Source organism: Echiichthys vipera (genome assembly GCF_963691815.1).
Source record: "Echiichthys vipera genome assembly, chromosome: 20".
NCBI classification, from domain to species: Eukaryota; Metazoa; Chordata; class Actinopteri; order Perciformes; family Trachinidae; genus Echiichthys; species Echiichthys vipera.
In genome coordinates this window covers 16,575,501-16,647,589 of record NC_139845.1, presented here as the reverse complement: position 1 = coordinate 16,647,589, position 72,089 = coordinate 16,575,501, and the positions used below count along the sequence as shown (strand labels likewise).

At 39.8% G+C, this 72,089-nt stretch overlaps 1 protein-coding gene across 1 annotated transcript; it reads left to right on the top strand.

The window, feature by feature from the left end:
* Positions 1 to 21,385: 21,385 nt before the first annotated feature.
* Positions 21,386 to 47,423, top strand: LOC310962437 (chemokine-like protein TAFA-2; the record flags this gene model as incomplete). Its single annotated transcript, XM_083934906.1, has 5 exons — positions 21,386 to 21,488; positions 35,882 to 36,037; positions 40,809 to 40,933; positions 41,586 to 41,642; positions 47,312 to 47,423. 4 exons carry the CDS (start codon positions 21,386 to 21,388, stop codon positions 41,613 to 41,615), a joined length of 414 nt encoding a protein of 137 aa, XP_083791032.1. The 3' UTR covers positions 41,616 to 41,642; positions 47,312 to 47,423.
* Positions 47,424 to 72,089: the final 24,666 nt, after the last annotated feature.

Genomic DNA, 72,089 nt, shown 5'->3' with positions numbered 1-72,089 from the left:
TTTATTGGCCATTCTGTCCCAGCAGCCCTCGCCAGCCATCAGAGAGGGGCAGCCTTTGCCGACACACAAGAGCGGTCGACACGAAAGAACACAAGATAACAGGAGGTTGATTTATGGCTCGTATCGGCGGAGCTCGTCATTCGCGGCACATTCGTGACCGCCGTTCGTGTTTTAATACAAAGACGACCGGGATAAAAATACAACCTGTGCAGGAGTGTGAAGATGGGCTGTGATAAGCTGGTGTGGCTGAACTCTCCCAGTTTCATCTACTTTTTATTGGCTAGACGAACACTGCTTCACTTCAGCCTTGGTTCTAATGAAACTGACCTTAAGGCAGTGTTTCATTGCCCTTGTTGGATAGTTTCCAGTCTGTTTCACCTCAATCTGTGTGGTGTGCTCATAAGAGTGTTTTGTTGCACCATTAAACACACCCAAGTGATGTCACAGTGTACTGGCAGCACTGTTGCGAGGTTATTAAAAGCAAAAAAATACTCTTTACCCTAAATTACTTTTAGCTTTTGAATGCATTTTTGACGCCTTTGGCATACTTGGCATAACTAATAAGACTTTGCCACGGCTCAGGAGGTAAAGCATGCTGTCCACCTATTGGAAGCTCGGCGTGGGAATCGAACTTCGATTTAGGCAGCCTACGTCACGCCCACTCCAGTCAGCTGACCCACAATACAACCAATGCGATGAGTTTCCAAATCTGACCCCCGGAAAGAAATAGCATGGTGTTACTGCCCTCCCTATCTGAGACAACATCCTTGTCTGCTAAACCCCTAAATGATAACATTAGATCCTGAGGAGTAGATCGCACCTCGCATAGCAGCCATCATTAAATGCGTGTGTTGTTGTAAAGCGTTGAGTGGAGAAGACTAGAAAGGTGCTTTTTAAATGCAACCAATTCAACCGGTCTAGCGTCATTCACGGGCTCCATAATGGATGGAGGGCCATAGTTGTTCACAAAATTTGGTACCCCCATAGCTCTCATCATTTCAGACATATTTCACATTATCTTCCATTTTGAATTATTGGTGTTTTTTTGTCTATTTTATGCGAAAACTACTTCTGTAAACCAAAAAGACATTGATATAAAGCTTGTGTGCAAATTGAAAACGTTCGTCAAAAATGTTGGATGGAGCGCACCAATCTGGCTGTTAAGTCTGAAGTAACACCCTTTCAAAATACGATTTCCAGGTCACATCTAACATAATTTAGACACCTTTTTCATCCATAAGAAAGAGGTTAATGAAAAAAACAAACTCAGATCTGTTCAAACAACGGGGAACACGGCACTGCTGCTTTGTAGAAATACAAGACTTGGATCGGCTTGGACCCGGAAATCATATTTTGAAAGGGTGTTACTTCACAACTTAACAGCCGGATACACTACTAATCAACAAAACAATCAGCAGATTATCGATAATGAAAACAATCATAAGTCAAGGCCATGAATATATATTCAAGTTGGAATACACTGTTCTCATCTATTAAATGCTGTCCAGCATTTATTTATTTTAAGTTGCATTTGTAGTCCATTTCTCTCAGCCTGCCTCAGCTATCATATTTAGTGATGTCACACATTTCCCAGAATGCTTTCCAGAGAAGTGTTGTGAAGTTGTTGCAATCAGCTGCAGATTTTTTACACAGAGGGAGAGAAAGACAGTGATGACAAGGGATTTCCCAACTGACCCAGACTCAAAGCTCAGCCTGTCTTTTTTCCGCATAGCACACTGGTCTTTTTCTTCTTCTGTGGCTCTATAAATTGGCCTCTATGGCTCTTCTGCGGTGGATTTCTCCCTACGGTGAAATGGCTGAGAGAAGCCCTTGGTCTTTTTTTTTTGGTACAACCCGTTGCTGATATCTAGACAGGATGTCACATTGTCTACATGTGCTCACTCCATATCCCACTTAGATATCCACATATATGATGACAGTGACAGTGGGAGAGTTGACTTTTCAGTGGGTGAAGATGGAACTTTGTCATTAAGTCTCCACATGAAAAGTCCTGCACACATACATACTATGTGATAAATTAATCCATTATTTCCTTGGCTCTTTGACATTAGTGGGATCAAACAGGACGCTCAGTGATGATAGTTGGCTAACAGATGTAGCAGAGCTTGGGAGCTAATTAAAGAGTATAACAATCATCTGTCAACTTCTCTCCTGTCAACGGCGCCTAGCTGAAAAGTTTCATTGGGCACCTAAAAATAGATTTCCCCATGCTTCGACACCTCACTCCTCACCCTTTCTTTACATGAAAGCGTGTGAGAGACGACTCTATTCGTTTGTTCCCCCCTGCTTATTGGCTGTGACTAATCCGAGGTGGGAATTTTTGGGGTTAGGAAGTGCGCCGAGACTGAACGCACCGAGGCCTGTAACGGAAGAATGCATTTATATTCACGAGTGACACAAAGTCACAAAGGAGAGGGGAAAAAAAGGAAAAGGCTCTTAAACCGTGGAACATGAAAACTTGAGAACTCACGATCACTGCTTTTTTTTTTATAACATTGTCTTCTGCTGTGTTCTTCACAGCAGTGCAGTTTACATCTGAATTTAGACACACTCTCCTTGTTCGTATCGACTCACTTTATTTTACAAAGAATTTTACAAAGAGCGAAGCGGCTGCAACCCTGACAGCTATTTCACACAGAGCGTGTGAATATTGCCTTGTTTTGATTGACACTCTCCTTCTGCGGCTCTGTTACTAAATGTTTATATACCTTCCATTTTCAACTCCATGTCAAACCTGAATATAAGATTCCCCTCTTGTAAAAACACAGCAAGGATTCAAAACCAATTATATCAGTTTAGCCGTGAAACCCTTCTTTTACTCAGAAATGTAGCCTGTTATTATTATTTCACAGCACAAAGGACACTTTCTAGAAGCTCTTCTTTAACTTGTCCGAGACAAAAGGTAAGAAGGGCAGAGGGAGAGAAATTACCCAGATAGCATTATGCTTTGACGCTTACGACACAAAACTCAGGCACTGGCTGTTTGTTTAATAATGATGATAAATGGCGGGTTACCTGAGAGTGTAATGTATTCCTGTTCTCCCATGTTATTTCTTAAAAGCCTTTATTCCTTATTTTTCTTAAGAGAAGTTGACCCCACTGTGAATTTAAAATAAATAGCAGCTGTGCTACAGTAGCAGTGATCAACCCCTCCATGCTGCAGTCAAGATTAAGCTGTAATTTCAATGTGTTTGGGTTGTTTATCCATACAAAACTTGACACAAATCACGTTTTAAAACTGCCCCACGACACAATTTATGTCACCACAAAACATTTGATCTTAGGAGTAGGAAGGACTGCTACACATAGCACTTGAAGTTCCTAGCTAACAATGTCTTCCTGCTGGCTATCCTCATCCACAGTTTGTACGTATAACTACGAAGTAATTTTTATTGTGATTTGTGTTTATTCCATGTTTTTATCTCTGTAGAAATCATGTCCAGAGCAAATAAGGAAAGCAGGTGGCGTATTATAAGGCCCCAAATCTCCACTTAGGGAGGCAGGTCGCGGTGGTGGATATGTCCCAATACACAGGACTTTCCCCCAGGGGAGTGGTGGAAGTACTAAGCCAAACAAATTTTTTCAAATTTTAACCAAGTGGCTTTGATGCCTAACCCTATACTGTCACCCTCTGCTGCCCAAACGTAACCTTTAACGTAATTTCCTAAACGTAGCCGTCGCTGCCCACTTCTGGTCGCCGTTATTTTGCAAGATATCATATGGCTGTAAGATATCATATGGCTGTAAGATATCATATGGCTATCGTATGAATTTTTGTGCATAACTTTTTGTAAAATACAAACCTATTGCCTCCTAAAATCTGTTCACAAAGCTGCTGAGATTATTTTTTTTCTAAAGAATTGGGAGAAGTCTTAAGCTAATAGAAAGGGCGGGGTTGACCCAATTGCTATTGATGATGTCATATTTCATTCATATTTCATCAAACTGTGATGGCTGTTTTGGGTATTGAGCTTTTTTTGGGTCTCTGTCAGTAAATTCTTGATAGAATACTTAGGTTTATGGCCATATCCAGATTTAAGATAAGTGAGTGAGATAAGTCTAAATGTCCCTGCTTTAACATGAAATGAAGAGAAATGCACAGACTGTATAAAAAATGGACGTAGCCTTTCCATTGAGGTACGTTCTCTCTCAACTCGATACCATCGTGCTCACCTATGGGAGTCTGCATCTTGTCGAACTCTGCCTCATTTCCTCTTACCAAAAAAGGGCATTGATATGACGTTGAGGAGGGAGATACGCTAGCTGTCACTCAAGAGGCCACGCCCCTAATTATTCAAACTTTAACCTCCAATAAAATAAAAACTAGTCTGGTACAAAAAAACTCACCCCTCTCAGTGTTGTCATAGAGATATGACCCACACATACAAGAATGTTATTTTGTACCAAGCCTTAAATAAGTTTAATTAGGCTGTGAAAAACGGCCAGTTGAACATGGGGGTCAATGAGAAACTGCTCTATTATGAAACCTGCTCCCAGTGGACACTGGATGAACTGCAATTTTTGGCACTTTAACCAGGAAATCACTCTGGTTGGGGCTTGGAAATACAGGTTACTGACTAGTCAGGTATATGTGCAGCTAATTGTCAGCCTCTTAGATGGCAGCTTGTTAGCAATTTGTGGGTATCCATGTAAGAAGCCTTCTAATTATCCGATTACAATAACCATGGCTGAAAGTGAGAGGTGCAAATGAAAACCAAACTGGACACAAGAACAGATTTTACTTCCTGTCTCACTAGTTAATGAAAGAAAGGACATGGAAAATGTAGAGTTGGAATATTCCAAGAATTATAAATAATTGGACTTTTAGGTCTGTAACACTGGAATATACACATGAATATAAATATTTGGGATTCTCGCTTGATAAATTTATGACCTATTACGCTGGAATTCAAAGCTTGGCAGGTTCAGCCGGGAGAGCACTGGGGTATGTTATCTGTTCATACACCAGCCTCCACTTGTGTGTGCCCACAGGAGGAGTTATCAGTTACAAATACATTATTAAATGCTATCAGCTTACGGCAACATTATAGTGTGATTGTTACCCTTTATTTATTTCACGCAGTCTTTAGAAACCAGTTACACAGTTTGAACCACGAATCAAAACGACACTGTTTGTAATGACAAAGTATTTACAATAATTACCCCCAGCCCCTTGTGTCTTTATTAATTAATATCACTAACACAAAATGAGGCTAGAACAACACAACATTACCTGTCTTTTTCTACCACCTGCATACTGCAAAATAATTTAAAAAAATCAACCCTCTACATACCTCGGGCCTCTAAAGACAATTTAAATCTTTTAGGGAAAATATGACATACCAACTTTGACACTAGAGAATTGATAGACTTGAGGTGTTGATATGAAACCTCATATAAAGCAACTAAACCTACCACATATAAAAACCAGTCATCCTATCTGCTCTCTGATACAGAATGCAATTTATTTACTGCAACTGTATCAAACTGGGACAAAAGAAAAATGACATTTAATATTCTGATACATATGAAAATCAAAAAAACGGTTAGTCAGCTCTGGTTTATCACAGAAATGACAGCCGAGCAGAGGGACAGCAAAAAAGAAAGAAAGAAAATTTAAAAAAAAAACTCAGGTTGCCATGTCCTGTTATCCCCCTAACCCTTCCTTTTTTAATCCTATGGAGCAACTCCAGAACTCCACAAAAGTATTAATAATCATTTGCTATGAGATGTTATTGAGATGACAGGAAGAGAAAGCGCTGCAGCCAATCTAACAATTCTAATCTAAACACCCCAATGAGTTGTAACTGTAACATCGTGTAATAGTGACCCATCAAACTGAAATCAAATCAGCCACGGAATTTCCTGTTGACTCTCTCTCTCTCTCTCACACACACACACACACACACACACACACACACACACACACACACACACACACACACACACACACACACACACACACACACACACACACACACACACACACACCTGACTGGCTGTCAGGGAGAAATATAATTTTTCACCTATAATTTATTTATCATCCTCCATGTTGTTCCGCAGTCAATGAGCTAACACACTCCTCCACAGCAATGCATAATGACAGAGGGATTCTTGTACAAGGACACCTTGCTGTCACAGGGATCAGTCCCGTGTCCTTCCAGATACAGGACACGAGGACACACTGACGCCACAATGTGACACTGATATATTTTTTAAAAGAGCTGACAAAAATGCCACTTGGTGATTTAACCTACTTTGGACCTTGCAGCAGTTTTGACAGTTTGACTTCATTTCTTGTAAGTCCTTCGGGAAACTGTTTGGGTTCATGAAATTGGGCACTTATACTGTGTATTTTGTAAATGCTGTGCTTGGAGCAATTCTTCCTCTTTTTTACTTTTACTTTTGTGTTCAAGCTAATAATAACTCATTTATTGTTGGGAATTTGTTTCCATTTTGTCGAGGAAGAAGACAAACCTGTGATATTTCCCCGTTAGGAGTTGAAAAGTTTTAAAATACGCCTCTGAAAACACATTTGGACTATCATGGGACATTTTTCAATACACACAGCTAATTTTCACTAGTTGAATTTTTCATGGTTTCTCTGACATTGGTAAAAAAAAAAAAAAAGCCTCTGGCCTCAAAAACTGCAAAGACAATACATGACACTGAGATCCTTTCATCTAGTTAAAGCACAGAAAACAGGCAGAAGACCAGGGGCCCTAAGAGTTATCCTAAGGAGCACTAAAAGTTCTTTGTTAAGAGTCACTTTTTCAAACCAATTCACAAAGCCTCTGAGACCAAGACTAGAGGGTGGGGTTGACCTTGTTGCTATGGATGACATCATGTTCATACCTTCTATGCCCACAGTGATGGCTGAGAGGGAATGAGTCTCTAAGAGTGAATTTATGATAGAAACACTTTATTGGGGAAGCAATTGAACTGCCGCACTTTGTGGGGTCTGGATAGGACATTTATCGTCAAGTGCAAAATCCTACCGACCGACAGCTGAGAGACGACAAGATCGTCTGAGTTGCACAGCTGCGTTTTTCCCGTGGCCAACTCTACCACATTTATAATGCCATCTCAATTAAGGTGATCCCTTTTTAAAAGCTCAATATAATTTAATCTCTTCAAAATGTTGACTGCAGCAGCCGTGTGAGGTCGTTCCTGATTTACTCTTAGTGACATGTTTTTATAGATTTAGGAGCTACTTTTAGTGCTAAAATGCTTTGTGAATTACACTTATCTTAAAAAGTTAGGAGTCCCAAAATTAGTAGTTAAACACCCCTTATTTTTAAGCGTTACTTCTAAATCAGTAAGTTAGGAACTTCTCTTAGCCTTAAGATGTTTTGTGAATCCAGCCCCGGAACTGAAGGATAAACTGTTTGATTACCAAGACAGGAACGAGGATCAAATCAAGCTTTAACACCTAGTGAGAGAGGCGACAAATTGACAAGAAACAACAGGGGACCAGGGTATATAAAGACAAGACTAATCCCAGGGGAGGCAATCACAGAGACGGAAAACCGACAGGAAGTACAATGAGGCAGGGGAGAAGAGGAGGGAAATAGAAAATAAAGCCGGAAACAAACTAAGAACGTGATAAACAAACTAGGATCATGACAGAAATATTAGAATAAAATGTAGCCTTCTAAAAGCAAAATTTAACAAGTAATCGAGCAGTTAACTTTTTGATTTGGTTATGATGGAGCTAATTTAATTACTAAAAATAAACTAATAAGTTATTAGTGAAAAGTAAATTTCTCTCTGAAATCTCCCCAATTCCAGTTACGTCACATGCTTATTTTTACTAAGATGTATAGATGCGGTACTCATTGATAATTCATAGAGCCTCAGTGAAGAGAGCAATTACAGGGAGGCAAACAATAGGCTGTTGTGTTATGAGATCTTAACTATAAAAAGAAAGCAGAGGAGACTTTTTTTTTTAGAGAGGTACACTGTGATCTGTACGAATGCTGCCACACGCTCATGGTGCCAGGCAATATGAAGGTAGGGTGGGCCTGAAATAGCACACTGGATCATGAGATGATGATGCATAGACACTTTGATCAAAGGAAAACTAAGGTTGAGACCATTTGGCTGTTGCGGTTTTGATGAGCGCGGCATCTCAGATAGCATCTCGACGTGTCGTTACGGAAGGTCGTTTTGGTGGTTAACTCTCTGAAAGGGCACTCAGCATCAGTGTCGGGTAACAGCGCTGATATTTGCTCTGCCTCGGCTTCTTCTATGGTGAAGTGTAAAATCAAGGCCTTCCTAGTTCCAGGCTCCATTCGCGCCGCAGCTGGAAGGATCCCAATCAGTTTTTCCCCCTCCCTCACTGGGGACTCAGAGATTACATTTTACAATCAGTGTGAGCAATAAAAGGCTGTCTGGTGTCACTTTTTTCAGTCTTTTGCTTGCTAAAATCCATAGATCTCACAAAATCATAATTTCGGAGAAACATTAGCATAGAGAGCAAATAAACACAGCAATTAAAAGCAACTGAAAAAAAAGTATATAGCTTGATTGGTGATTGGAGTAGATTCGAAAAGATTTGTAAAAAATTGCTCAACTGAAATCTGTTAGAAACCGGAGAATGAAACATACAGGGACGCATTTATTGTATGTGGATATTTCAGAGAGCTGTCAAGTCCTAGAATTGATATGAACAGTCATCCAAAAATAATTAGATATAAGCAGCAAATCAGAAGTGAGCATGAAGGCCTGGGGAGTGAGACGAGCCACTTAAAGTCTCTCATGACAGAATTTGGATTGCGAATCACACAGCGGAGTGGTTCGGTCTTGCTGCGGGCTGGTGTATAATGATTTGATTACCAAGTCATCGGGACAATGTGCTAAAGCGATGCTCCCTTTATAGTGCTAAGTTCACACATCAACATGGCCTTGACAGCTGTCTTGTCTTGTTTATGAAGTGAACTGAGCAGGATTTGTGGCGGATGCTTCACAGAGCGCGTGACAACGAGTGGGCAAACTCCCTTGTTTGGCGTGACAGGGTTGAGAGCTTCCCTCCTCAACTGTCAGAAGGGAACATCTGTGTTTTGGCGAATGGGCGATGTTTGCTTTTTCGACGGAGCAATCGTCTCCCTGCAGCCGTCCGAGGTGACAGTCTCTGTCACGGTCCAAGTAAAGAGTGAGATAGAAATGGAGGGGAAGAGAAAAGGAGGGGGTAATCCCTGTATCGAATCCAGCTGCAGGAACCGAGAGGGAAAGTCCAGCTTTTTATGGTTTAGTAACACTCCCTCTGCCTGCCCTGCAATATCTGCCATGCTGTGGATTACATCCTTGCCTTGTGCATTTCAAGGGAGCATCTTCCTACCATTGAGGGAAGCTGGAAATTGAATCTTGCACTTTTAAAGTGATTATTGCCATGAAAGTAAAAACACATTATGGTATACTACTAAAGCTGCTTTACAGGCGAGATATTCATGGAAAAGTACGGCATGTGTAAGAAACCTTAAAGTTTCTGAAACAAAGAGGAATCCATTGCCATAACATGGGATGGCTTAAGTCCCTTTCCATGAAAAAAACGTTTTTCTCTTATCGTTACTTCATTTGGATGTTTGACCTTCACTGTGCAGAATGAGGTTTGTGCTGAGTTTGATAGAGCTCTGACATTCATTTGTTGAACTGGTACGGTTTCTCTGCGCACAGCATGAATCTCAGTTTAAAGCTGAAATCAGTAACTTTCTGTTAAACTTTTTTTCCCCCATATTTGCGGAAATTGTCACTATATTCTGATTGCACAATGAAACAGATGATCTGTGAAAAAGTAATGTTGCTCCACCTCGTCCTGTCTGCTCCTGATGTCATCTGCCAGATTCCACTGCCCCTGGCCGTCAACCAACCAGAGCCGAGGAGTCTCTGACGCAGCGTCAATGGCTGCTCTGAACTCTGATCAAACTGTGAAACTAGGAAGCGCTGATCAAATATGAATCAAGATTACATATTTCCCGGATAAATTGTTTTCAAAATCCTATTTAAGTGTAATGTTTAGCTGTAAGATTAGAAAGATTGACCAGTTGGACTGCTGGTAGGCGGGGATTGGTTTTGGCTTGACTTGGTCACAAACTTGTGTAATTTCAACGATTGCGACACATTACCAAGGTTCTCTAACGTGCCAGAGCAGCTGTCATTACGCCATTTGTATTTCCCCGTACCTGCAACAGTAATTCATCCCATGTTTCTATAAACCATCATCATAAAATCCTAATAATCATCATTATTATTAAACGGCAGAATAATGATCAATGATGTATTCATAGTGCTTGTGTTGAACCAGACTCTCCAACTCAGGCTCTAATAACCAATCATTAACAGGGACATGATTCCCAAATGTAAATAAAAAGAATGATGAAGCTCATCACTCATAAATGATTTAATTTTATAAATTGTCCCTTGATTGACATTTCACAAAATACTATGTCTCCCAACTATATCTCAATTTACCATTTCAGCTCAGCTAAAACCGCGAAAACTTGCATGATGCATGGAAATGTGCACAATCCCACTGCGTATTCTTCCTTTATAAATACCACTTTATGTTGGAAAGTATTTTAACATTTCTTTTGTGCCCTTGTGTCTACATAACATGTCTGGAGGGATCTTTAACTACAGATTTGTCTCTTTTTGTACTTGACCAACAGGGTTATTCCAAAAAAAAAAAAAAATCCCTTTGAAACAACACACCGAGCTCTCTGTCCACAGAAAGCTGAACTCTCCAGCAATTGCTGAACTTCTTCACTTCCACCACCCACCACACACTGAGACGATGACATTTCGTTCACTGATGTTGCTGCACAGTGTTGCTGGCTAATGAGAGGTTGTGGTTAGAACATAAATTCCCAAATACAAAACTGGACTTAAAGAACTGCATCAACATCAAAACACTTGTGCTTTCCTACCTAGCAAATATACTTTATTTTATACAACAATCCACATGAATGCATTGACTTTTATGCCTGAAGGATATAATGATGTCATAATATTTGTCATGTCATGAGAATTTATTTTCCATTCCAGTTTATTCTCATTTGCTTGAACACATTTGTCCACACTAACAGGACATTTTCAAACACAAGCACACACACACACACACACACACACCCACACACATACACACACACACACACACACACACACACACACACACACACACACACACACACACACACCCCTAAACTCTCTGGCCAAAATGACACATTTTGTTTGCAAAATGCTCTAACACACAAAAAAATATAAAGATCCTGAACACCCACACAGTTATTAGTTAACTCGGTTGATTAGACCTCTTCTCAGGACTGTGTGGGTGTGTCTATTGTGATTGATTGCAATCTTCCTGAGTCTCCTGTTAGCTTTGTTTTACCTGTTAAGGCGTGACAAATGACAACTTTATCATTTTTAGTGGACATTTATGACTTCATTAATTCTCATCAAGGACTTTTTAAATTGTACTACATCAGATGTTTCCATGTCAATCTTTTTGGCTCCTCCACAACTTACTAGGTTTTGACCTAGAGTCTTGTTTCCATCCTTTTAAAACTTAGAAATTGTGATTACTTTAAATAAAAATACAAGCAACCAAAGGAAACTTACTGAGCAGAAATAAGAGATAGAAAAATAGAAGAGGTGAAATACTCAGATGTTCACATTTAGTCGGTTTTTCTTGACTGACAAAGACGTTTCACACAGGAGCATTAGAGATCATAACTGAAAGTAATACATGTCATCTTTGTTCAACATGGTACTTCAAATAGAGTTTTGTGTCTTTTTATGAAATGTGTTAATGGCTGTTTGCAAGTGATGATGAAAATCAAGTTGATCTTAGTTTCATTAGGCGTGTCTTAGCTGTCAGAAAAACTGTAATCCATTGGTTTTGTGTCTTTCTATGAAATGTGTTAATGGTTTTGAAAAAGGATGTGAAAAACACGTGAAACCAGAGAAAAGACCTCTGCTGTGTTTAGAAAAGTGATGATGAAGATCATGTTTATCCCAGTTTCATTAGGCGTGTCTTAGCCACCAGGAATAACTGTAATTCATTAGAGTTTTGTGGCTTTCTATGAAATGTGTTAATGGTTTTGAAAAAAGGTGTAAAAATATGTGAAACCATGAAAACGTGTCAACAGATTAGCAAGAGAAGACTTCTGCTGTAATGAGAAGGTGATGATGAAGATCAAGTTCATCACAATTAGCCTTAGCAATCAAGAAAAACTAAGTTTTGGCCAATTATGTAGAGATTTGCAACATTTTGAATTTTGAATTGATTGTCAGACATTATCTTAGAAAAATACTTCATAAGTATGACATACCTTAAAAAACGTATAACACAAGGTTTGCACGCTGTAGAAATAATTTGCAGTTACAACCAACGTAATAATTCAGCAGGTGAAGGATGAATCCCCCAGTTTTTCCCCCCCAAACATCATTTAGTATTAATAGGCCAAGGACGATGGAGTCCTTCATTCGCCATAATGAATAGTATTGTGGGTTTGTGTAAGCCCATCAAAGTAGGAAAATAAGTGACAGAAATGGGACAAGAATAATGAGAAAAGAGGTCAGGAGCAGGAACTACTTGCTGTTCTTGATTTCACTGGCGTTCAGCCTATTTGTTCAGCAAATACACCTTTGTATTCTCCTTTGCTCTTACATCTTAGCACTATTCTTGCGTTCTAGTAAGTGCAACTGAAATGTATTTACGATGCTTATCTTTCCCCATGAATTACTAGCAGATGTTTGATACATCACATTTGTTTCAGGTGAAATATCACTGAGAAGTGAATTATCTCAAATGAGGCTTTTATGTTCTGACTGTTCTGGCTTTGGTTCTTGTCAGTCAGTCTAAATCTTTGTTAAGCTCTCACCTGCCTGTGCATACAAACACAGAATTTGGTTGAGACAGAAATTGGCCATCAGCCAAGTCTTTGGGAATTAGTGTAAGAATGTCTGTTAATTATATAGGACAACTCAACTCTAGTTAGCTTGTAGTGTGTCAATGCTGGACATACCCAGTCAGCATATTTCTGTTGAAAAGATTTTTCAAATAAAAATGACGATGGGCTATGGTGAAAAGGAGTTCAAAGCTGGCTATTACATATACTATTACTATTACAAACTATTTAAAGAAGTTGATTTAACATTAACATTTAGACCATGTATCAGGATTTGAACGCTATTTTACTCGAAGATTAGCCTGGTAACATGCGACGGAGAAAATTAGGAGCTGTTTGCCAAACGAACGTCCAGTCAGCATTGGTTTTGAGGTGGGTTTAAGTTTGACACAAATAGAAGCGACTGTTCAGTGTAAACAACACGACGGCTTCCATGGATGAGATGGAAGATGGAGATATTGAGCAAGTTTCATCAGAATTAGAGAATTCCTTCTCTGAAAGAAGAACAAAAAACAGCACTGGAGACTTTTATGGACCAAGCACCTGAAATTGTGCCTTTTCTCCGCAAATTTGCGTTACACCAATGGCAAATATCCTTTACCGACATGTTTACTTTCTGAACTTTGCCTCAACGCTCTGTACGTCATACACTTTGTTGATCTGATTGATTGATTTGGTCCCTATGTTGGTGATAGACGGATGGTTTATTCAATCAGCCACCAGCATTTTCGCCCCTTCCCAAAAGATCTCCAAACCAGAGTCCCCAGATGGATATGCAGAGCGAATGCGAATCAATCCACCTCGCGGAGTCAGGTAAAGTTTTGGAAATCCCGATGAAATATGTTCTAAATGTGAACATTTAATTCACATCTTCAAAAAATTTGATGAAAAAGCTTTCACTTCTGCACCAGTTTTTAAAAGTCTTTTAAAAACGTCTTTTTAAATGTCCTTTTGACTTACACATGCTCACTGTAAAATCAAAGGTAGTTCTGGCTATATGTTAACTAGCCAACCACCAGCACATTACAAATAACATACTTAGTCATATTAACACATTAACAGTTTCCAGTTTAAGTAAAAAGAAAACCATGTGACACAGGCTACAATTAATGTGTATTTATTGAGTAACCGTTAAAATATAACATGAACATTGAAATGAACATTTTTTTGCAAGAAAAATAAATTACTTAATAAATGATTTCTCTGGTCTCTCTGGTTGTCATCCATGGCTCTACCTTCAAAATAATTGAAGCTGTACAGTAGTATTTGTGCATGTGCGTTACAGCATTAAGAGCTAATGCTAATTGTTATAATGTGTACCATTACGATGTCCTGGAAGCCTCTTGTTGGCAGCACACAGCTTATACAGTATAATTCCATATTTATGAAATTTTATATAAAAGATGAATGTTTTGCAGTACTACTGTACCAGTGAAATATGACTTGGAGAAAAAATAAAAATATTGAAAATAATTTAGGTAAAATGCTAATGAGCTGTTAACAGGCACCCAGGGAGTGCGCTGGGCTTTGAAGCCAATTTGATGACATTGGGCCCAAAAAGACTTAGGCTGCTTGGCCAAAAATACGCCAGTAATCCAGTGGATACATTTATTTGAGCATCACACCCATCACGAAATGACTCGCTTCACTATCAGATGTCCTTGCTCCACAGAGCTGGGTCTGTCTGACGTTCCTGCCTGTTATAGGGAAGGTTTTTTTTGCCACCGTACTCTACGGGGGAATTGTTGGGTCTATGTTTATCATAAATAAGTCATAGAGTGTGGTCTTTACCTACTCTGTAAAGTGTCCTGAGATGACTTTTGTTATGATTTGGCACTATAAATAAAATTGAATTGAATTGAATTGAATTGAATTGAACTGATCCATTCGGTCCAATATCATTTTGAAAGTCTAGAAGAGCCATCCAATAAAATGATTTCATCCCTGTTCAAGTTAGCGAATGGCTAAACTGTGCAGAAGCCGGCTTGGCCCAACAGTGCAGAACGCGGCATTTGAAAAAAATTTTAAAGGAATATTTGACTGAGCAGCTTTCATCTGAATCAATGAACGGGGGCGGATGCTGGATCCACTTCTCTTTGTACATCCATGGCTGTTAAGAAGAGGGAACATAACCTGAAACTTTTTTGATGTATTGTTCATTCTCCTGTCAGTGCAGGAGAAAAGAAATAATAATAAGTGTCAAGCTTGGGGGTTGATCACTGCATCTCTAGACAACAGTAAACCATATGTTATTATTTCTTCATCGACAGTAATAAAGTGAAAGTAGACTCTGGGCAGTACTGCAATTTGCCCTGTCAGAACTTTTCCATTATTTTTCCTTCTTCTTTTCAGCAGTTGAAAAGCATTCAGTGAAAGAACTGCCTAACAATGTATAATTTAATATATATTCTAACTGTACTCTGGTAGAAAACAAGGTTAAATAAAACAAATGCATTTGCATTATTAACAGAAAAAGAGAATCTAACTTGCTTTATTCATAATGTATTATTGGACAAGAGTAATTAGGTGGTTGTAGTGCAGGGATGATTTTACTGCTACATCACAGATAAGGTTGGCACTAGCAGCATTACTGCAGTCTGGAAACACAGCTATTTCCTTTGATTTAATTGAGGTGGGAATTTTCTGTGCTTGTTACAGTTTGTGTTTTCATCTGTGTGAGTGTAGGAGACTTAGAAGCGACAGTTACCCATTCAGACTCCCCCTGGAGTCTTTTTAAAGCAGGCTCAATGGTCTGCTGCCATTCAATTTGTTTCATGGAGAGGAAGGGAGTGGAGGGCAGGACGGAATGACTGAGACGATCAGAGTTTTTGGTCAAGGACGTGGTTCCTCGTTTCATTCAGTTTTAAACAAATTCACTCTGGACTCTCGAAAAAGGAAATCCGATGATCTACACCGTACCAAGGTGGCACCAGTGAAAAGAATATGTATTATTCCTCACTAAAGGTGTTCATTTGCATTTGAAAGTGTCCTCAAGGAGCAATATAATGTGGATAGGAAAACCCTTGTCTCTGCTGGCAAGAGGAGGAGATATAAAGCACTTTAGACAATCAGGGGATAATTACACATTTCATTTAAGCTTCAGTTTTTTAGTATTTTTTCATCTGCTATCCTCCAAACTTCCATATGCAGTTCATGTTTCATGCTCATGGCAATCATTTGCATATATTATGGGTTTCACTTCAGGGCCTATTCTGTGACAAAGGGTACATTATACAGTATAAAATACAGTTATAGTACGCTCAGACTAATATGAACAAATAAAACTTCCAACCACTGAAGACTGTTTCTGAGTTTCCTTCCAAAACACCCATTTGAATCTTTGTTAAAAACCTGCAATATAACATCCCCATGGAAATAAAAACTCATCTCAACTAATTTTTATCTTTGTTGTTCTGGCCTATTAAAAGAAAATCAAAGGAATAATTTAAAATTTTGTGGAAATACACTAATGTGCTTTCTTTTTAATAGCGAGATGAAGAGCGGGATATCAATCTCATGTCTGTGCAACTACAGAACCGGTGTCAGAACACGGTTTTCCTAGCTTAGCATAAAAACTGGAGGCAGAGCAGAACAGCTCATTTACGCAGTCCTATCTGGTTTAACCCATACAAAACTGTAACGTGATTTTAGGGGGGTTAGGGGCATTTAGGATTTGATTAATTTCTCCTATTTAAGTGGTATTGATATAATTAGAGTTTTTCTGACATTATCATGTATATACTGTTTGTAGTGTACGTCATAATAATTTTTTTCGGGTATTCCACATATTAAGAAAGACCTGGGTGAGCGGGGTTTGTTTCCAATTGCAATTCATGTCCATTATCCAAACTACAGCCTTTTTTCAAATCCTAACCAAGTCATTTTGATGCCTAACCCTAACCGGCACCTTTTGTATTGATTGGCTAATCGTTGCCCCTCTTTCAAGCAAGAAACCACTGCTTCCTGTCAAGATACCAGAGGAATCAGTCAACTCTGGGTCAAGGTCTGGACCCAGGCAAAAACAGACATTTACTTACATGAAAATACAGTGGTAACTTCGACAGAAGGTAGTTTGGATTCATCTAACAGTATATTTGTATTTCTCCAAAGTTGCTAAAGACCTTTAGTTCAAGGTTAGGATGTAAAATAGCCTTGCACGGTAACAAATCTTCAGCGACTCGCTCTGCCAAGCACACCGGCGCACCAATGACAACACAGCACATTCAGGGACAATGAGATGTCATTTATAGAATTGCACCCTCAGACAGCACCCAACAAATGATGCTGTAGTGCTCTGCCCTGCACTCTGTCACCAATGACCCTTATTTTCCCTCTCTCTCTCTCTCTCTTTCTCACACACACACACACACACACACACACACACACACACACACACACACACACACACACACACACACATACACACACACACGTACACGACTGTGAATTGCACAGCAACATCAACTGACCACCATTTCAACCCAGCATCCAATTCTTTAGCTAACCAGCAGCTATAAATCTGTCGCCATAAGGGTGAACATCAGCACCCACCACTCTAATACAAGTACCTAAGTGTTCAATTTGAGCTCCATTTGAGCAAATACATAAACTTCACCATTACGTAGCTATCACACTCAACATTCTAGTGAGTCTCCTTCCACATGTCTCTCCAACTACTTTTGAATTCCCTTCTTAGTGTCCTGAAACTGGCAAGGTTTTGTCATGTCGGTGATGGAAAAATCCACCATGAAACCCTAGGCGATTAGTTTTGTCCATTTAGTTGTTCGCTGTAATTTTTGCTAAAGGCCATGATGTTCAGTTATTTATATCTGTTTGAAACTGTTGTGAGATGATCACCTAAATACCCTACGTAGAAAGACTTTCAGTCTTTTATGAGCAATAAGATTGAAAGGCCAACTTTCAAATATGGAAGTAGCACAGATCTTTAAAAGAAAGCAATCGCTGTATTAAGTAGAAAGAAAATAGCCTGCTAATAGCAAAATGCACTACAACGTGCATTGCATCCTTTTTTTTATTACATCTAAAAAAAAAAAATTTTTCTGAAATGCAGCGGAGTACAAATGTAAAATATCAAATGACTTTAACAACTTTTAGTAAAGTAACATTCAAAATGATTGAGAACAGCCTAATATGTCAGTCCATACCCAGTTTCCATGCTCTCTTTAAAGGAAGTTACCTGCTGGAACTGTTTACCGGGATGACAAGATTGAATATACGTTGAGAGCCAGGTTACATTGTTTTAGGTTGTTTGCCAATTTTACTGATTCTGTAAAATGTCAATGACTGTTTTTAAACATTTTAAAGTATGTATGAATATAGAAAATTTGATCATTATTTTTTATTTACATTTGAGCATCATCTTCCTGTAAATGAGTGTATATTCAATCCTGTATTGTGAAGCCCTTTGTAAAGTCATTTTAATCATGAGTGCTATGAATGAATCATGGATCATCCTTTTTTTTTATCATAATGGTGACAGATTTTTTATCGCAATAATGATTTGCAGAAACATGGCACCATTGGAGAACCTCGCTAATGTGACTTTGTATTTCTCATTGACAGTTTTAATAGAAAGTATTAGTATTAAGGCACATGTGTTGATATGCAAACTAATGTTTAAGGGTGTTTTTATGGATACATGGGTGTGGAAAATAGGCTTGTGTATGTGCGCCCAGTTCCACAATAATTGAGATTTATAAAAACAGAATGAGACGTATGCATATTTCTATCTTTGTACGTGCAAACTCAGTTTTAGTAGCGAATCTACACAGTTTTATGCATCCTGATCCGTTGCTATCACTGTGAGGATGCTAGACAACTAAGCTGTGACTGAATCCAAATGTCCATCCAAATGTAGACTTTGTGGCCATGTTCCTAGGAAGTCTGCAAGTGCAGAATCCACAATTCGTCTATTCCACAAGGGGCCTCAAGGGGAAATTCTGCAGACCTCCAGGGAGTCTGCTTGGGGTGCACACTGATTTAATTACCCACGTTTCATTGCAATACAGGTGTGACATTGTAGTTTTTCCAATTGCAGACTAAAAATAAAAAAAACAAACTTATTATGAACATTCCAACTGTATTCAAACATTACTTGAATCATGTAGGTCAGAAATAATATTGCAATGGTACAGAAATGTTCATTTTATTATTGCAGCATACCTATATACAAGCAGAATAATGCCAAATATAGGCTGAGAACAAGCCATCACTGTGTACATGATTGTAGTTGTCGCTTGAATGATTCCATGGCAATAAGTGAAACACACCTGAGACCTATCTGTCAGCAGTTTTGCATTCTTTTCCATCGCAGACTTGACGTGATGACAGTGAACACGTCACAGTGCGCATGACTGAGGAATGGACATTGGATTCAACCAGAGAGTTTTTTCCTCAGTGTCAAGCTTTTCCTTACAGTCACAAATGTAATGCATCTTTAAATACACATACATTTAATTGACTTAAAAAAACATATAGATGACTGAATGTTAGAATGTCCAAAATCAGTTCTTTCTTCACCTGGCATTTTCTCACATTATGTCCGAAAAGTTAAAAGAAAATGTCGATGTGCAGAGTCCGTATGCGAAATAGTTTCCATTGTGTTTATGTTTTCATTGCCTGCATGTCTTGATGATAGAAGTCTTATTTCTGAACTTAGACATGCGAGTCCTGTCTGTGCTATTTTGAAACATCACTCGATTCTAATGCCTGTGTGACACTGGGAAAATATGGGCAAAAGGTCATATTCGCTTTGACAAAATAAACTTAATTACACAAATAATCTGAGAACCCCAACGAGATTTGGCCAATCTATACGTCAATGAGGCAGGCAGATAAGAGGCAGCAAATAAAGCGTAAACGCAGCTTGTAACATTGTACGCTCACGCCATACGACACCATACCTCTTCCAGTAATTACCGCACCGCTCTTGCATCCTTGTTTGAAATCTGATCGTTGTCTGTCAATGATAACACACTGTGCCAGATGGTGTATGCAGCGTGGCCACTTCATTAGCAAGAGAGTGTGGAGGAAAGGATACTGTGAAGGGGATGGATTAGCCACTGCAGCCTGCCTGCACTCTTCCACTCTGCTGTAGAGCCAATGGAGGCTTATTGAAGCCTGTTGGGGCAACAGAGGGTCTTCACCTTCTGTCCATGTTCCCCGCCTGAGCCTTGTGTCAGAGGAGAGACGGGAGGAGGTGCAGGGGGAAGAAAGAGAGGATTTGGAGAAAGTGATCTTGGGTACATTTACAGCTGTAGCTTGTTTTGAAAAGCAAGAGGGATAGAAATCTGTATCTCTTCTTCATAAGAGTAAATATGCATTAGCACAAGCTAAGCTATAGGGAAATTAAAATGTGAGCTAGTGGCATACTTGCCAACCCTCCCGATTTTCTCTATTTTTTTTATTTCCCTCTCCCAGGGTCACAATTCTCCCATATTTCTCCTGATTTATGATACAATATTACATGTTTTTGTCCTTGATGCACGTTAATCTGTGAAGAAAGCGATTGCGGTTGAGTGAAATAATACACCATTAAAGATGGGGTAGCACTCTATTTTTGACGTTGGGCAAACAAAAATCATAGTAATCTTTCAATCATATTGTAATTCAAGTGTTCTAAGAGAAAATTAGACTGCTGCACCTCCACTTAACCCTGTTTTTTAGGCTTTAGAAAATCTAGCCCGTGATGGGTGATGTTGGCCAATCACAAGCCATTTATGAAAGAAAAACTGTTCCTATTGGCTTAGGACGGAGAGGGGGGAGCTGTCTAAAGGCATTTTACCTTGATTCAATTCTGGTGCGTTTTTAAAAAATATATAGTTTTACTTACTGCAGCTTTAATGCGTAAAATATTAATTACATTCTCTAAAATGTGAAGGTAATCGGATTTGGATGGTGTAATAGCCGATCCGCATATCGCTATAAGTCCTACGGCTTTTAAAGTCCATACCAAATGTCGTTTCCTGTCCTCTTTAGTGAATGAGAGTATTAACCACAGAGGGCAGAGGTGTGCTCAGACTCTCTAAGCGGCAGCGGGAAAGAAAATATTGACTTTATGATGTAAATGAATAAATGAAAACTGATGAATATTAATCTATGCCAGATATTCACGCTGTAAATGAAAAGTAAAAGTGTTTCACATCAACATTGTGTTATAATGTAGTTTTTATATTTTGTTATTGCATTCTTTAAAAGCCACCATTATACAGGAAATGTCGTCTCTAGAACTGACATTTTTTGGGCTTGGCTTTGGTCTATAATCCTCCCTACTTTTGAGATCTCATGTTTGGTAAATATGTAATGGGGCAGTACCCTTTTTCTGTTATAGGTCAATAAAGACCTTGTATAATGATATTCTAAATGTAATAAAGTTATAGGTTAAAACTATGGCTGTTATAAGTTATCCATGTTAACCTCTTTTTCTCTTTCCCAGGATGAGTGAGCGATACGCGCAGATCGGAAGTAAAGGGGCTCTACTTGTAATGGTGCTTGTGATCATTGTCTGGGAGATGACCGTACCAACAGAAGGAGCTACAGGTGAGTACATTAACACTTGGTTTTCATCTTGGTCATGAGTCATTGCGTTTACATGCACTTTAAAAACACGATTATAATAAGGTTAAGGGCATACCCCGGTTTCTTAAACACCATATAAACACCATACCAAGGGTAAAATCAGAGTTCTCATACCCCGGTTAACAGACCTAGAGAACTCCTTCAGTTCCCTGATTATTCACGCATGTAAACAGCATTCTCGGATTATTATTGGGTTTCTTGTCTGCGCATACTCCCCACTCCGCGGCAGTGGCTTTTGACCCGGAAATAAAATAGTCCAGGAAGAAACGGCGGCAAAAACAGGTGAAAAAAACCAAGGGAGGATTTCACATGACAACAGGTAGCTTCTCAAGTATACCACTGGACTGTCTGTCTGTATACAGATCAAATCAAACACTTGTTTCTTATCTAAACAAATGCACATTCCAATGAGGAATTTTAACAAAAGATTAAAACCGTCAATTGTCTTTATGCAATTTGTGCTAGTCCCCACAAACTGTTTCCAAATCTGTTGTTGTACCTGTTGGTTGAGAAGCATTATTAGCATATCATCTGACAGACTACCTTGATCCTAGTGTGAGCAGCTCAGTTCATGTGTTATATTTGGATGTTTTATCTGATTGATTTTGGCAGTGTTGTCTGTGTCCAAAGCTTAATATATCTTTTCCACTGTGCCATGATAGACCTCCACTGTTCACAAACTATGAAACGCACACCAATGAGTCACACTATTCTATCCTGCACCACACGTGTATTAGTCTGCAACTGAATGCTAAAGCCGCTGTCACAGTCTCATGCTGAACCGCCCTGACAACTGCCTACCTTTTAAGAGTGTTTCCAAAAAAAGCTGAGCGTTTTAAGAGCTGCCCCTGCCACCAGGCGCTTACCGGCAGAACTTGAGAATAGTGAATAAATGTTTCTCCCCTGCCGCAAGTGGTATGAAAGCCCCTTAACTGAGAATCTGATAACGGATATTTGTCTGATGAAGTTGGCAGCATCTGGAGACAATGACTCTAATCTACACACACACACACACACACACACACACACACACACACACACACACACACACACACACACACACACACACATGTAAAATTGCACGACAAGAGGGAGATAATAGACCAGACGCCTAAACTACCGCTGCAGATCAGGAGCTGGCTGCGGAGCACTGCATGTCCTGTCTGAACAGCCCAGTTTAGGCTGAAAGGAAGCGGGTAGCGCTCCCCAGAACTTCCTAGTGATTCCGCCTTCTGTCTCAATGCAGTGTGATGCTGCCAAAATAGGGCAAGATGCGAAAGCTAGATCGAAATAAGGTCTCTACATATATTAAGCGGAATCAATGTCCGGTCTAATCAGTACCAATGTTTTCACGTACCAAGTTTATCGACCGAAAAAAGTCACTCTGGCTACGGGTCTCATAAATTATTGAGACTTATGCCTTGTCAATAAAATCACTTTTACATATACCAGATCCAGATCCATATAAACCAAAGTAGCTCGATAGCAAAAATTAATGAGCTTTCCATCAAACCAACCATTTTCAAAGAAATATTTTTTAAGAGGTATTCCAGTGATATAGTATTGCGCTTAAATAATGTTATGGGAATCACATCACAACAGACAAATAAAAATAATGGTCAAAAACCGATGTAGCAGAGCCTGAGATGTGGTGACTTTTAGTCCCTAGTGTGAGTCAAGCTCCAAAATTTTGCATCCTGTTTCCCATAACGCAACTCAATAGATCAACTCTTATTGTCCCCAAAGGGGAAATTTGTTTACACGGAGTGTGCATTATTTGTGCTTCCAGAACAAAGATAAATTTCACAGTGCATACTCTCCATCACTACATAAAAAAACAAAAACAAATACACAGCGCATTATTGTGCTGCTATGGCACCTGTGGCTGTGTCTTTGCAGCGCAGTATGCAACATAGTCATGTTTTTTTGTGTTTTTTGGTGTCATTGTCTGGTAAACGTGTTCATCTGTCAAGCTACACATGCCGATTTTGACAAAGGCTTACTATACCTTTAAAAATATATTCTCTAAGCCCAGCCTTTAGAAATCCCTCACGACATCATTAAGGGTAATTTCTTATGCTTGACAAAGTCCCTCCAGAGCCAGAGAAGACGAACGACTGTTGGCACAGTAGGAATCAAACTCTTTATGACAAGTAAATTGATTTGTAAAATAGTAGTCTCCTTATATATCACAGTAGATATGGGAAGCTGGCAAGCTTTGAATGGCATGAATCAAACGAGGTGTACTGCTGTTGATAGAACAAGAAAAACATGGAAGTATCAGAATTCTGATGACAGCCAAAGACCATTAAAAGCTTAGCTGCAGGAAATGAATCTTTTTCTGACACAAAATCACCCAAAAAAAGTAAAACCCCCTGCTCCTCTCTTTCAATAAAGAAAAGCAAATCAAGGAAAATACATTTTGGCTCAGTCAGTTGTGCCAGTCCCATCACGGTGGCCCGGAGAGGCTCAAAATAAAGTCAAAGGTCTCCTCCGCGTCTAGACAAAAACGACTTCACTCTGTCAAGCTCGTTGAGTCTCCTGTTCACTCAGCTCTGTAGGAACCGAGTGGACTTGCGGAGCCTTCTTTTATTTGCTCATAGTGTGAAGCCTCAACTCTCCAACCAAAATAGAATGCCCCACTGCAAGGAGAGACGCAGGCCAAAGTGTCACAGTGGCTTCCACTTATCACGTGATGTGTACAGAGAGGAATTTCTCACCTCGCGGCATCACAGATAAAATGTCACACTAGTAAATAGGGGAGTAATTGGATTGAAACAGCTAATTTGGAGGTATGAGTCAAACACCTCTCCCCCTGCCTCATTAAAAGTGTTGTTGAGTCGTCACTAGTAAACCCACGGAGATCAATTATGGCAACTCGGCAACATTATAAGTAGAGGCCAACCCACGTTTCATCACTGGGAGTCCCACTGAAAATACACAGCCCCAGGTAATTGGTGGGGTGCAAGCAGTGCTGCTACCGGACATGATATCTATTTGTGAGCATGATAGAATCACACATACCTCTTGTCTCTTTGTTAACCAATTAGATTGGAGTGCAGCGCTTTGATGTGCATAGCTTTGACTGGCAACAATCCCCCACTCAAGGCGCTCATCATTTCAGCAGGAAGTGGATCAGAATAATCTTGCACGCTTTCAATTTCTCTCTGATAGCCACCACAGCCCCCCTAATTTCCCCTGGGTGTTATTTCTGTTGCTGTAAACCTGTTATCATTCAAGGGATGAAATGAACACACATCCAAAATGTAACACAAGAAGAAGAAGAAGAAGACGAAGAAGAAAAAAAACGTATCCTAGTCCCTGACAAGCAGTGCAAATTTAGTTCATTTCAGTAAGGAACCAAGTTCTGAACCATGTTCTGATGCACATACATGTATGAGCTTTAACTGTCTCAAATAACCGGTTTGTGTCAGTAAAGATGGGATCATATTTGTACAGTACACACTAAACATGCTCTTCTATTCTCTGATAGTTTTGTTAATTCAGTTTACTTTCTTCACAGGTGTAATAAAAAAGACGGTTTGCTTTGCCAATCCTGTTCTATGTTTACAACACAAACTCAAAGGGATACTTGGCCCATTTTAATCCAGGTTTGTGTCATGGCCACGGTGGGGAATGATGCCAAACATATAATTTTGCGTCATTTGGCGAATTCCGATCTCCGTTCCTTAGGGACTTTTGGCCACTGATACAGGTCAAACCCCGTTTAGCTGACAGGGTTCGTACACCTTTTCCAAGGTCAAATTCAAGGACTGTCAAGGTCCATTTCCACACTTTTCCAGCACCTTACAGCTGTGGTAAATTATATATTTCTACAAATACAAACATAAAAAAACCCTTATTTTACTTTTTTCTCATGATAAAAGAGATGGTATTATGCTATAAAAAAATAAAAAAATTGTGCTTTGCAATAAGTGAAGAAATTAAATTAAATTATATTCCTATTCTATAGCTATTTGTTGCTAAAGAAATGCGGCTACGATTTCAAGCATTTTCAAACCTTGAAAACACAACGTTAAAATTCACACATTTTTAGGGATTTCAAGCACCTGTATGAACCTTGATCTGAACACAATGCCCGCATTGCCATGACACAGACCTGCATTAAAATGGGTAGAAGGTGTCTGTGGTCATTCTGTTTGCCTTTGTGCTTGTCCATGATTGACCAGAAGGCAGGCAGAGCAGAGAGAGGATCAGGTCAGACAGGATCTAGTCCCAGGATAGCTTGGCTTACAAGTTGTGGAGACATCTGATTTAGTTTTTTTAATAGAATCTATTGGAATTGATCCACAGAGTAAGCTGCTTGCTTGTGCTTTTACATCCAACATGTTCTTCTTCTCCTTTCTGTTTATTTTACTCTTATGAAGAAAAAAACCCCATAACCAAAGCAGTAGGATATTTATCACATTTCCTACTACTGTGATATAGAGTAGCTACACACTCTGCAGGCCGGTAGCCAAGATAAGCTCAGTTCAGACTAACTTTTCACAACACGACGAAACCGTTTCAAAACCGTGGCAGAGGAAAGTTGCAGCGGTGTGAACTGACCTGTCTCATCTGGACTTAAACCGGCTGATGTTGTCACCTGCAGTTCAAGTCAAATCATCAGCAGCTGGTTTTAGAACAGAAGACACGTCGTCTTTTTCGACAGCCAATAAAGTCTTAGCAAAGTCCGCTGGTCAAGTCACTGACACAGCTGATTGAAATGGCAGATATCTATGAGGAGCGTGTGAAAGATAGAGAGAGAGACAGGGTCGAGTGAGCAATACAATCAATAAGGCTGTAATCAAGAACAAAGCAGTGAATAAGGGAAATAAAACGGTAATTTCACTGTCCTCATTTAAATTTCATAACACTACAAATTATATTCAGCTACGAAAAAAAGCCTGAAAAGTTAGAGGTTAGTACGAAGTACAGAGGGGCGTTGCTATGGAGATGATACACCATCTTGCCTTGTCTCAGTGGTGAGAACGGGCAGGTTTCGTTACAGACCTGCACGTTGCAAGTATTTGCAAGTTTCAATGTGTCTCGTTGCAAATCTTTGGTCTGAACTGGGCTTTAGGCAACAAGCCGAAATGGCCTATTCCAGTTTGGTAAAAGAAAAGCAGTATAATGGAAAGACTAGGAATGCTAAAGAAATGACTGCAACTGACACAGTCGCTGGGCAAAGTTTTGACTTGTCAATTTGTGAGCCGTACAATCACATCAGTCACATAAAAATCAACTTTACGTCATCGGAAACATACAGCAGCCTTCAGATTTTATAGTGTCGAGAGTTTACATTCTGACCTTCAAATTGTGCTGGTGTGATCCCTGCAGACACATTACAGCCTTGGATTTCAGTGTCCACAATGAGAAACCACTTAGCAAGAATCAAAGCATGCAGGTTGCTAAGGGGAACTTGAACCTGAGTGGAATTAAATATATTTGATGGTTCACACTCTGTATTTTTAGACAAGTAGCACTCAGATGCTATAGGTGTAGTTTCAGTTTGCAGTATGTCTTAAGACATATGACCTCCGTGTCTGACTTATTTTTTTGTCTTGTGTTATATGCATCAAAGATTGTTGCTTGCTCTGCACCTTTGACTTGAACTTTGTAATAAAAATGATTTATATAATGCATGAGAAGCATTTTTCTAAGAAAGGGAAATACCGCTTGCACCCTTGAGAGAGCAGTAACTAACAGCCGGAGACACTACAGGATCCCCCGTGTTCCAACATTGCAGTCAATCCACATGCTCAGTATTTTACATCAAGTTTGGCTCCCTGAATCTGATTTGTAATTGTGACTAAAAATGGCTCCTCATTTTTCACTCTTCTAAACTGCTACCAACAAAGTAACAAACTGTTTATGGGGAAAAGCTGGTCATCACTATGAACATAACAATTATAAACCTCATTAAGTAGGTTTGTACAGAGGGAATTACACAGGGATGTCATCGTCAAAGATAATTTCGCTTTATGAGAGCTGGCATTTTTGGCAACACACAACACTGTGTTTAAAGCAAAGTTACAAAAATGACATTATCGTCCACAACAGCTTCATGAATGATAAAAAGTAGCCTATTCTTGGCATTATTTGCAATTTTCACCTGTATCTCCAGAGACAACATATAAAAAGCAGAGTCATTTCAATACTGCAAGGAGAGAAATGGCCCATCACTTCTGGCTGAAAGCAACTTTGGTTCAAAGGATTCACTGAAAGGAACAAAAGCCTGCTAACACCAATACTGTCTGACACTTAGCATCAAGTGTTGGGAGTTCATGTTGTACAAGGGCCCAGCCTTTCCTTTCTGAAGTCTTTGCTGGTTGCCTGGCAACCTCACAGTGATGTGTCGCGTTACAAATGAGATATAACGTGTTTAGTGATGTTTTGTGAGTATTATTGAGTTTTAGACATAGATATTGATGCGTAGGTGGATTTCATAACTTCAGACAGAGCCCGTCAAGCGCTTTCTCCCTCTCAGTCTTTATGCTAAGACGAGGTAACTGGCTTCATATTTAAATAGAGTGGGGGTGGTATCAATCTATTCATATACCCCTTTGTCAGAGAGTGAAAAGGCGGATTCCCCAAAGTGTCAACTGCTGCTTTAAATTTAAACGGCTTAATTTTTTCAGCAAATTCAATTGATTTCAATGGAGTCACTTAGAAGTAAATCGGCACAAAGTTCAACATTGGTGAACATTGATAGGCCTTTCAGAAATCCGCTTGCTCTGTTTGTGACCAATGTAGCTAGCTTGCTAAATTACAGTCAGCCACTAGCTCAAAGAGATATTTTGGCTGACAAGGGATATCATTTTCCAGGCTAACTAACGTGGTAGATGTTGATCTAACATGTGCCTTTTACCTGAGGGCCTTGCTCTGTCTGATGCAAGTTTGACGTGAGGATGTTTGAATATCTCTGTTTCGGTAACATTGTGGGAACAGGTTGACTCACCTGTAGCTTCTATTCTGGGCTCTGTACCATCCAAGCTCCCACAACAGCTACTTCCTGGTTGATCCAATACGGAAATTCTCAAATCTGCAGCTCTTGGGGTGTTCAATAGGACTAGTTTGCACAATAGAGCAGTTTCTCATTGACCCCCATGTTATATAGGCCGTTTTCACAGCATAATTAAACCTATTTAAGGCCTGGTACAAACAAAAACGTTCTTGTCTGTATGTTTAGGTCATGTCTCCATGACAACACTGAGAAGGGTGAATATTTTTTTTACCAGGGTAGTTTTGAATAATTAGGGGCGGGGCCTCTTGAGTGACCGCTAGCCTCTGGCCCTCACTTCTTCTCGGAGGCTAGTTTAAGGATTACCATCATTAGCATGCTAACTACATAATCTCGATCTGGACTGCGGTCATTCGTGTGGTGGTGTTACTATAGGTGACAAGATGGTTTGCTCTTTGATCAACTGTACCAACAGATGGTTTAGGACCACACCGTGTTAACGTTAGCTCTGTTGTGCTAATTAAATAGCCGCACTTGCGCTACCTTGTGATTGACAGGTTGAGTCGAACTTTGGCTGTTTTGCAGTTTGTTTTGATTTTGTGTTAACTGTAACATTTTGGTCGTCTAAAAAAAATTGTGTTTGGTTGCACATTGCTAACCAAGCTAACAAGATAACATTAGCTAGCTTGGTTAGCAATTTTAGCAACCAAACACTGAACTTAATTTTTTAGCCAATGTTAGCTAGCTAGAATAGTGTTAGCCTTTAAGGCTATACTTCACAGATTGTCAACCAGCCACGTGTCACTGCAGCACGGGCAGTAGCCTACATGCAGATGAACAGCACCAGCAGCCGGAGATCCCAACTTACCTGCCAGCAAAAGTCAGGGACAGTGCGCATCAGTTTGTTGAAAATCACCATTTTCCATCTACTACGTTTAGTTTAGCGCCTATAAAACGACACTTAGAGTCACTATCCAAAAAAACTAGATGTTGACGGCGAACTGCCAAACTTAAGGCTTTGAAACAAGTGGTAGCTACTGTACGTCCACGTCTTTTATACATTGATGCAACACTTTTTTATGCTCTGATTAGTCATGAAACAGGTGTTTCTTCTTGTCAAGATGTTTGATGCTTTGACTCACCGGACGTGGGTTTCTGAAAGCTTACGCATCTGATGCATACAGAGCGTCACACACAATCTGTTGATGAGTGTCATCACAACAGAAACATCGGGCCTTTCAACTCAGGAGAACTACCAAAGGATTAGTTGAGTTGCAGCACACCATGTGTGGAGCGAATCCAGGGGAATAGTTTCAACCTCTGCACACGTGATGCTCATTGTGAGAAGTGGTGGGAGCATGTTAAGCACCTGGCTGCTCACTATGTGTAAGACGTTTTTTAAAGTCAGTCATCGTCCTGTTGTCTCCAGCAGGTTTTACCCAGATTGTAGACAATTACGCTTTTTATACCCTTATTCATTTTGTTTTTATACCCTGTGATATCTTACTTTTCAAGTCCCCGTTATTTTTTGAAATAATCTCTTTACTCTGCAAAGGCTTAATTTTCGTCCTTTTACCTCAAGCAAAGCAATGAAACAAGACAAGGATTTAGTTTGCAACTGGTTGCATAAAAGTTTAAATGGAAATTTCCTTTTGTTGCCCCTTTTCCTCTAAAACTGTGAAATCAAGTCAAAACAAAGCTGTAATAAACATCCATTAAGCCAATGTCTCTGATGCAGAATCACCCCTGTTTGTCTAATATGTAATCTGAATATGTTAAAAATCTGCTTTTTCCACATGATCTTTATTTGGAATATCAATCAACCGACAGTGTCATAAATGATGAAGAATGACACATAGTATCTCCACCCCCCTGTCATACTTCATACATTTGAACTGATACCCCAGATTTTACTTCTTTGTTTGCAGAATAAATAACTTATTACATGAAAATGACTTATCTGGAGTACTTGAATTGCAGTTTAGAGATGGTTATAGAGAAAAAAGTCATTCAATTCCAAACTAAAATGCAGTTAAGAAAACAAAAGACAGATAAAAGGAAAACCCAATCTCAAAAAATTGTTCATATTAGTAGAAATTGTGATAAATAGAATATTTGATGTTGAAAATAATCATGCAAGGACACTAAATTGACAGTAGAATGATCAGTGGTTTGGAAAAAGTTCAGTTGAGGCAAGGTTAGTGTTTGGTGATGAAGTTAAGCTGTTTTTTTATCATGCTGGCAGCTCTGTGAGACATTGATGCATTCAGCTAAATGCTAACATGCTGATGTTTAGCAGATATCATTTTTATCCTGTTCACCATTTTAGTCTATGAACCAAAGAGTTGGTCGACCCAATGAAGGCATTACCCTAAAAGTCAGGTGATGGACAGTTATTTCATCCTGAAGGGTGCATACTGTAAATGTGTGTAGCACGCTTTATGGAAATTCATCCAAGATGTGATACATATCACTCAAAACCACACATGTCATCATCATTGTGGTCCTAAAAGAAAGTCAGTATGACACATTCTCTATCTGGGAATCATTAATGTCTGTACAAAATGTAAGTGCAATCCAAAATAGTACAGAAATTTCAGGACCAACGTATAGTATAGTGCCATCCAAAGAGCCACGTTGGTAACAGGACAAACATAATCTGTTAGCTGAAAACAAAGCCAACACCATCTCAAATAAATCTTTGAAATTAGCACAAATTATGATGTATAATATTTGAGATGGACAAGAATTATGACTTGATTTACAGCTAATAGAGACAAGCAAATTTTTGGCCATTTTCAGAAAAGTGGTTCAGTTAAGGCAACTAAAAACATGAAAACAAAGGTTAGTGTTAAGAGTTAAGATAATTAAAAATAACTGTGGTCTTGATTCAGGCCACGTAAAACACATGTCTAAAGCTTAGGAAAAGTAAATGCCCTTCACAAGTTTTAAGTGACCAAAACATTTCTTTATTTCTTCATGCATGGATACCATTCAGTTTGGGCATTTTGCGGGGGAAGACAGGAAACACTGTGACAGAAGGGAACAATATGCAACAAGTCGCCAGCCAAAATCCAGCCTGGTTGCCACAAAAAAATGTTGGCATAGTACATTTGTGTAAACCACAGAAAAATGAAAAAAAAAACATTTCTGGCACTCTCTGGCATCTGCATGACAAGCACCAGGCTTTCTACTGAGCAGGTGCTCCTGAGGTTCGGTGATGTGGTATAACAAGCCTCACACTGATGGTTGAGTCATAAACACACCAGACTTTGACATCTGAGACCGCATTTCATATCGGGTTTCATGCCATAGTGAAACTTTATGACATAATATATGTACTTATTCTAACCCAAACCACAATCTTTTCCCAACTCTGACCATGTTTTTTTTTTTTAAGCCTTCACCTAACATCAGTGTTGGGAAGATTACTTTGTAAATGTTATTGGTTACAATTACAAGTTACCCTCTTGAAATTGTAATAGTAGTGTAACTATTTCAATTATTCTATCAAAGCAATGTAACTATTTACATTTGTTTACCTTTTGATTACTTCTCCAAACTTTCTTCCTACTTCTTCCCTCCTAGAGGAAAGAAACTGAATAATTTATTTCCCCTATTCACGTGCACTCATTCCATGTCAGCTCAGTGTAAAGGTGTTTACTGTGTTTTACTTTTATTTACGGCCACGCTCATTTCTCTCCTCTTCTCCTTTAGAAACTCTCTGCACACTGCACCATACCTTGGTGTTATGTCTGGAGATGCATTGACTTAAACCAAGTAAGAGTGGAGGAGCTATTTGTAACACAAATTCTACGCAAATATTGGTCTGTGCTATGACTAAATGATCGCAGTAACACCCGTATGGTGTAGAGCTCCCCCCTAAACCAAACATTGTTTGCAGTTGCAGAAAGCTACGTAACATTAGATGTGTGTTAAGGTTGGACATGCTTGGATGCTTCGACAACATCTTGACAGCAGGCGAACATTATTTACATTGCACAATTATATTTGCGCCCTTATATGATAGCTGCACGTAATGTTATTTATACTTCCAGCTCTGGAATGTGTTTTTAACTGACATAGTCACAACTGTGTCACCGCTCAGACTATGCTCCAGAGGAAAAAGAAATGGGTGGCGCTGGTGCAACTCTAAACATGGCAGGAGAACCAATCAGTAGCATCAGAATAGTATCAAATATTTGTTTGTGGAGGGAAACAGAAAAAGGAGGAATTGTCATGAATAATTCCATAAGTAACTGTAATTGAATTACACACACACATTTTGTAATTAAATAATGTTATGATGAATAATGGGCTACACGGTGGTGTAGTGGTTAGCACTGTCGCCTCACAGCAAGAAGGTTACAGGTTGAAGATGAATGAATGAATAATAATAATAATAACAAACAATAACCTACTTTTTAGGGGTATCAGTGGTTTGCAGAAACATACAGTGCCAATGTTTTTTTCCCCTGAGTTACAAAATGAGGCTCAGGATGTTGTGATTCCGTTATATATGTTTCTAAACCACCAGGCCACTGGGGCGTCCCTCAATCATGTTGTTTAAAATTCATGTTATCATGCATGTCTAATAAAACTTTGAAAGACAAAAATCTGTGTCCAGGGCCAGACGGATCGTCTCTGCCACCGCGGCAGTGGAGCAGATTTAAAACTGGTTTGCAGAACAGGACTGATTCCCGAGTGAAAAGCTTTTCTCTGTATCTGCTGGCAGGGAATGTTGAGAAGGAATCCAAGTGAAACTCCAAATCCAGTCAGAAAAACCACAGCCTCTCAGTGTGAAGCATGTCCTTTAGAGAGATCCTGGCAGTACTTCTCTTACATCTAAAGCAGCTCTGCTCGCTGTGTGTCTGCCTTTCATATCTTTTCTTGTTAAGGCCAGAGCATGAGTAAGCATCCCACTAATTCTGGGAGACTACCTGTATTATTTTTGCATGTGGGGACAGATGAGGGGGAATTGTTAGAGCCCATCCAAAGTTAGGTGCATGATCAAAATAGAAGTTCCCTTTCCTGTCTGTCTTTTTGCTCACTGTTCACTTATACAGTATTTTATAGCAGCAGCCATCAGTGAACTGTTTGATGCCATGCAATCCCAGACAGAAGGTAAGCCAAAAGGTGTAGGAGGAGATGCTAGGAATATTAGACTCCCACTTAATGTTAATGTAAATGCGGTGTTTTCTGAGTTCTACATGAAAAAAACAGGTTCATCTCTGAGGTATAGTGATGTTCAACAGGTGCAAAACATCTGTCTCAGATTTAGTATCATTCAGACTCAACAGAGCAGCTGACCCCCATCACTGTTAGTCTCAGTAGTTGATGGTTACAGCAGCTGGAAAGTGCTGCTGTCCACCGATATACCACGCTCAAGTGAAAATGTAATTAAGTGGGTTTAGTTGAGCCCCGTCAGTACAGACAGTTAGGACCAGTTTCACGCAGTCTTTTCAGATTTACTGTTTACCGCAGCAGTAGTAGTGAGTATCTCAGCAGAAGGACAGCTCAAGAAAATGTCACATGCAATTAAAAGAGAATGGAGCAGTTCAGGCTCTAAATAATTCAGACAATGGAGCGTGATCTGGAAATTGGCTCCAAATTCTGCAGCGCTGCACTTTCCCCGACACATATCTGAATTTTTTCATCTAGTACTTGAGTTATTATTTATTTAAAGGCACATTTTTTTTTTCATAAAATACACTGATCAGGATGAAAATACTGTTCCTGATGATGTCTGCAAAGCCTCATCCTGTGATTGGTTACTGCCACTACAGTGCTTAAAGCTGCTGCTAGTACTAAATAGTCTTAAAGGGACATTCTACCTATTTTACATATGCAGACGGATTCACTTGTCATACGGAGTACTACTCCGCTTGTAGAAAACAGTACAGTGACTTTTGGGGCTTTGCAGGGAGCTCTCTAAAGTCTAAAATAACCCTGATGATGTCATCAGGTGCTTAAGGGTACTGTGGCGTTTTATTGTGAACAAACAAAAGGTATGTTTACATTGCGTGTTCCTTACTGGAATGTATTATGTGGACTCATTTTCTTATGATCATTAGAAAGTCATTTTTAAGTATATTTCAAACGCATAATTTTTTTGGATCCATGTTTACAGGATAGCAGTCATTTTCTTCCTTGTGTCCTTGAAACGATTGACAAGACAGTAAAGAAGTGCTATTGAGCAGTGTTTTAATGAGAGCCTGGTTGATAGTGATCAATAACTCCACAGGGTATACCTTTAAAACTCCAAATGTATGATAGAAAACCTGCGTTACGACTTCAGGGCGTCGGGTTTTAAAGGTGTTTCCAGATGCAGTTGCATTATGGGATGTTTAGGTTCCAGTGTTTTTGGAGCTTGACATATTCTGTGAGAGGTTTGAAACAGGGATAAAAGCAAAAATCTGTGGGACACACTATGTTCAGGTCCTTGTAATAAGCCTGAGTAAATAGGTAATACGGGTCGTATAAGTCCTTGTACTATTAACATTATTATGTGTTTATAGCCTTACATAAGTGTTATTAATGGCATCATGAACATGTTTATTGTTAGATTATAAGACCTTTTTAAGCACTAATAAGAAGCACATCATTATGCATTCATGAGCAGTTACCTATGCACTTATAACAGTTAACTAAGTTTCTAAAGCAGAAGAAAGCCTTGTTAGTAGGGGTGAGACAAAAAATATCCATACGGCAATCTATTGTGTTACTTTCTCCACTATCGATACACTGGCAAGAGAGAAATGTGTTTTTTAAATAAATGTTTTGCACACACCAATAAATGCATAATAAAGGATGCATTAACCCTATCAAGGCAAGGCTCCCACTTTAGATAACTATTAATAAATGCATAATAATGAATCGCTTAGGAGGGCTTATAAATGCATTATAATATAACGCTAAACGTGTAAATAATGCTATTATTAATACTTAACTAACCTACTACCTAACTAACAGCTTATTACAAGTATCTAATAAAGCGTAACCGTCATGGGGATATCATCAGAGTAATGTTCACCTGCGCTTGGGTAGTACAATAGTATAGCAGAAAGCCTTGGTTACACAGTGGCAGTGTATGAATGAAAACGCACTTTCAAAAACTTTAAGCCACTCACACATAATTATGCTTTCAAAAGAATAAAGCACATAAAGAGAGGGGAATTGAACCCTCTGTAATAAAGGCCTCCTATTAAGGAAATTGGTAGTCTGCTCTCCCTGGTAATTTTTTCATTATTGGGACAGATGAGACGGATGCAGAGCAGACAATAGAGAGATATTCTTATGGGACTCAATCCAAGGCCAGCAGATGAGGGTAATTGCACCACCGCTGGACTGAATCTCACTGATTATTCCATCTTTCTTGTTGTTTCTCCAGCAGCGCACCATGTTCGAACAGGCACCTGCGAGGTGGTGGCTTTGCATCGCTGCTGCAACAAGAACAAAATCGAGGAGCGGTCGCAAACTGTGAAGTGCTCCTGCTTTCCCGGGCAAGTGGCCGGCACCACCAGAGCCGCCCCTTCGTGTGTAGATGGTACGCTCTGGCTAAATATTTCATGGGCCATGTTCTTTTCTTTCTTTTTTGCTGATGCTCCTTTTTTCAAATCTTGAAGATGAGTTTGGCTGTGTTTCAGCACACACCAACTCATTTAAGTGTAATTTCTTCTAGGATGCTGTCAGGGGGAAACATAGAATAAAGCAGTCTGACTGAGATCCTTTTAAACCTCACAGTTTGTTTTAGCAGATTACATCTACATGGGAACATTATTTATTTTCATAATTACATGTTGGATGAACATATCCTAATAAGGAAAAAAGTGATTTCTATAACCGCACCATACATCAGACACACATATCTTTTTATGCAATATGAGGAAGGGAATGGTGATAACTGCATATAATAATTACACCAATTTAATTTATGAATTTGAATATATAAATCTTACCTTCAAATATTTCAATGCTAGGGTTTTCTAATTAATCTGTTGATTATTTTCTCAGTTGTTCGTCCTACGGACGGATTAATGTTTGCTCGCCCAGCTAAAAGGCCCTGCTAGGTGGAATGCGGTGGAATTGAAAGTGGTACAAAAGAGATAGTCTTGCAAACACTAGAGTGCACGCACAGCCCATTTACTTACATTCACATGCTTTCAGTCATTGAACCAGAACAAGGACACCTAGGTGTATACACATATCAGTGAATCAAGCATCAGCGTCATCATTTTATAAAGAAAAATAATATTGAATTAAATCAAACTCAAGCCCAAAGGTCAAAGTGTCTCAAGACAATTGATCCAAAGTATTTCTCTAACTTTTGTTAATGTTCATGCCCAACCAAGTGTCCATTATCAGAAATGATTGGATGATAGAGCGGTGCCTCTGGTTGAATTCCTGATTATGGACACCGGAAAGACCATTAACCGGCTTATACCACGGTCACTTGCCAAAGAAAAACTAATTTTTTTGAGTTTCTCAAACATTTCCAACCTGTGGGTTTAACTAATACCTCGATCAATTATTCCCATCCCATATGTTACTAATGCAATAACCAGAAAGCTAATTCTAACGGCAGTAGCTCAGTCCATAGGTGACTCGGCTGGGAACCGTAGGGTCCTGTTTGTGCATGTGTGTATTTCGGGCCTGTCTGTGTGTAACCTGAATAATAACAGAGTGAAAAAATTGAATTTCCCCTTGCGGGATTAATGAAGTAATAATTCTTCTATTCTTCTTCTTCTAATGTTATGCTAGCAAGATTCAAAGTCAATAACAGTGCATATGGTTGAAAAACAGTAAATGTAATTTGACAGTATGTTTAACAACCAGACAAACTAGCTATCCAGCCATGTCACTGCCCCCACAATTGATATCACAATTTTCATGAAAAAATGATGCACCGTGTGTAACGTTACTGTAGGATGCAGCCCGAAGTATGGGATAAGGGAATGATGTTACATGATGAACCGGAAATTGACCCAATTCTAACAAGAAATACTCTAGCCGAACTCTCCCTTTAACAAAAGGGTAAGCTAACGTTACACCCTCAAGAGATGTCTTATTAACGTACATTCCAGTGAGAAAATCACCCCCTAGATTAATGATGATACTTTTTTCACATTTTCTTATTTTTGTTTTGTTGCCCCTATCATCAGAAGACTAAAACTAAAGTGCCAAAATTGAAACTGTTTCATGCTCAGCTCTAAATTTTGCACACATTTAATATGATTTTTTTTATGTGTGAGAACATAATCTTTGTTTATATTTGAAGTTCACATCCTGAACATTATGAGTATGAAATGAAGTGTCTCCTCAAGTAGCAATCAAATCCTCATAGCTGTGTCTCAACAAGTCATGTCACATTTTGACAGCTGTCTCAGGTGAATGATGTAAGCTTTTCTTTTTGCCTGCCAGCACTCACTAAATCTATTTTGACTACCTTAAACACACTGTTGAGAGCCTTTTCATAGATATGAAAAAAGATGAGACTCCAGCCATCTAGGGGAAAACCTTCAGCTGCAGCGAGTTGTCTCCATAAAAGAGCACATTAAGCTTCTGATACTCCATTGTACAAGACATCATTTAAATTTGGCATATTACAGAGGTCATTATCTACGTCCCACATTCCCCTCCACCAGCATTAGTGTTCTTTCCTGGCGAAAAGAACTGTTATTATAATCCACAAATAACACAGGAGCTTCACTCTGGTAAATTGCGCAGAATAGATGCTTTATGACATGAGGGAATCAATTTTGGTCCACACAGCCATGGTTATCGCAGCAGTGTGGTGTAAAATGTGCTTCAGGTCAACTGCAAGCAGATGGTGGTTGTGTAACAGCAGCTATTAAAAAGCCACAAAGGTTTCTCATGAAATGAAATGGGAGTATTGATAACCCAACATACATTAAGTGTATGGGATACGTTTCACTTAACAGTTAATGATGCTTTAAAAACGAGGGCAGCTTAGACTGAAACATCTGCGAGCAAAAAATTGTATTTATTATATTTATTGTAGCTGTAGCTTTGACCTTGAGCTCATATTCATTAATGATCAGTATTGTTTTGTGCACCTTTTATAAAAATAAAACGGCTGAGCTGGACTTAGGTCTGAGCTGCATGATAAATCAACTGATCTTTTTTTTTTTAAACTGTTAAAAAATCAAGGCATTTATCTTTTAATCAGAAGTTAAATGCCTTAATGGCAATTATGTGCCAGAATGAAAGATCATAGTGTGAGTGTTAAGGCTGAGTTTGGAGGATGGCCAAAGCAGTCAGTTCTGGCAAGAGTGTGACATTAGCTGGCAGATCAAACAGCATACAGTTAGTTGAAGTGGTTGTTTAGTTTAAAATTGGAAACCAAACATGGTAGCTCTGGCTGGCATGTTACCACACAAATGTTCTTTAGCAAAGCTAGTTTGAGTTATCCACAGTCAATGGTGTTAAAGTTCAAATAGTTTGAACTTTAAAAGTAGAGGCTCTGTGCATACTGTAGATATGGAAGAATTTTAAGTGGTCACATGATGGGACCAGTTGCCAGTAACTCGAGGTAGTTATTGGTCCCAACCATACTATTCAGTATATAAAGATGGATAGCTTGACAGTGATGCCAAAACACCTTGATCGCCCCCTGGTGGCTGGCTGCCGTAAGGTCATAAATGGGTCAAACATGGGCCCAACTAAAAAAACAATATACATGTCAAGTCATTTTTTTGTTAAATGGCACATTGTCGCTTTTACACAAACAAGACACAATGTGTTAATTATTGAGTTTTAAAGGCGTTGGTAAGTGTGTTTTTTTTCCTTTGGAAAGAGCCAGGCTAGCTGTTTTTACCAACCTCCAATCTTTATGCTAAACTAAGCTAATTTATTTACATCAGATTAAAAAAAAAAATCCATCCAGTCCAGCTGATGGGTTTTAATGTTGATCTGAAATAAAATGACGGGCAAGACGGGAAACTTCTGCCATGATGATTCTGCTTAGAAAGCTATGCTCCCTCTACAGGACATGCTACCGTATCAAGGTACTTTTTTTTCTTTTTTTAGAAACTTAAGTTTGCAGATATTTTCTGTAGCTACCTGTCTGAATCCCATAATTTTATTCACGTTTTCTCAGATGTCCGGAGGTTCATTTGTCTCCATATAAAGAGGAGATTATCTCACACAGAGTGGAGCGAATGGTAATCCCTGGTTGTAAAAGAAAGAATAATTAAAAGGTTAAGTGCTGAACATTTTTTTTCCTGAGATCACCCGTGGAGCTTTAAACTGAGGCCAGTGGCTCACAGCTCTAATTTGCAGAAAATGTCAATACTAAAATGTCAAGGAATAGGTCAAACACAATTGGGTCCAGAGTTTAGCCCAAAAAAACACGCTTTTCAGACCAAAGTGAAGCAGCCACTTCATCTGAGTCAGGGGTCTGACACATTAGCATGCTAAGAGACCCTCTGGGCCATTTACTTAATAGTCAGGCAGTGGGCAGCCTCACATTCAGTCATAGTTGATTAAAAAAAACCTGAATAGCCTCTTTGTAAGGTCCCTGACAGTATTCACTGGGTGCATACAGTCAGATATAACAAGGTTGTGTCAGTCTAATGTAGTGTAGAATCAGATCAGAAAGGAGTGCCAGAAATGGAAGTACTTGCACTGCCTCTACAAATGCTTTCACTGCTGGAGAATTTCTTATTACAATTGGGTCAATATCTGGTTTTGCCCACCCGGTTCTGTCTGTTTCTATAAAGAACTTTTTATTTTTGGCAGTTAGGACAGACAGGAAATGGGGTAAGAGAGAGACATGGAGCCTCAAGACTTTCAGCCTCTTTACATGGGGTGGCTGCTCTAACCATTCAGCCACCGGCTGCCCCCGGTCCTGTCAGTTTACAGTTACAGTAAAGTAATGCTCCTCCCTTTATAATCTTTTAACAACACAACAAGCTAACATCTTATTTACAACACTGACTTATTCCTTTATTAGTGCAATGTATTGTCGTGTTGTAAATTATGATCAGGCCAACATCATGCTCAACCCTAATTAAACCTGCATAGTTACTGACGAGCCCGACCCAAACCTCAACCACAAGCAGTTTTGGGCCAAAGCCTAATTAAAAACCTGAAAAACCTTTCCCATAAAAAAAACAAAACAAACAAAAAAAAGGAAACCCTGCGCAAATCCCAACCGGATTCATACCCACAGGAATTTGGAGAAATTCAAGGCTGAGCTGGCCTGAATGAAAGCTCTAGTGTGAAGGCTTACAGAGAACGTAAATGTATCCTAAAGAGTTTTGGGAATAATTCCTCTTTGACCTCCTCTTTACCAGCCTCGATAGTGGAGCAGAAGTGGTGGTGTCAGATGCATCCGTGCCTTGACGGGGAGGAATGCAAAGTTCTTCCTGATCTGAAGGGCTGGAGCTGTGCTACAGGGAACAAGATCAAAACCACCAAGGTGAGCGTAAGAAACAGTTTCACGATACCATGATAAAAACTTGTTGAATCTGAACTCTCTCAATGAAGCTCTTCAAAGTCAACCGGCTGTGGCTTCTGTAACAGCCATCTGCCCTGCCTTTACCTAAAAACAGCTAATGTTTGCAGTGTGCTTGGACCCCCGGGGACCTGTAATCAATGGGTTGCCATGTCTCCTTAGCACTTTCAGGCCACTTTGAGCACCCAAACTGGCCAATTACTCACTCCAATTACCTGCTTTTAACATTGTAACATGATGCTAGTATCCTTCACTGTGTTATGACGACCCGTAGACTTCAGTCCTGCCTCTCTCCATGTACTTAATTATTTAAACTGCCCACACCACACCTGTCGGGAGCCTGGAGCCTGGAGCCTGGGGCTATTGATTCAGGGACTTGTCGGGACCTCAAAACTGGATATACATATACGTACATACGGTATATATACGGTAGAGAGAGAGAGAGAGAGAGAGAGAGAGAGAGAGAGAGAGAGAGAGAGAGAGAGAGAGAGAGAGAGAGAGAGAGAGGGAGAGAGAGAGAGAAAGAGAGAGAGAGAGAGAGGATTTTGGCCCTAAAGTATAAAAGTTGAACATATATTTTCTTTTCTTGTCTTCTTTAACATGGACGCCTGGAAAGATTTCTGCGGACAAAGACCAGCTTTGGTAACGTCAGATGCTTCACAGTGGAGTCCAGGTAATAAACCCCTTTGATTGTTTATTATATTTGAATGTTTTACATTGTAATCCGAACTTCCAAAAAAAAAATACAGATAGAAAAAAATACAGAACTCTACAAAATAGTGTCCCTTCACAATTTCATGTAAACATGCAAATGGTATTATTAACTACATTTCTCAGTTGTGTGATTACACCTGAGATGGAGAAGAGCGAGAAGAGGTGTACGATCAACAACAACCTGTTCAAAGCATCAGCATTACTCAGCGAATTTATCTCGCCCATCTTTGAACTCAGCTAGAGAAACACGTTCCTTAAGTTTCACATCTTTCTGCATGCTGCTTGAAGCAGCAGGGGGGTCGCGCTTTCTTCTTTACCTCTGCAGGGCTTTTGGGGAAACAGCACAACATAATCCCGGAACTCCCAGCTATACAGACCTCTATCGCTCTGCATCATTCATGCATTCATACACACCAGAAACACCTTGATAATTCAGTGTAAAGAAAGCAGTAACTGGCGACTGGAAACCCCAGGGCACAGCGGGGGGATACAGGCTTTCAAATCTCAGAGTGATGAACAGTGTCTGCCGAATTAAAATCTGTACTTTACAGCCCCCAAATGGCAGCGAGCGGTAACAGTGTTATTTGGACCTGTAAACACAGAAATCCTGGAAGGCAAGAAGAAAGAGGGAGCATCCAACCTCTCTGCACATTTTTCATGACATTCCAACATCAATCTTTTATAATTTCCTTTCATAGTATTGTGGCACACATTTAAGACTCACTTTGATCACTTAAATGGATCAAAAGAAAGTCCTAATGAAAAGAAAATCATAAAAACTAAGGTCTCGTCTGACATTCCTCACTTTAAATGTAAATAACAATGAGGAGGGGGACAAAACAAAGAAAGACAAAACTAAATACAATCTTACGATGAATCCAGGGCCGTAAAGTGGTGGGGGCGAGGCCCCTTCCCTAATTCCAAACCCCCTATTTCTGGGGTCCTTGCTCGGATAACTCCGATTTTCAAACTCAGCCTTCAATTTGAACTACACACCTGTAACATTTTGTGACTGCATCTTGCAAACATGTACAATAATTATATTTAATATTTGTAAATTTATATGTGAAAAAACAACAACATTGATTTCTCTGTTATATGTTTTTGATAAATTCTCTCTATCTATCCACATAGCATTTTGTGTGCATTTTTCTGAGCTGCAGTGAGGAGAGAGCGCTGCCTAGAGAAATGCATCTTTTTTCCTGACCCCTCTTCCTTTTGGTCGTGTGGCCGCTCCAATCCCTTCTAGTCACAAATCTTGTTGTTAGCCATGTAACCACCTAGCTAACATAAATGTGGTTGTCACAGAAACAAATCCCATGGGCAGTGCTTCGGGGCTCCCTGCCAGTGCCTTTCTGTCAGTAAAAACACTATGTATACCCCCCCTTTTTTTTTCCGCCAACAGAATCGCCATTAGGGTTCTATCATTACGTGAGACATTGCATAGGGATTGAGTTGCTGAAATATATGAAGGTAATAAATATAAGTAAATATACAGTCCTGCCTTTCAACACTATGACTGAAAATACCGTTTGCCTTGTGTCTGTAACAGATGAACTGCAGGTTTTCATAGTAACAGTTGAGCCTGACAAATTTATACTGAATGTTTTCTCCAATTATCCTATCTTTAGCCTTGATGCTAATCGACTAAACTCCTATGCTACCATTCAAATGAACGCATCTTTCCTTTGAATTTACCTCCAGAACAGTCACTATACGTTTTGATTTCTGGCCAGAATTACCTTGTAGCTCTGACTTCTTTGATTCTTTGAGTAAAGGTGAATGTGCAGTGTCCCTCCTTTCTGTTTCTTTTACACATGGATTCTCACTTTAAAATATTGCCTAGTGCAGCTTTAAAATAGCCATACTATGAAAATCTCAGCCCCGGTAGTTACAACACAAAACATATTGCTGAGGACACTGCGGTGTGCCAATTACACGGCTGAATTACACAAACACAAGCCCATGCACCTGCTGTGTTAAATCTTTCAGCCAACCTTACTTCAGGCACTAAATGGAAATGAATCCTTTGCCAGTTAAATTAGCACTTGTCAGCCACCAATTAAACGAATGCAACAGCCACTGAAGACTTAGTTTTCCTCAGTATTTTTAGCATTTTTTTCAGACAGTCAGTGATCTACTGTTAATAAATTTCCCCCTCCTCCTGAAGTGAGACACAGTGTGGATTCAGCTCAGAAGACATTTTCTCCTCCGAGAAGAAGGAGCTTCGCTTTGTCTTTTCAGCGTGGAATTATCTTCAAATTAGTACCACATTAATCACAGTGACAGCTGAGAATGTAAATGACTCTGTAAAGAGAAGAATTTATTATAGCCTGAGACCGGCAATGTGCTGCGACAACCTTAATTTATGGAAACTCTTTACCCTGTGTATCATATGATTATGCAGGTTTTCTTGTAAAGTGACGGCCTGATGGGTTTGGGATTGTTTTGCTTTTCTGCATAATTGAAGATGATTTATATGACACTGTGCAGTGCGGCGCTGCTACTATGGCCTGTTCTGTGTCAAACGACCAATTTGTGAATTAATTCTAACCGGGCTGTCAGAGCTGTCTGTTTCCTATCAAAAGTTCAGCATCGATAATGGAGCCTTACAAGTTCTGCGACGGCTTCCCTCAGTCCGTCAAACCTGTGCAGTGGCTGACAGACGGTTGAAATCGATAGCGGACGTCGTTATGAAGGCTGTTATGTTATGTTCCACGAGAGTCTTTCCCAGAATGTACTTTTTTGGAGGAGCAGAGGAGCTGCCAGTCAGCCACGGGGCTTCATGACAGGCAATTTAATCTCAAGGAGAGTGGAGGTCTTCAGAGTATCTGACAGCATCAAACTAGGAGAGATAGATCCTCAGTGTGGGGCACAAACCCAACTCACCAGCATCCCTCATCCTTTATACTGCATAACTGTCTAACTGATAGATCGATGTGCTGCTACATGAAGCCAATATAAGTATTTTAGGAGGTCCTGGAGTGATATTGAATGTGAAAGAATTACACAACTTGACCTTTACCCTTGTCTGTCTTTCATCCTGTCAGAATGACTGCACTGCATAGTGTGACCTGCGTAGATGGTATGAGGAGGCTGATTTATGATGCTTTTGAAGAAGCTGATGATGTTGTCAGTCTTGATTTTTTTTAACCAACATTTTTCATCAGTTTTCAGTTGGCCAAGATGATGTTTTCCCCCTGTTGGCATTTCAACTAATGGTGAAATCTGTCAGATCAACTTCACACACACAACATATGTAATATGGAGATTGTCAATGTATTTTCAAAACTGTCAGTTTGGAGTTTGTTTCATTCAACTCTTCTAAAGTACTGTATATAGCCGCTAGAGGCCACTGACTGGGGTTTTAGACCATATTATTATTGTTTATGATTTATGTCTCACAGTGGCAAACTGCAAGAATGAAAATGCTTCAATGTTTTATAATGCATCGGATTTTCTAACAGCTTTGCCAACATCTTTGACATGTCATTCAGTGTGGGCCGGGTATCGGCAGACTTATTTGCTAATGTTGCAAATAATATATTGCAAATGCAAAGGCCCTTACACACTGGGAGTGTTTTTTTTTCATGCTATTAATTTTACACATCAATATATTTTTTTTTTTCGAACTGTTGCTTACCAATCATGATAAAGTGGCGATTTGTGTCGATTTCCTGAGATTTCCCAGAGCGATATACAGGCAGGAAGATTAAAAAACAACACACATGTTCTGTAGGCCTATTCAGGATAGGATATGTTCCTCCTTTCATCCCCGATAAAGGCAGTGCATACCAGATCCACTCTTTCCATTCTTCCCTTTCAAAATAAGAGCATTTACTGCATAACTTATGAGTCGATCTGGCAGGCCAAGCGCATCACCGGTATGAATATTCATGTTGTTTATTCATCACGCCCCCAGTGTATAAAAGCCTTTAGTCTGGAACCTTATTTTTGATTTCCAAAGGGCGTTATCCACGTTTTTTAGGTCAAGGACCCCTTAGCCGGGGAGAGACAAAGCAGGGACCCTACTACAGATGTTACATTTAATTGAGTTGCATATTAAGTTGGGCAGCTAGGGAGGCCTAAAGCTGTATGTTGCATACAATACAAAGATATTGTAATAATCATTATTAACATAATGATATAGTTTTACATCATATGTTAATGCTAAACATATATTATGAATGCACATTGAATCCTCCAGCTCAATTGTATCTGTGCATGGCTACCTTGCCTTTAAGCAAGTAAGCCTATCATCAAGGTTTTGTAAATTCATTTATTATTCATTTTTCACTGATTTATCTTTGCTAATAATATGTTGCATACATATTAATGGTTATTTTTAGACATATTAAAAAAATATATAATATTTGAAAAGATTATCAAAAAATTTGGCAACCCTCCTGCAGTAACTCTGAGGACCCCCTGGGGATCCCAGACCCCTGTTGAAGATCTCTTGTGTGGAGCAAAATGCCTCTGGATGCGATTACAGATAGACCTACAACGTATCAGAGCAAAGAAAGGACATAGCGATGAGCGACACATGCAAATTGGGGGGCTTTGTCCATAATGAAGCAGGAAAGAATATGGAGGCTTATCACAAACTTTCACAAATTACAGCTAAACAGTACACTAAAATGTGTTTCTGAAAACATTTAAAATGAGAAATAGGCAATACAGTAACATAAGCTTGATTCATATTTGATCAGCGTGGCCTAGTTTGTCAGTTTGATGTGAATCACCAGCTACGTTAGAAACTAACTACATTCTAGCATGACGCTTCTCTGTCAGTCATCGTCTTTAAACACATGAGAGAAACTATTGTCATTCGTCTGTTAGATCTCAAGCTGCTGGAAATCTGTCTGAACGGGAGAGGGACCAGACGCACCTGCCAGAGCAAATGACACATGAGCTTGGCAGGTTTGTTTGGTTTCCAGTCAAGAAGACATATATAATATATCATAACGTGATAATGATTTGAAGGATCATGGAAACACACTAAAATATATTCAGTGTTGCTTGTGGGAGGTGACTTTCTTATGCTATGTTCAGCCTGGGAAGAAAAACGGAAAACGCTCTGCTTGATCATATTTGGATCATATTTGGAACATCGCGCCAAACGTGCCAATAACGTCATCCACACGATATTGATGAGAACCCGCCCATATAAACATTTTTCACCCGCTGTTTACTTTCTCTAATCAACCCTGGCTGAGATTACCACAGTTGCTGCATTGTACCTGTTGTGGAAGTCCGAGATATATCTCCTCCATTGTTGAGGAGTAGTGCTTCTGCCAGTGGCGGAATCGCAACACTAGAACCCCCTCCTCCCTTCTGATTGGCTGATGCGCCACAACGTCACACGGTACGGCTGAAAGTTCAATATTTTCAACTCGCCCGTTGGAGGCGATGGCGTCGCGAGTTACAAGAGTAAAGCGCGTCCATCTTGAAATTGTGTCTGTAGATTGACTTTGAATGTGTAGCTCAGCTGAATAAACTCATAAATATGTAATCCCGCTGCTTCTATTGCGTCCATCGCTTCCGGTTTAAATGCAGATTTAGACGAAGATTTGGTGGTTTGATGGTTCTGATTTTCATTTAACACATTGTTTTTTTCTTTCACAGGTGAACCAACAGTTCTGGTCTAGTCGGATCATCAAAAGAGAAGTAATGCAAAGGACTTTTCTGTAAATAGAGACTTCCTTTCTCCTGGACTGCAATTCATCTTTGTAAAACTCTGAATGCTTCTTCTTGAACTCTATGGACATCAAGCACTGATCATTCAGCAATTTTTCCGAAGGACTCCATAGGATTAGCCTCACCGGATGACAAGATTTTATTCTCTAACATTGTACTGCTTGTAGTGGAATACAATGGTTAACTCTGCCTATGTGTTGATGTCTAGAGTAAGATGTCCTTTACATGGGATTTCCATCGCGAAGTTGACCAGGATGAACAGCAGGACAGTTTATTGTAAGCATTGCAGATATTAAATACAAAATGTGATTTCGTTTTATCAGTCGGTTGTGGCTTTCTTCTTTAACAACATGTAATTTCAAAGGTTCAGATAAAGATGAAAATATGTGGCTGAGCAGCAGATATTCTGGGGTGATTTTCAAAGAAAGACTGTACACAACCACATCCATCAATCATTCACACTGTGTGCCATAACACAGGAAAGGAAATTCAATTTCAAACTCAGCATAAAACCTACTACACATTATGAGGACTGCTGAACTGAACCGGTGCTGTAAAAGGTATAAACTGATCAAACCTACCAGCTGGTAACTGACAGAAAGTTGGATCCAATCGTGGTTTATTTTTCCTTTGAAAATCACTCTCCCATTTTCCTGCAGCTTCTGCCAGATTTGTTTTTGTACCACAGCTCTGGAGTTCAGATCGTGGACAACAGCAGTGTAAATTAAACACGCAGCATCTGGTCACAGGCTGTGTGACGACAACAACGTTCCCAAAACTTTCTTTTCAACTAGTTACTCAAGTATGATTTGCTGATTTACCTTTCAGCAGGTATCGCCGACACTTCCTTTGTCTGTGTAAGTGACCTCAGTAATAAACTATGGTTGTGTATCTAAAGCCTTGTGTCTTTTAAGCATCTGTATGTAAACAAAGACTCATATTTTGGCTCTAGGGGCGGCATTGCCTGTTGGTCCAACACTTTGGTCCAACATCAACGACTTTCGTGATCCCCATCATTTCTCCTCTAGCACCACCCTGACGTCTGCATTTGTGGTTTTGAGCGAAATATCTCACTAACTATTGGATGGATTGCAATGATATTTGCTATAGACATTCATTCCCCCCCTCATGATAGCACGCTCATAATGACTGATGTACAGCCCTACAGAGCTGCTAGCATGGCTGTAGGTCAACTCAGAAATCAGTTGAAAAATCCAAGGGCTACTCCACCAATGCAATGTTTAAGATGTGGTTTGGGTTACCAGTTTAGTTAGTTTTTAGTAATTCCTGATTCCCTTGTTTTGCTGAAAGTGTTAATGTGCATGTGAATGCTACAATTCTACAAGTCTGACAACCGAGCAGTCCATCCTGAAAGAGTTAAGATGCCTTTTGTAGAAAGTTCCAAATTCTAACAGTGATTTTTTTTTTAAGTGCCTTTAGAAGAAGTTGACAGGAAATGAGGGGAGATAGGGGGATTAAAAACATCCCTGACAGTGCTTGTTATTTTAAAAAATGACAGTATCTTGTGAATTGCTGAGGGGATAATCATAAGGTGCAGTACAAGGCTGCTTGGCACATTTATCTGAATTTAATCTAATACAAAAGTGATGCAATAAATTCAACCTTTATGGAGCTTATTATATTCTGGTTTTGAAGACATTTTGTCAAAGACTTTTGGATTGAGCTTTTAATTGTGCAGGTGCTACTCAGTGGTGGTGTCATGACAGGACTGCTTAGTACAGGAAAGTCCATCTTATATGACTGTGGATAAAATTTTGGAAACAAATTTCAGTGTTTTGTAACAATATAGTCTTGCAATGCCAGACTGTCACAATCATCTTGGATGGACCTAAGCGAACAGTGCCCTTGCAAAATAGGTAGCGCAGGACCTGACACTGGCTGACAAGAGGAGGCAGATGAAGACAACAGGGAGGAAGAGGGCACAACTGTGGTTCCTCCAGGACTGCATGGTATGTTTTGATGCTTCTTCCACATAAATTGGGCTTGTTCCTGTTGTGCGTTAATAACGCGTAGCGTGTTAGGGCATGATAAAACAATTAATAGTTTAAAAATATTTTTGGGTTTGCTTTGTTAAAGCCATTTCAATCAGGAAGACTTAATGATTCTGTTTTAGATGTGAAAGTAAGAATTTATTTAACAATGCATGACAAATAATATGATTGAATGAGTCTTTCGCGATTAGACTCCATCGAGACTTCATGTTAAAGGGGTAGTGAAGCCAAAGGTAGAGCAGGATACCCCACGATGGAGTCTAGACACTGGTGGTGGTGAAGAGGAGATGACTGAGATGGATGCAGTGGAGGAGTCCAGATGATGCTGCTGAAGACATGGAGGTGAAGGGGGTGGAGGTGGGTGTTTGCCATCGCCTGACGCCTGGAATGACAGCTGACAGCACAGAGAGAGACGACTTTTAAACTTTTGACAGTAACAGCCTGATTGGCTGAGGACAACCAGGAGATCCCTGATAGGTTAGAGAGAAATGCTGACCCCGCCCCCAATTAGCTGACTGTTAATGTCTCTGAAAGAACAGCAAGAGAGATGTGAGATAGGATGAGGGGGAACAGTCTTCCTGCCTGAACTTTCGCTCAGCTACGTTTACTGATAGGGATTCCTGCATACTGTCTTCCCATGCCACCCAGCAAAGATCTTTTGCCACTGCTTTGCCAACCTATGTAAAATTGTCTATGTGTCAGAAATGTACTTTCTGTAAACCAGACTAGTAGCCAGAGTAGTATTGTTTACTATGGTTCATTTAGTAATTTTGCTTAGTTGCATTTGATTCATTGATCCCATTTTCTAACATCTGCATACAACTTCCATTGTGCATATAACAATGTAGTCTCATCAACAGGTTTGTGTGATATCTTCTGAAAAGTTCTGCATAAAAAATTGTAGGATAGCTTAATAAACGGCGACAGGAAGTGCACTGTGACGATTACATTTAGCAAACAAAAGGTGAGGGTAAAGTTTAGGCATCAAAATGACTTGGTTAGAATTAGGAAAAAGGTTGTGGTTTGGCTTAGTATTTCAGAGACACGAATACCACCGCTGGGATACAAATTCTGGTCGCCCAGGTGATAGTCCTGTGTTTTGGGAACCATTCACCACCCCGACTTGCCCTCAACTTGGAGATTAGATGTCTTATACTACTTTGTTTTAAAGACATGGAATACACGTAAAAGAAACTACACTACACACTGACTGCACACAAATAACCATGCATTTCTTTTCATTATATGTACAGTAAATGAGAACAGCCTACATATTAAAGTAGTTTGTGATTTTTAGCCTCCCAACAGACGCTTGCCTGTCTTCTCAAACTCCCCAGTAACATCTAATTCTTTACAAAGTTGTCCCTTCAGAAAGGACGCAAGCTATCATATCAATAGCCAAAAGTTGGTTTTCAGAAATTCTGAAAAAAAAGCCTGTCATGACTTGTGTTATCCCAGTGGGTGAAATCCTGCAGTGTGTCCCGCAGATTTATCCCTGCTTTCTAGTTTCTTTTTAAAATAGCTTCAAATGATCGTCTTTTTTTGCACCCTCCCTTACAAAACCAGAGCACCATCTGTCATCAACATGTCGACCCATTCTGGGTACAATCTTTTTGCTTAAAAAAAAATTAAACAATCCTGTATATAATTACTGTTTATTTTATATTTGTCCTTTGAGGGGAATTGTTAGAACTTGAGCGCAAAATAACAAGTCAAAGCTTCATCACCTCATCTAGAAAGAAGAGAACAGCACCATCTCTTGAGCCGCAATTAGCGCCAAAATCCCTTGCTTAGTGATCAAAGAAAGAAGATTCTACACAAAAAAAGGGCTGGGATTGCCTCCATACGGCTCTTAACCAAAATGTGAAATACCAATGTTTGTTCACAGCCACATGTGCTAACATGTATGCATGGCTGGACCGTCCATCACAACAGTCGTCTTGTGTTGTCAAACTACACACCAGCTCTGATTGGTCTGGCTACATGAGTTAGCATTCTGAGACAGGCAAAATAAAACTACACACTGGCAATTTTTTTATTTCTTTAAACCAATCACAATAGTCTTGGGGGTGGAGCTTGCAAGATAGATTGCGGCGATCTAGGACGGCGAGGAGAACGCTGGATATGTAGTGTAGGACCATGTTGGCTTCTGCCGTCCATTGTAGCGATATGTCAATATGGCTGCCATCTTTGGACGGGGGAGAGTGTCTCCTAATGCATGTATGTCTATCAAGGCAAGAGATCTATCCAGTATTATAATTTTTTTTCCAACAGATTTGTTACAAATGCCAGACATGTAATTATGATACAAGACACTTTGTTAAATAGTTGTTCTGCAATTTCCCAGCTGGGGATCAATAAAGTGTTTCTATTCTAAATCCAAAATTCAGGTTTTCATACCAAAATACCTATCTTGTGTAGACAGTAAGAGTATGTAGCTTTAAGCCTTGATATAATCTAAATAGGCGAGTTATATAAAAATTCATCAATCTAGGAAACCATTTTTGTAGCAGGCTTTAAACATGTTTATCTCTGCTGTAAAGTTGGGCATTTTTTACATTTTGGTCTATGGGGATTGACTCTTGGAGAACTCAAGTTGAATGAATGAATGGATTGTCTTTATTGTCATTATACCAGTACAACGAAATTTACAGTACAATCCCTTAAAGTGCAAAAATAATTTTTAAATAGAAAAGACTGGACAAGTTGCCGCTCAAGGAACTGCAGTTACGCCTGAGGTTGCCTTTTGAATGAAATACAGATGTCTCATTTTCGTCTGACGCGGCCCAAAAGTATCAGACTTTAAAAACCTCTGGGCTACAGGGACTCATTAACAATTTTGAAACATTTGTTTGTTAATTAGATGACCTAACAAGCTCCTTCTCATAAGCCCTATATCCTCCCAATAAATACATTGTTCATGACACTATCTCACCTGTAAAATCCCTAATATTACATATAATTCTGTTGTCTAGATGAGAGCGTCTTAAATGTTTTAGCTGAGGACCCCAGTGAGAAATTAGCTCCCCTTGCTTTGGGAAACAGGCTTATTAAAAATGTTCCTACCCTCCTCATAAAGGGACCCACCTGCAACAAGCCTGTAAGTCAATTTGGATCTCAACCCACATCTTGCGAAGCACAGCTCCAGATTAATGTTGAGGATTTTCCATGCTTTTTTTTTTTTTTTTTGCATTGCTGACACCTCTCAATTTCTACATGCTTCTCTTTCGGGAAATTACAAGAAAAGAAAAATGTTTTCCACAAGGAAGGCGATAGTGTAATCAGGAGGTTATACAACTGCAGATGCTTGACAGACAGAGAAATGAGACAATTTGGAAAAGAGATATTGCTTTTGTTTTGCCATGTTTTTAAATTGTAACATCGCATTGCTTACTGTAAACACTGTTGCTTCTCTGCATCTGTCACACACAGTCACACTGAATGATTCTGTTTCCCAGCCTGCTATCCTTATCCAAACAGGGAGTCTGTGAAATGTGTTGCACTGAGAACAGAAGACGAGCGATGCCTAAAGCATCTTTCTTGTGTTTCACGAGCTTCACTCTTCTTTACCGACGGCGTCCTTTGGCAAAACGACAAATCTTCTCCGTTAATCAAAAGGCTGCCACACCGCTGGCCTCGGCGTGTCCAAACAGTTTGACATTTCCAGGGTCAACGCCAGACTCCCAGTTGGTATCTGAGTCACTTCAGAGATGTGTAAGAAGTGTCCGGGGGTGGGGGAGCAGCGAAAATACAGAAAAACCTCGCTTTCAAAGCTTTGATTTCTTTCAAGAGATTCAAATGAAGTAAAAGCAGGCAATTCTCTCGTCTTCTTCTTCTTTTTTTTTTTGCTGCAGTCATTACAAGAGCACATCAAAGGAATCTCCTCCTCTCACCATATGTTGTATAGTTTCATAATCTAATGAGGGTTTTGTAATTACACAGTCCACCAGGGGAATGCAGCTCATTGATTTTCTGGGAAAAGACATTTCATTTCATTTCAATTTAATTGTTTTACATAAAGAAAGGACTTGTCAGATTTACATCTTAGAGAGAGAATTACAGATGTGAATGTAAATCACTCTGATATGGACCCTTCAAAAAAACTTTCCAGGCCCGGAGGAGATATGTTAAAAAGTGGAGAATGTCACTTGCAAAGGTACCGACATACAGAACATCTTTCATCTGATCATGTAATTTGTTTTCCCGGTGCAATGCAGTAGTGTATGACACTTCAATATATGTGTGATATACAACTGATGAATGCTGTTTTTTAAATAAAAAAAATGTCGGGATGCGCATCCAGCAATAGGAAATCCTCTGATGCATTCATCAAGCCATCAAATGAAGAATGAGTCACTGGCTGTAGCGAAATTATTGATATGTTTCTGCGGGTATAATAAAGGCTATAGCTGTGAGTAGTGTTGATTCACAGTAGCCTCCTCACTGCTGTGTGCTCAAATCCTTTTAAGCCAAGCCTGGGAACTCCAGTCTGAAACTTTTGTCTCAGCTGCGAAACCTCCATCTTCTCCGGCCGTGACCAGAATGCAAACAAACTGCAGCTTATGGCAACGTATGCTTGAAGTCTTTATTCTACCTATACATTTCACAATAAAAGTCATAAACATCACAAGGTCATTCTACTTTTTTATAGACATCTACATTGTGTGCATCTGTCATTAAGGATCAAAAGTGGTGTGATAACTTCACTTGTATGCAGGTTCAGGTTTTACTCAAGGTATTGAAGTGCCTTGGTTATTTAAAAAACTTTAATTTGTGATTTATTTTAGTTCATTAATGATTCATTCATTTATTTCAGTCTATTTCAATTTCTGGTGCCAGCACTCTTTTTACCACTTTTACGTTGCATTTCCCAGAATTCACCTGTCAACCTAACGCGCGTGCGTGGGGTTGTGGTGGCTTTCTTTTGTGATTAAGTTAAAATTTCAGTAAATATATGATTGGAAAAAGAAACATGAACAGCACAGTGTGCAGAGCAGGAAATAGAACAACTTAAATCAATACTTTAAAGTAAAGTCTTACTGCAGCTGTGAAAAGGTGGAATGGAAAATAAAATGTTCAAAATAAATATGAGGCATTAGTCTATTTAATCAACAGGTGCTATAGTTTCATCCAAGCAGTGTAATGTAATGTCAGACCACATGCATTTGTAACCGCTGCTTAAATGCAGAGGACATTCTTAAAAATGTTATTATAGGTACACAGTGATGCATTTTGTACCCCTTAATGTCATTAAGACTGCTCCTAGGGGTGTTGCTATATTACATTACCAGACATTTGATGAAGAATAGATTCGTGAGCACAGTATCCGGCGCTTCTCACGCCAATAACATGGAGACGTCTCTAATTAGCACCAAGATAGATTGCGCTGTTCCCCTGAGCTCTGAAACATCTCTCACAGCGCAGTGTTGGATTACATGTGGATAAGACAAAAGGAAGCAGGGGGGGATTCATTCTGTTTATACTTATAGTTCCTGACTTCCTGTGTCTCCGTGTCAAAGTGAATCAACCTGCGAAACATCAAAACCCCAAGGGTTTTGGCCTTAAACGGTTAAAGATTACAACATGGGTCATATCATCCCTAGTGGTTATGAAAACATTTCGCTCAGATCTGGAGATGCACAGTCATCACTACAACAACAGGCTCCAACCACACAGCAGCAAACCCCTGATTACGCAACAATATCACCCAAAAGTGATCACACCTTAAAAAAAGTAACAATGTCTGATGATGTCATGCAATTGCACAGTTACTTTACACTTTTCAAACTACAGGAGTAAAAGCGATCTCCCCGCTCCCTTGCTGGCAACAGTCCGTCTGATGACTCACGTCAGTGGGGTGGAAAATCGTCAATTTCCCTCTTTAGCATTTAGCTTAGTGCAGTGTAACTGAACAGACACTGACTTAATGCTGAGATCTGCTCTCTCGTCCAAATATGGTCATGCTGGGTTTAAAAAACCCAAGGTGGCGACAGCCAAAATGTCCAACTCAAGGCTTCAAAATGGTAGTCTACAAACCAGTGGGTGACGTCATGGCAGCTACACCCATCTCTTATCATTTTTTTTAATCGTTTTTCATTCATATAACAACAATAAGTAATGCACACTTATTCTTCTGTATTCCACATATTTATTGCGTGTGTACTCCACGTATTGAAGCATGAGATGTAGTATAAGACAACCAAGCACGTGGCCTTCATGTCCTGGTGCTGTTCATGTCCCGGACGTACTTAACCAAACAAAGGCCTTTCATCTATTGCTAACCAATTGGTTTTCGTGTCTAAAAACGGCCACGTATCAGTATTTCTGGTGCCTTGTTGTCGTCTGTGATACATCCCGTGACTTTCGTTCACCTTTTCGTAAGATCTCATACGAATTTGTGTGCAAAACTTTCCGTACAACATTGCTTTTACTAGAAAACTTCAAGATTCCTTTGCAACCATTTCAAAGACATAACCTATTTGTTAAGGTTCAAGTATTGCTGGGTTTATAATGAACACAAGACAGAGTAATTGCTCACACACCATTTTCTCCCCAGTGAATCATAACGTCAACTCAGAGACTTGGAAAATGTTTACAGTTCAACTGTAAACACAGGTGTTGCCAAATCAGCCAGAACTAATATCTTAAAGATTATTACTCCCATGACTGTCAAAGATTTGTGAGTAGCTTTGCATTATGCTCCAGTGAGGAATAGCAACCAAATTAAAGAGGAACGCACAATGAACACCAAGACATGTGGCGCTGCAGAAATCAGTTTTCCACAAAGCTCTCTCTTTATTGTCTGCCCCCTGACACGCATTTCTAATTCCATTGTGAAGCTAAAAATTGTTTGAAAATTGGTAAAAAAGCAAAAGCAAATGAGATGCTGCTGAGCATTACATCTACTACAACAAAGCATTCAAAGGGATGACATTGATAATTTTTAGTGAGCCATCAGTGTCATCAAACGTACCTGTGTGCTGCATGGAAAGGCAGACAGCCAGTAGATAAAGCATAGTCATTTGCTTTGCCATTGTGTCTATCACCACCGCTACAATTTTATTATCGGGGCAGCCAGGGAAGAATTTGCAATCATAAAACCAGGCCTGTGCAACAATAATACGAGGAGATTGACAATAGCTGAATATCACGTGAGCGAGAATACACAGGCTTTTCATCAAAGCAAGTCATTTCAATAACTGTCAGATGTCTGGTGGCAAATCAGAACTGAACGAATGTGTCTTTTGTCGGTTTTGTCAGTGTCTTTGTTTCCTGACAGTGTCTTTATCTGACTGATCCAAACATGTCGTCTAGGTATGCTTCTGTATTCATCAATGCCTGGCTAAGGTGTTTTCTCCCAGTGTGACTAGCCACTAAATATGCCAAGCTACAGATTTCTAATTGAGTTTCTCTCTCTATTCTCTTGTGGCGGCTTTTCTTATTTTACCCATTCAATTATGAAGAATAAAATAAGGGATTCCATATTTTCAGGGCTCGTTTTTTTACTCCGTGCACAATCCATTTTATTCCTGCAATTTCACGCTTTGTGGAATTTTCCGGTCACAAGTTAATTAATCAGGTAGAGACGGTGGGGTTACTTCATCTCAAGACTAAATGGCCCATATTTAGCACAAAGAAAAACTTGACTCTGTGTGAAGAAGAAAAGCAGCACCGGAAGCCAGGCCCTTAGTGTTCAGCAGCAGTGGTCCCTGTTTCATCTCAGGGCCGCTTTTAACGAGATAAACCCTCTCCTGACAGTGACCTGAGATGAAAGTAGGAGACACAAAGCCGGCAAGAGTTCAGGGAAAGTTCTTCAGCGCTGCACCTACCCACCCACTCACCCCGCCTAAACCTATCTGAACCCCAGGCCTGGTGCTGCGGGGGAAGGAAGCGGGTAGGGCGGCGGAGTGCGGCAGTGGACTAGAAAAGTTCCTTCGCCTCTATAACAACTTTGTGGTTGATCCCACAAGGAGGCCTCGCTAGGTGCTAAAGATGCGGGGATTGACGGCTCTAATCTCGCCGATCTCTCCGCCTCGCTCGAACTTGGCCTCTTCTTTTGTTCTTTAAGCCCCGGATTCTCTTGTTTCTACAACTCTATTTAGACGCAGCGCTGGTTTCTGCTGAGGGGAGGGGAGAGGATGCTGCTGCAGGAACCACTGAAGCGTAACAGAGGATGCTGCCACGGATGAGCCAGCGGAGGTTCAGCATCCTCTAAAGGGACAAACCGGTGTGTGTGTTTGTGTGTGTCAACCTGCTGATCCATGTGAAAGATTAGGATTTAATCTATTGTTTTCACCGTGCATGTGAAATAAGAATAAAAAATTAAAAAATACAATAAATTAAAACACTACGGTCATATTAGTGGTAATTTAGTGGTTCTCAGTCTGGCTGCTTTGTCTAATCAGGGAATATTACACCTGGGATACAAGTTGAATGCAATTAACTACCTGAATTGAATAAAAAGGCAGCACAACTCGGGGATCGGGTGCATTAATAGCAACCATCTAGATGAAAACTAATTTGTTTCGGCTGACACAGGAACATTTTGTTAACAACAAATTGTTTTATTGAAGGGGTTGTGAAAGTGCATTCAAGAGGTGATCCTGAAGATAATATCCTCTAAGTTACCTTCATTGTTTCTCTCCTGTCCTTTTTATGTCAGAGAAGTATCAAGAGCAGACACAATAATGTCAACACTTGAGTTAATGCCACTTTACCACTGTATGGGATGGACATCAGACAAGTCAAATCACAAGTAACTGGAAATTGCATTGGCAATTTCAGGCACTTCCATACCATAAAGCACTAAGTCGCCTATATTGGAGCTAATATCCAATATCATGAATGTTGACATGGACTCTGCCGTGCTTGCTACATTAGAGTAGCCTCACACATACAGGCTTAAATCACATGACCTCATTGTTGCCCTACCTACATTGAATGTAGATGACATCAATTGAGAATCATTTAAGGTCAGCAACAGAAAATCACGTCAATTACAATATTTGTAACTTTTTCACTGAGCTGTGAATTTGGTTTATGGCTCTATCTGATTAAGAATGATTTTTCCTCCGTGCCTACTGGCAGGATCCTGAAAGAAAGCAAATTGCTGTTGAGCCTTGAGAGTAAAGTTTTGTAGCTCGGTGATGAAAAAAAACAAGATTTAAGAGAGGAAGAAGCTCCTTTTTTCATGCCTACTAAAGTGATTACCTCAATCACCTTTCTTCTCTGGTGAACTACACTAAAATAGTGATCTAACTTGTAAGTAAGTTAGCCAGTCTGTTGACCTCCCCATTAGAAAAGTCCTGACCAATAACAGAAACTTTACAATGTCTTATACTTGACCAGATTGACATATTTCCCTTTACTTTCACTTTAATGTGTTTCACTTTTATATCTTTTTTTCATACTTTTAAGTCTTATGTAAAGCATTTAAATTGCCTTGTTGTTGACTGTACGATTTTCAACTATTTAATTGCCTTTTAAGTTAATGTCTATCAAAGAGTGAGTTAAAACAATGGTGATTGATCATATGACCCACTAAAGAAAGCACTATTACTTGCCTTTTTGCTGAGTATTACAATCTGAGTGTCTGTGGCGACATTCCCTCTCTAAATGGAAATGCCCTGTTAGTGACGCTGCTGACAGTGGTTGGTCCCCCAGGTAGAGCTTGTCACTGCCAGTACATTCACTTGTAATCGGAATAATCAGAAGAATCGAGTCAGGCTTGTAGTAAGGGCAGAAGGGTAATAGACACGTGTGTGTGTTTGGATTTAAGAGGGTAACATATAGGGGATGGACTGGAAGTAGAGAGGTGAATGTGTTTCAATAAAGTTTACAAAAGACCAAAAAATAAGTCAACATACATAGCGACTGTGAACGTGACAAGATGGGGCGCTCTGAAAGAACAGGCTTGCCTGCAATAACAGCTTACTGCAAAAGAGGCCTCTAGAAATAAGGTATCTAAAATATTAAGGATTATGATGTTAAAGGAGCTGTACTCAACATTCATGTAAATTATAAAACAGCAAACAGCTCTTTTCTAGGTAAAGATTAGCAAATAATGGCGTCCTGAGCAGAGAATGAAGTCACTCTTCTTCTGTGTGTTGTGATCTGAGTTTCTCCCCTTCTTTTCTGTAGCTCCTTTAAGCTTTGAATGAATCTTTCTAATTTGTCAGCTTAAAACCCAGTCCGCCGCATGTATTCATGCCATTTAGTCCATAGCACATACACATGTCATTTTCATAATTAGACAAAATTAATCTGAAGAGTCAATGTCAGCATGAATATTCACTCCAGTGTAACCATGTTTGCTATTAGTTATAGTGTACAACACAGCAGCACATCATTAACAGTGTTGGAGGAGCTGGATAACAGGGTTGCTAATGAATACATCCCCTGCTGCTTGGATCAACATATGGAGAAATGACAGTTAATCCAGACCCCCCCTTACCCCTTTGTTCACTGTCTATTTATGAGTATGTGAAGCCATGGGATTTATAAGAGGTGCAGCTCTCCAGCTCTGATCCCCTCACTCCGGCAGACAGCCTGTATGTTTTGCAGACAGAAACCTTGGCGAGCCGCAGCTGTAGCAATTGGACACCAGGCTGCCACTGTGATACATTAATGACCACTCATTTTCCTTGGTGTGCAGGGCCTCTCATTGAGAGTGTTGCCTGGTGAACACCTGTAAGCATCAGCCAAATGAAAGGACACCCCTTTTTCACACAAATACCAACACACACAGTAGCAGCTGGGCTGAAGACAGGCAACCCAACTGAGCCATTGAAAATGAAAATGTCCCTCTTACTGCCTCAATAGTGCGAACGCTAGGCTCACCAGGATGTGTCCTACGTATCATAATAATGACCCAACTCATGAAAAGTACAAGAATTCATCCGCTGCTCTGCTTAAGATTTTGGTAGTACATATAACAACTATTCTGACGCACACTCATCATTGCTTATTTCTGGGATAACCTGATGATGCCTGCTGGTCAAATTAAATGTAAATGGTTGGAGCAAACTGGAAGGGACTCAGGGGACCTTGACTAAATGGATGAGGTCACTTGGGGATATTATTGTAGGTTTCAATATAGCTGGAAAGGCCTCAGAGCTGCTAGTATGGCTGTGGACTATGTAGCTAATTTCACATAGTAGCCAACTGGTGGAATTACTACTACCACATCGGTCACATGATGCCACGGAGCAAAAACACTTTACTCATCGACTAACATGGTGAAAGATTCAGATTCAGTAACATAAAATCTTCTTCTTCTACAACCCACACAAATGACATGAGAATTGTATCCATTCAGTACAATAACATTTGGAATCATTTGTACGTGGAAGTTGGACTTTTTTCACTTCATGTGCCCCAACTTGAGCAACTTTCATAGGAAGGAACTAGGCTCTGTCACACAAGCTGTATCCAGTTCTCTTTATGCATCCATGATTAATCCTTGTATGAATTTTTAATTTTCACTGTGTTTTGGTTCGATCATATCTAACTAATTATCAAAAAGATATAAAAAAAGAATGTATGCAAATGAAAAATAATTCCATAGTGGTAATAAGCAGTAATAAAAAAGTAAAGATTAGTTACTGTTTATGTGCCATTTCAAATCTGACTCAGAGTTAATCAGAAAGGATTCTTAAGAAAGTGGTCAATGTGCAGATTTGCTGATGTCTAGAAACTAATCACTAGTCATGGGCTCATTATCATATCGACCAGCCAGTCGTTATGTCATTACCTACTGATTACGAAACACTCAGACTATTTGCTTTTTATTCATTCATTTGCAGTTAGTCCCTGATTTGTTCATGACTCATCATCATTGGTAACTTAAACGTCCATTCAATTGTTGCCAATGAGCCACACCCTTATCCACAAACTAATCACCAAGTCAGTTCAGAGTGCAGGTCCTAATGATTGGTTCTGCGTTATCCAAACTACCTGGACCTTTCCACAAAAATGAATAGAAAGGATTGCTTTATTGGCTTGCAGGCTGAAGCTGGACGATGTTGTCTGAAAGAGCAGATGCCACATTAAATTGAGGGCCTCTTTCATCTCGGCAGCGCTCTCAGTTAAAACCAGAAGGCATGTTTGGTCTTCCCCTCCTCGGCACTTGGGAGGGAGGAAGAAAGGGAGCCCATTGTTGGCTGGAGATGACTGTTGGATTCCAACTGGAAGTGTTGCTGCAGTGGTGCTGTGTGTGTCATCTGTTTAATTGTGCCCGGCAACAGGAACTTTCTGGCCAGAGTCACAGATGGCATTCAAAGCCATTGGCCCTTTGCAGTCGCAGAGGCTCAAGGAGCTCTCAACTCGAACACCATCTTTATTGTGATTAAAAGTACTAGCAGACAGCAGCAGTCTGACAAACATTATTATTCAATAATGTTCAGGTACTTAGAGGGCGCTTTTAAAGTTATTTTTTGCTGTTGTTATTTTATGCTGCTGTCTTGGCTAGGTCTTCAATGCAACCTCAGTGGAATTTATTGGATTAAATAAGGGTTAAATTAACTAATGGATATCTTCTGGGTCTCTTTTTTTACAGTCGCATCACTGTGTGTATGTGTGTGTGTGTGTGTGTGTGTGTCATCATGGGAAAATGTGGTCGTGGAGACATCCACTATAGCAGAAACTATAGCATAGTATTTTGCCAGGTGTCTGTCTGTCTTTCTGTTGACAGATTTTGTCACTGTGATAGCGTCACAACCATGCAAGATACGGTCATGAAATGCTACAGGTGTTACAGAAAATGTAACAACCCCCCCAAAACTCAAAAACACACACACGTACACACACACACACACACACACACACACACACACACACACACACACACACACACACACACACACACACACACACACACACACACACACACACACTTTACAGCCCTGACCCAATAACCTAGTATTCTCATCAACAGGTTTGTCCGATATCGATTGAAAAGTTCTGCACAAAAAAGATATCTTACGAAACGGCAAACGAATGTCCACCGCAAGATGGAGACGGATCGGAAGTGGATCGCATTGGATGCTTTTGGTGTCGGTTGGGTTTAGGCGTCAAAACGACTGTCACTGGGCCAGTTTTAGCCTACAAAAGGTGCCAGTTAGGTTTAGGCATAAACAGGACTTGGTTAGCATTAGAAAAAAAGGTTGTGGTTTGGCGTCGTGGGCTGGAACATGAATGGCAACGGGAAAGGAACCGAGCCTTGCTTAAAGCTGCACTGATCAATATTTTGGACCAATGGATTACTGACTAGGCTTATGTGTAAGGTGAAAACTGCAGGTCCCCTCAACTCTGCTGAACTCAGATTTCAGCTCATTGTTTGTCAGCTTCATGTTTGGGTTGTTCTCTCCCCAGTCATCAATCTCATTTTCAGTCAGCTGGCAGCTGTTTTGCATGAAAAAGCTGCTGATTATACCTGCCAGGCACAAAGAGCCAGACAAAGTTAGCAACTAGCGGGTGAACTGTGGTGGGAGTGGAGACTTTAGCAGTTAGGTAGCCTGAGTTTTTTTCGGAGTTGGTGGAAACTGACACTAAGCTAAAAGAGTGTCATGGTTTAAAGAAACCACCATCGACTGTGAGTGTGCGGAACACAGCTGTTAGAGGGCTTCGTCACTTCAAAGTTGTTCTGGAGCATTTTCTTGAACGACTGATGCTGTCATTTTTCTTGGGAGGAGAGTCTCTATGATCCAGTGGCCAGGGAGAAGATTAAAATGAACATTAAAATTGGGTACTGATATATTTTAACAATTTACGTTCTTAATTTCTTTTGCTTATTTTATTTACAGGTCTAGAAAATAGAATGAAAGTCGATCAGAAGGGATTGGATTGTCTTCCTTCAGGGCCCCTTCTGACGCTACAGTCTCCATTGGTGTGTGTTCAAAAGGATAGCATGTGAATGAATGTTCCTTAAAGAGATGAAAAGGACCGAAGCAAAATCAAATGCTTGTAATTTCATCAGTGTTTGAGACGCAACAGCTTACTCCTCTCGCAGATGTCATGATCTCAATGTGTGTTTGTGTGTGTGTATGTGGGGGGGGGGGGGGTTGTCTCTTTATTGTACCACTGCAAGGGACAGGAAGTCAAGAAGGTTCAATGGGGATGGTGACGCCTAACAGAAACCAATTATGCACAGGCTCTGAAGCCTTCATTTCTGCGCTGGAGCTTTGAATGGTTTTGATATTCCATGATGAATTACCACAACCAAATGAGAAGAAGTGAGACAGGAGGGGAGCAAGAAAGCGCGAGAGAGCAAGAGGCTGAAAGAAAAAAATCCAGGAGGAATTCTTTGCCTCAACTCCCTCGGGGCGTTCAGTGTGTTGGTGGAGTACTGTATGTTTCTCTGGCAAGCATATCTCCTCTCTTCCACCCACGCGAGTCTCTCAAACCGAATGAAGTCCCAGCGGAGGAGTTCCTTCATTCAGCCAGAGTGTGCGTGCTCTCGAGTTGCACACCTCCTCTTAATTAAACAATGGCAAGCACTGAAAATGTTGTTTGACAGAGATTGTGGAAATTAACTTTGTCTGTGAAAAGGAAAATATAGAAAAGTCAAAGCTAATCTTACAGGATGTAATTTCATTAAGTATGGGAAGCTGGGCCGAGCTTATTGCACTTTACATGTCGTCTCTTATTGGTTTATATATTGCTTTGATTTTTATTTTAAGTGTATACTGGACATCATTTCAATGTGGTGTCTTTTTTTTTGCCTTTCATATATCCCAGGATCATTTTGTCTATGTACTGTATTCCCCAGTTTATAGGAAGCAGCAAACACATCATTATTCAAACAATGCGTAAACAGCGGTACAGAAAGTCCTCTGGAGAGGAACCATATAAACCACTGCCACTAAGAATTCTTTTCATCTGAGTAATCCTGGAAAAGTCAGGTTGAGCTGCACATTTCTTTGGTGCAACAATGATGTATTTTCTGATAACTAGTAGTAATCAGCTTAAGGCAATGTTTTGTTTACAGTGTTTGAACACTTCTCAGTTCAAAGTGGTTTTTCTAATGAACCACTTTTTATTGAAATGATGTAATACCCTGTCTAGCACTCGCCACTTCACAGCACAGTGCCATGCAGTCAGCTTTGTAAAATGAAACACCCAGATTCCTTTGTCCAGTGATGAAAAGTGGTTTAGGAGAAGCCAGCCAAGGTATTTATGTGTATAAAAATGACGATAAAATGTAGAACTATAACACAAGAACCATTCACCTATGACGGATAATCCACACATCGACATGAGTATACCATACTCATGGCATACATACCAATGTAATTTTAATGGCACTAAAATTTATAATAAGGCCCACGTTTCTGACAAACTTATGGTGACAGTGTGACTTATACTGCAACTGATGCTCACCAATGGGGAGTGAGAATTAAATGCATGTGACGGGTTGTGTGTCCATACATTTAAGAGAAGAAAGCTGCCAACAAATGCAACTAGATTTGTGGATTACGTAGGGGGACCAGACGTCCCGAAGAAATTCAGGACGGTCCTGATTTACGAGCAGTTGTCCCAAATACTGTCCTCTCTGTCCCAAAAATTAGACCCAACCTGAGTTTTGATTCCCTTTAGTCCTAGTAATACATTAAGTGATGATTGTTGTGCGGTTTCCGATCTTTTCATGGTGCTTTTACTGGGTGATCGCAAGTAGAATTTATTTAGACACATCTAAAAATCTACAAGTGAGATTTTATATTTTTACTTGTCAAATTAGTAAAATAAAGTGACTTTGATGAGAGAAAGCAGTAAGAACATTTGGACGACGCTCAGCCTGAGCGGCTCAGGCGGTGGTTTACATTAAAAAATGGAGGTTAAGAAATCTTTACGGTATATTTTGGAGCTGTTAAAGCATGTCATTTTATTGTGATGGTCCGAAGTATGGTCCTAGATGTTTTGACAACATTAATTAATGTGGACGACCAGCAGCTCCCAGTGTTTACGGCGAGGAGAGCGAGGTGTCTGACAAGGAAAGAACAACAACAACAACAACAAACAACAGAAAGTCTGATAGAATTTAGCCAAAAACGGTCCGACTGGTAACACAGATCCCTTAGCTATGACTGTAGCTTACATTAATTATGGATGTTGTATTTTTTTTCGCTGTGTGTACAGAAGCAAACAATAACGCTACTATATACTACGTAGTGCGACTATTTAGGGCAGCGCAAGTACCCTTCCTGATTTGATTCTGCTTAATATAAAAATAAAAACATGATCAACACTTAATCATGCTCTGTAGCAGGGGATACATATGATACACTCTTTTCTGGAGGTAAATGAAATGCCAAGTGCAACAGTGCAAAAGTGCACAAAAACTTTTTGCAGCCCTAATTATAGAACTCTTGAGACTGAAGGCACTTGGCTGTATTTTTTCAGTGTAGTAATACATACTAAATTATATGTCACTGGCATAAATGGTGACAGTATTTAAATAAGGATACAGTATTCATGGTCTGTTGTGAATGTGTGCATAGTGGCTCAGACTGACATTGCAGAATAATTATCTCAGTCTGGCCCTTATGGTCCTCGTTATTCTCCACTATTTTTAATTCAGTCAGTTGATAGAGGATCAAAACACATTTGGTGAGATTTCTACTTTGTTTCCTTTCATGTGAACTTCCCTATTAACTACACTGCGGGTAGACCTGTACCTTGTCGGCTTGTAGGAAAAGTCTTTGTATGAAAGGTTTAAGTTCAGACACTGTTAAAACTCACAGAGTTTGGCTATAACGAGGTGGAGTGCTTCACAGATTCTGGCCGACATCGTTGGAAATGTGATTTATGCTTACGGCCTAGCGAGGAGCTCAAATCTTTAATTACCGTGCAAATTACTGGCCACTGTAATTCATCAGTACACAACCACCAGAACCTAATTTCCACACTAATTTAATGAATAATTGCCTTCTTGGAGAACCTGCCTCTTCTAGTATAATGGCAAAGGCCTTGGAGGATACAGCCACTAATATGGAGCCGAGTTCACACGTTTAACCAGAGCTCGGACTACTACCTGTTTTAAATTAAACTCATGACTGCGCTGTGAGGATGAACTTTAATTGCATTGACGTTCACATCTTCATGCTGCAGGGAATTCAACTATTGTAAAACAAGCTGTCTGGTACCTCTGGTGCTTTTATTTTCTGGTTTACACGGTAGAGGATGAAGGAGGCTCATTGACCGTCTGTCCCTTCATTTGTTCCCAACTTGAGAGAGGGCCACTGACGACAAATTCCCCTTAGTATTTGAAAGATAAAGCTGAGCACATGTATTACTAAAGCCCATATGGCTGAGTTCTACTCTGTGCATGACATTTATTGCAAAACCCTTTGGTCAAACTTATTTCTATAAACATTTCCTCATATTTTCTTGCTTTATGCTTCAATCTCTGTGTAAATATTTCAATTTGATAGTGAATGACATGTTTTTTTTCAGTAGGAAATCTTACAGTGCAGAGGGGTTCTGTTCCAAAATCATAAATTCACTCCCTTTTCTACTGATTCAACCCGCAATGTTAACTCTAGTTCCTTCAATGGAAAGAGAGGAAACCAAAGGAAAGCTGGTACAAATGTGCTGACCTTCACTCACTCCTAAAAACACAAGATCCTGGAACCGCGGACTCGTAGCCAATCAATTACTCGGTAGCTTAATTGATTTGCAAAGGTAATCACTGGGCACACATCCACCGGGGCAGAGTATTTGATGTTTTAATAAATGGTTTTACAGCAGAACTGGATGACTGGATCGATTCAGCCTCTGAAACCTTGATTATAGCACCAGTTGGGAAAAAAAACAGCAGTGTTTTGTGGGACGACCCAAACAATGTGATTGGTCGGGCTTACCTTTATTGTTGATGCTGAAGTGTTGTACAGCAGTGTGGTTAAAATCAAAGCTGACCACATTACTCAATTTCCTCCTACAGGAAGGAAACTGAGACTATATACGTACTGTAGATCTTATAACCCTGCAGAAAAATGCAGAACATGTAAAAATAAATATGAACCAGAACAGTCCTTAAGGACCACCTACGATTGACATTTACCATTATGGATACACTGAACACAACACTGTTAGCTCTCAAGTGCATCTGAAATTCTTTAACATTAAGAAAAATTCCTTTCTAAAGTAGGCATTGTCTGCTTGACTGTGCTGTATTAGTTAAAATTGTCTAGTTTGGTACTGCTCTAGAGGTGTTTGTAGGCTTAAGGCCCATCCACACGGAGGCTATGTTATCGGAGCCTAGAAACAGTATCTTGTGAAACCCAAACCCCATTGTGTTGTCGTTTGGATGGCGAAGCTGCATACTTTGTTAAACAATGACGTCATTGCCCCACCTCCGACTCTAACTCCACGACGTCACATAACAACAATGCAGCTGCGTGAGAGGACAGAGACGGAGCCCAAGACTGTATACTGTACATAGATACTGAGCTGTACTCTGAGTGGCATGCATGGGAATGAATTAGGCCTGGTCTGAATAAGTCTCTAAATTTGTCGCTAGTTGCTTTTTATGAATAAAGTTGCTAAGAAGGTCTGAAAAGTGTAACAGTAACTGCAGAGTGACACGTGCTTTCACACAGGAGTCTTCAAAACACCAAAAAAGTCTCCAATAACACCAGAAACAGCTATATTTGTCTCTAGTCGCTTTTGAGAAAAAAAGTTGCCAAGAGGATTTGGTCACCAGATTTAGCGAGAAAGTAGCCGGTGTTTGTAAACAGTGTCTTTCCATCTCTTCTTCTCCGTAATTGTGTATTTCTATGGCAGAGTTACAGCGCCACGTATAGGCCTGGCATGTGTACTACAGCATTTTGTAGGTCGGTTTCACTGGTTTTGTGTGCAGATGGATGCAGATATTTCTTGACAGAAAACTTTTTAGGAACGAAAAAGATTGTTTTCTATCGTGTGGACGTAGCCTTAATGTAACTGGAGTTTATGTTGTGGTGTAGGGTTCCACAAGCTAGGGTTACTTGCTACACTAGGGTTATGGCAAACTCTAATCAGAGCCTGGTTGCATGGATGGATTACTGCACGGGCCTACCAGGCACAGGCTTATGGGCCAATAAGGTCAGGGGCTCTGACGAACAAAAGATCAAAAAGAGATGCTAAATGACCACAAGTATACACAAAATGTCCAAAAATTACAACAAAGAGACAAAGAAAGACTATAGGGATGCAAAATGACCACAAACAGATGATTAATGACTGAAAACAGTCGGTTAGAACAGTCGCCCCATGTAAAGAGGCTGAATGTCCTCGAGGCAGCTGCCGTGGGTTCGACTCCAATCTGCGGCCCTTTGCTGCGTGTCTCCCCCTTTCTCTCTCACCCCATTTCCTGTCCGTCCCATCTAATAAAGGCTTGATATGATTTGAAATGGACATAGAAAGACCACAAAGAGAAAAAAAAATGACCGTATAGAAAACTGTCTAAAAACAAGTGCTCAAGGACCACAAAGAGACCCAAAATTACTACAAAAAGACTAAAAGAAGACTCTTTGAATTTGGGTGTCTTATTCCTACGTAGACAGAGGGGGGCCTATTACATGTCTGTGCCCAGAGGCCCATTGTCTCATAATCTGTCCATGCCTGGTCGGCAAAAAATATTGTTGCCATTGTACGTTTCTGCAAACCACAGAAACATTGATATGAAATGTTTTTCGCACCCTTTAGCTTCTGTATGTAATGCACTGGGTTTTCAGCTGGCAGCAGCTGCTCCAGAAGTCATGTGATAGTATCAAGAGCCTGAATCTCAGATGGTTAAGTCATACACACAGCAGACTTTCACCCAAGAGACTGTCCCATCCCTGTCCCATGTGAATGTGAAACTTAATGACATACCAGGCCAACTTAATTTAACCCCAAACCACAATCTTTTCCTAAACCTAGAAAGACGTATTTATAGCTAAACCTAAGCAGAAACTGTCATAGCTTTTGTTTCAATTCGCAATGTGGTGCTTAAAAAAGCGTCGGTATTTGACAAGTAGGGAATGACAACGGGTTGTTTTGGTTGAGAAATGCCAACATTTTAATCTGGTGATAAACAGGAAGGCAATCCTGGCACTCCAAACCGACACAGAAGAATGAAATGAATTTAAAAGGCTTTGTTAAATTAGCTAAATCATAAAAAAAACTGCCGACATGTTTCGACCACTGTAAGTCCCCGGCTGCTGGGTTTTGCTGGTCGCTGCAAGTCGCTACAAAAGTAACTATTTTTGTCTTTACTTTGTTTACTTTAATGTTTAACTATTATCTACAAAAGTCACTTTATTAAAACACTGATTGGTCCAAACCTACAGGAGACACTTGGACTTATTTATCTTCTTTGAATAGATTGACTGTCCCAGCCTCCATCAAGCGGCTCATCTCTAATGCTAAATCTAAACACGCAAACACTTTAATTCTTACAGGTTGTTTTTATTCTAAGCTGCCTCTGTGTCAATGTCAAATGTCTCTTGTGTTGTTTTAAGATGTTTTATGTTGCAATGTGATGTTTTATGTAAAGCAACAGAGTGTAGCACTGTGCTCAAGACAAATTTCCCCTCGGGCCAATAAAGTTTACTCTATTCTCTTCTAGCCTGATCTACCGTCATCTCTATAAACAGATTGTGCATTGGAACGTAGACTCTGAAGGCGACAGGACAAGATTATGTAGCAGTAGCGGTCTGGTTTCTGTTTGTATTCACAGAAGTGTTGACCAATCACGTCCGAGCACACTTCGGTTGCCTATGTCTCATTTAACAGTCTAATGGGAAAGCCGAACAACATAGTTTGTTCTCACTAAGTTTGCTGTGAAACTTTGTTCCCATGAGTGTTATATGAAAATCCTCTTGGATCTTTTTAAGATGACTTCAATAAAAACGAAGATAATTTAAATGAGGACAAATACTCTGAAGTTAAACTTAACGCCTTCGTGGCTCATCAGAGGATCCTCCAGCCTCTTTTTTACACAGCTCCCCACCTTCACACTCTGCACAGTGCGGAGGAAACAGTGCCTCTGGGAGGCATTACTGAAGTTTAACATTTCCATGGGTTTACTAGTTGAAAGGCTGCCCACCAACCAGTTTTAATTGCCTTTGGGGGCGATTAGAACAGGTCATGCGTCACGGCGATTCAGGGTTGCATCTGCACGCCTTGCTGTGGGATCAAACCATCTAAACCACAGCCTGGTCAGACCACCACTGCCCTCCAACAACAGGTAGAAAAGGAAGTGAGAAAACTGGGTATAAATATATGCACTCACACCTGGAATTCACTCATACCAGTTAAGATCAAAGGATGGAAATTGCTTAAAATGACCAGACTATATTCAATATATATTTATATAGAATATATTCAATTTTATCTTTCTACTCCATTACATCTCAGAGGCAACTATTGCTCTTTTTACTTAGCTACATTTGTCTTACAGCGAGTTGCTAGTTACTTTTCAGATTATAATTTCTGAAGTTTTATTCCCCTTAACCTGCAAATAACTGTACTGTTTTGGTTCACTCTCCTTGCTCTCCCCAGGGATGTTTCCGTTTGCAGCAGAGAACCGTTTTCAGCAATAAGGCTTTGTTAAAAACACTACCTGCATAGCACCAAACTGCAGACAGACAAAGTTAGTGACTTGCTGGTTCGCAGAGTGGATCATTTAGTGGATAAAGAGCCAGGTATTACCCTCAGGAGTTGCTGTAGACCAAAAACAGAACTTGCTTTAACTATGACTTTATCTCATCTGGTGTTTTCAATTCAACTTCATCCTGTTTTATTGTATTTATCTTTCTTTTTTTGTGAAATTGTGTGTCATGACAAAGTGATTTACATAAAAGCAAATAGAGTTACATTTAATGCATGAAATAAATTATTATATAAATTATACTTATTTTAAGATGAGGCACTTAACCTTTAATATTTAAAGATAGCAAATTTAAATATAGATAAATACATACAACATAAATTCGTAATATTTCAGATTCCTTGTTTCTGGCGACCTCTTTGGCAGCCTGTTTTTCAAAACGGCAAAAAGGCAAGTACAAGTGCTTTCATTAGTGGGTCATATGATCAGTAACGTTTGTTTTAACTCACTCTTTGATAGATAGTAACTTAAATACAATTAACTTGATGAAAATCTTACAGATTATATATTTAATGCATTCTCAGCAGTAGCATACAGAAGCAAAACAAAAAAGATACTAAACCTGAAATTCCCACTTGCACTTGCAAAGGTCACAGACAGAGATGTAAGTAATGATTTATAGGAATAATCAAATCGTCTGACAGCAAACAAGTAATAAGGTGAGTCAGTGCTTAAACAAGATAAGCATAAAAGCAAATAAACCAAAAAGCTGAACAGTGAGAGAGCTAATGAGAGCTGACTGAAGGTAAAAAAGTCATTTCTAAGGAGAAAGTGATGTATTGTTGCATGGCTGTGCCGTCTACTGCGCCGGTGGCTGCAGGAGGCCCTCAGAGAGCCGCAGTCCACCCTCACCTGATTATTTTTCACCTTGTTTACAGCGGCACTCCTTCGTGGCATTGCCTCCATCTCCCTCCCTGCATGGACCTGTCTCATTACGTCCATCTCAACAAGTCACTCAGGCGAGAGAGAAGGAGGGAGGGTGAGAACGAGGAGGAAAGAGGGAGAGATGGGTAGGGGACAGGTAATACAAGGACAGGTGAGAACAGACGATTAGAAAGAAATT